The following is a 57,638-nucleotide window of genomic DNA, read 5'->3' on the forward strand; positions in this document are numbered from 1 at the left end:
AGTTTTCAAACAAAATTCAACAAAAAGTTGTTTTGTATTTATCAGATTTTTCAAACAAAATGGTGAAAGAAGTCCCTTAAAATAAATATGAGTTTTGACATCGCCCACTTTCATATTTATTTTAAAAAGGTATGCAATATACATGTATTTACCGTAACTGATATAGCACCATATTTCATGGGTAAAATAAAATGAAAAAATATAACAATACAGTGATTTTCCTACTTATAAAAAAGGCCTCTTCCCAATTAAAATTTTCTTTAAAATCCAAAAAATCCATAAAATCTTAACTTAAACCAGCTTTTTTACTTCCAAAATCAGCAATTTTAGCGATATTTTTTCCCAAAATTAAGAGGCTGATGCTTCTTCCCAATAAAGTGAGAAAAATCACTGCAATTGAATAAAATTTTGATTTAGTTTTATCAAACAGAAACTGATCTTTTTTCGAGAAAAAAGATGGGATGCAATGAATATGTCACTGTGTCATTTCAAGAACCATTCAAATAACAGGGAGTCTGATGTCTAATATAAATTATCAACCTTCATGTTAAGATTGATATTTTTATTATTTTGTATCACGGGGATGTCAATTTATTTATTTACTGACGCAGGACACATCCTGCATGTTGAAATTTTGAGGGTTTTTTTTTTTTAGTTAACTTTTATATAATTTTTACCTTGGATTCAGTTATAATGTCAAGTCAAATGTTGTAAAGAATTTCGCTATGTGAGAAAGCAGGCGTAAAAAATGAGTAGACTGTATTATGAATTCAACTTTATAAAAATAATTTAAAAGGTGAAAATAGATTGATAAATGCAATTCGCTAGGTTTATATTTCCATTACGACGTTATGTGATCTTGCCATGTTGCCATATCAATAAAATATAAATTACCTACTTACCTTCGAGCGTTACTTTACTGTGTATTTAAAAAATGATATAGACTCAAGTTGAATCACAGGTATTCAAATTTTATCTGTCCATCAACCCTTGGGGCAATAAATTTCCCGCGCTATTTTTGTTTGTTTTTGTTAATGGTGTTGTTTTTTTGGGTTTTTTTTTCTTTGCGCGTGAAAATTCCCAACATTTAGGCTAAACAAAAATGATATATGACACAATTAAGTCCTATATATTTTTTATTAATTAATGCTTTAAAACAAAGATAATTTATTGCACCTCTAAACAGTGTGGATTTCGGTTAAACAGCAAAATTCTTATTTTGATGATTTGATTAACGCTACTATTATTTGCAAGCAATCCAATGTTTAAATATTTTTATATTCTGATTTATTTCATACTTTTAAAGGCTTTTTGATGATATAAACAAAATTAGGTCTGTGTGTGTAAACAAATAACAACACCAACCATCGCTTCGTATACATCACGCTCAAAAGCGGGTTTTTTTCAATCTGGGAACCTTTGTGTTTGAATCTTAACAAATAAGATGTAAATGGTTGAAATAATTTATCTCAGCAAATAGATACCTAGGATAAGTAAAGCAGATTTGATAATCACATGCACGAATTTATGGTTAAAACCCACCCACTTTGTAATTATACATATAGAAAAACTAAAGTATTTTTTTTTAGATATCTTTATTTTTTAAGCTTAGGAATGAGCTTTGGAAGCTTGGGAATGACGTTCTTGTAACTAATATAAATAACTTACGAGTTCTTTTCCTGGAACTTATCTGGGTTTAAAAGAATTTTCTAAGCTCCAACTCAGATCTCGAGTATTTGTTATAGATCGGAAACCTGTCCATGATGTTCACTGACCAATGAAAATCCAGAGATTTCAGATAGTATTCAGAAAAAGTTTATGTACTTGTCAGAGGCTAGTTCTATTGCCATATAAGAAAGGACTGGCGAGTATGGCTCAAACTTAAGATCGAGAAATGGTTGATAAGCGGATGTAGATCACTGGGCTATTTACTAACGGCTACATATATATACATACACATATATCTAAATAGCTGAAATATATTCATAATTTTTATTACAGCTGGAACTTGCAAGTGTTCCGACCAATGTACGAGCGCAGATGGCTGCAGATGTGGCCCTAACTGCAAATGTGGCTCCGATTGCAGCTGTCCCGGTTGTAATGTCGCCTGCAAGTGCAGTGGTATGTAAAATATGAACTTTTGAGATACATGTTTACTGTTTATCTTTATTCGATATTTTTATTAGGGCACTTATCTTCTGTTATCACGATTTAACATTTATCATGTATAATTAATCGTGTTCTGTTATCAAAAGGTTGAACTTACTTACATCAGTGTTACAGATCTACATAAACAACACTTTTATCTCATTAGTAATTTAGATTATTTGATCGCCACGGTTTATCTTGCATGTTTCCAGGTTCATGTGCATGTGGAAAAGGTTGCACTGGGGAAGACACTTGCGGATGTGGCAACGACTGCTCGTGCAAAAAGTGATGGGAAGATGTCACGTGGTTTCAGCGGCATGCGCGGACACGTTTACTAATATCATATTCCCACTTGCCTAGATTCGCCATGCATTGCTGCAAATCTTCAGATCAGAGATGGTGGTTTCATAATTTTCAACAAATAACATTTGAATAAGACAAAAGTCTTGTTTTTTCATCATCTCAAAACCGCGTGACATAGATATATTATTTCAGAAATGTTAAAATAAATGCAAAATTATTAATCATGTTTCTATTGTTTCTTTTTCTTTTTCTATTGCCATCTTGATATGCCATTAAAATAATTATATGCATGAACTCCACCAATGAAATAGTTTGTTGTCTCCAAACAATACTGTTTTGATCCTGCCATACTCAGATACATAGCTGAGAATAATTCAAAATACTACAACCCTTATCGATAACAGAAACTTAAACATGCTCTTTCCAATGACGTCACACATGAGGACAAGCCCTCTCTAACTTGACCTTTCTGATAAAGGTAACTTACTTCCTGATGAGGTTACTGTGTAAGATGGAGATAAAATCATATTCGAACATGAAGAGCGGAGACGATACTGCCGACAATTTCTTGGTTTGGAAAATGATAACTTTTCCGCTTTTGTTACATCCCAGCTAGCCAGAAAAAGTGGGTGACTACTTTTGTCTGAAATAATGAATGGATGCATCTCTGATAGCCCACCGACGTAATATATTTTTGAACTGAGATTAGCTCGACTATTCGAAGAATATGGAGAGCTATTGCAGTCGCTCCGGGTCCGGGTCGGCATCTGCTTTGGTTAAAGTTTTTTGTAAAGTTAAGTATCTCAATTATTGCTTGAGATATTCAATTGAAACAATAAACATCATATTGACAAGTAGGATAACTCTGCCTGCAATATCTATCAAAGATATTTACTTGACACTTTTCACATATATGTACTAAGGGTAATAATTGAAAGTCACATCTCAAGATCTATTAATCAGCCATGTATTTGACTGAATTATGATCCCTTTTGAACTACCTTAGTTAAGTTTTACATACACGTTTTGCATATCTCTGAAACTATTAGAGATAAAAACATTGAAACTTCATATATGTATACTAGCTTGTGGTCATAAATAATGATCACTTAACAGTCTTTGTCATCTATTTAGGCTGATTTATCTACCCTTTTTTTACTTAGTCTCATGGTTAATGTTTACTTATAAGCTATACATATCACAATAACAGTTAACTATCAGAGATTTTGATTTGAAACTTAACATATTAATGAAAGGTCATAATTTTATGTCACGACCAAGTTCCGTAACTTTATCTTGCATTTAGGCTGATTTATCTCCCCTTTTCTACTTAGTCTCTTGGTAAATGTTAACATGCAAGTTTTACATATCTCAATAACTATCAAAGATATTTATTTAAAACTTCACATATGCATTTAGGGTCATAATTGTAGGTCACTGATCAAGATCCATAATTCTATCTTGCATTTAGGCAGATTTTTCTCCCCTTTAGTTCAACATAAATTTAAGTGCAATAATTATTACCGAACAATCATTATCATTCCAAAGATATTTTTCTCTCAATACATTTCCTTTTCTAACATGATTGTCCATTCAAACTCCAACACGCCCATTACTAAACTGCTGACTTGTTCCTTGATTTTAAAAGGAATTTATTGCATACATTTTATAATTAAAACTAAGTGTTCCTAATAATTTTAAAATCTTTTTACACATTTTTGTTCACAGGTAGAGGACTTTTTATAATTTATGCTTGTGTACTCTAGTGTACAGAAGTTCTTTTGCTTTCATAATCATTCACATCTTTTAATTTTAGACACCTTTACACATTGCAATTTGGCCGAAAGAGAACTTTGTTCAAAAATGTTTTTGCTTTGCTCAAATGTTTTTTTTTTGCTTTTATGATAGTCAGATTAATATTGGTAACTTATGCTCATGATGGCATCTTCCATTTTGTATATTCATAAATACTAATAAAAAGTACCAGTTGTTTCATTTATAACTGGATCTTTTTGAATAAATATTTCAATTTTCACTTGCAGTACTTCAAACTTCTTTCAAAAGTCATGTTCATAATAATATTCTGATAAATATGAAAAGCATTTCAACTAAACGAGCTTGGCTAGCTTACATGCAGGTAGTGCTGGTCTGTCTAAAGGTAGACCTGTATTCAATCCCTGTCCTTTCCATTAGTCTAATGCCATTATTTCAATAACTGTTCTTATTGTCGAGCATGTTGTCATCGGACAGCTCTGATGTGCTTTTTCAAATTTATGCCTCTTTTATACTCAATGAAACTCGTGGTTAACATTTTGCTTGTATGCTGGGAATGAAAGTTAACATACATTTTCACTGTGATATATATTTACATGTATGCCCCTTTTTATACTCAAAGAATCATCCTTGTGAATAGCCGAGCAATGCTGTCCTCGACAGCTCTTGTTATTTTGAAGATATGACCTTATAAAGGTTAAAGATAAATACTTATTTAAACATATGGATAAAGTCAAGAGAGGTCACTGATCTTTAGTACTTTGACTTGACACATATTTTTACTTGTAACCATTGATAAAGAATGGGACGGGTAGGCCAGGATTGTGCAATGATGACTACTTTTGTTATTAGGTAAGGTCACTTTTGGGGTCGTGGGGGATTGTTATACCCATTATCTGACGAATTTTTGACAAGACCTGTTGACTTGTGACATAGGTAATAAGCTATTTGTAAAAATTCGGTCATCTTAAATGAACTTTTATAATGTCTCTAACGTAGTCCTAAAACGGTTCATCCTGTAGTCGGTTCTTTCTTTACCACATTTTCACATCCTTTAAAGTATTGTAACCAGTTTTATGATACATTTGATATTTTTCTCGCATTATCTTGAAAATATATTATAAATTTGGCAGATGGACTTACACGGGGTTGAAACGCCATATGAATCTCAAAATTGAGCATCGGTGAAAAATATATGTGAATTTCCGCTGCTTCAGATGTTTTTTTTATTTGTTTGCATGTAGAAAAAGTAAAATAGTCGAACTTGCCTCCGTTCGGCGGTGGCTCTTCAACCACGAGGTCACCTAGATATTGGATTACTGTACCAAATTGAAGTACGCAAACACAAGAAGACCTGTTTTTAAATTGAATTGTTGTTTCTCAAGGTAATAGTGTGGTCAAGCGCCTACATTTGATAAGCCAAAATGCATGATAACCCTGAATTGAAAGCGACTTGCATGTGTATTAAATGTTGTAAGAGGTTTGCTGGCAGAGTCCATTTCAATTTGCCAATATCCTGGGGCTAAATCTAGTGTGGAAATAATATTATATTTGAATGCTGAGAGGCTCACATAAGCATCAGTAATTTTTTTTCTCTGTAATCTAGACACAACCGGTTGGAATGATCAAGTTTCTTTATACTGTACATGTGTTGTCCATGTGCTTGAACTGGGTTCAACATTGTTACTTCTCCATTTACTTGCTTTTTTGACAAAGGGGTATTTAAATAAGTTTTGGGTCAATTACACCAGTATATGCTCTTCTATATCAGTTTGTATAATGTTCCCCGAATTATCTGAAAATAGTCATAGAGAATACCGCTTCTAATCAGCTTCATTTACTGATGTCAAGTTCTTATCAGTTTTAACCATTTGATTTGTTAAATTTATAAGTGTCACTAGTATGTCCATTTGTTTAGATGAAACATGAGTTTCACCCCCTTTAGCAGTGGTTTACAAGGTTCAATTCATTGTGCCAACTGTTTTGACGTTAACGGTAGTAGAGTCTTGAATAATTTAGCCTAATAATTGACAGTTTTTTTTCTTGTCTGTAAAGGTTGATCTTGTGTTGCCTATAATTATGCAAGCTTTGCAAAAATTCGAATTAAAATAAAAATCTTCAAGATAATCTTCACATAATAGAGCAGGTAGATCATCTTCAAGGTCATCAAAATGAAGTCATAGGAGAACACTTCATTATTAAGGTCAACGCAACGCTCAAACACCTTGGTATTTATTCCATTTGCTGCAGTTAAAGTATGTGAAACTGACTTAAGGTTTATATTAAGGATTTTGTAAAAAGTCAAAAATGATGGTGTGATATACATGTATAAAGAAGTTATTAAAGATGGATGAGACCATGCACACATCTGCAAAATCAATGTCAGACTCGGTTATCGCCTTGTCCAGTATAGCTTTGATACTTGTGTAATCGTCAATCGTAGAATTTCGGTATTGTACTCAACAATGCATTATTACATTCATATCATTCTCAGGAACTTGAAATTCTATCAATGTTAATGATAGTTTGCGAAATATATCCCCTATATAGTATAATCAAAGCACAGAAGGCGCTGAATTTGTTTGGGTCTCAGAATGTAAGAAAGGTGCAGGTTGTGAGATGATATGTTTAGTGCCACCAATGCTTTCCAGCGTTTTAATTGTAGTAAATTGGCTATTAGACTAATTGCAACACTGATATTCAATCCAATGTTTATTTGACTTTAACAATTTAAAAAAAATGAGTAACCTTTACTGGGATTTGAACTCCAGACCTCTCGCTTCCTAAGCGAGCCCGAAAACCCTTCAGCCACGGTGAATTTATATGTGAACGGCCTGAAGAAAACCATATTATTCTAAATTAGGGCTTGTAACGACTTTAACTGTTGTTTAACACAGATGTAAATAATCCTGGAGCTTACTATAAGCATGTATATTTATAAAGAATCAAACGGCTGCAAGTTCTGTGGTATTTTCTGATCTTTGCAATCGTACTGTATATCTGTATGCATTTTCCTGTATAAGTCTATTTTTATGTATTATAATTCCTTTTGTAAGGCACCAGAGTTTGATACATCCGTAATTCTGCATAACTAGAGTTGCATCAAAAAATCATTTATGTCCTTTTTTTTACGACAGCCACACTTTATCTTTGTATATCATGGCTACTTCCTTAACAAAAACACTTAAAAAAAAAGAATTTAACAAAAAAAAAAAAAGTTTTCTCGACTGGGATACGAACTCGAGACCTCTCACTCACGAGGCGAGCGCGTTACCCTTGTACCACGGAAAAGTTATACACAATGTGTCTGAATAATATCAAATCATTTCTAAATTTGGAACTTCCATTGCAGTTCGGGTTTGTAATCCTTATTAATTTCGAGGTATTTTGTTTAGGCTAAACCTGTTGTTTATAATTGAAAGTAGATATTTTAGCAAAAATCCTCTCGCCCAAACGGTCCGGCATGTAGAATCTATATATTCCACTACTCGGTTTGTGTAGTATTCGGTAATCAACATGGCTAAAAATAGTATTTTCATTGATAAAATCATATTCATCCGCGTAATTTGTGATTGTGCATTTATTGACAATTCTATAAGCCAACGCTATTGTTTAACTTTAAATGCGTTGTAATTTGTTGGATACTTGTAACAAAATAAAATATTTCTTTCTTTTAAATCGCTAGTTTTTAGCTGTTTTGAGAACTACTTGTTGTTAGGTTTGTAGTAAACTTCTGTGTCAGAGATTGAATGTCCGCCTTGTATTTAGTTATTTTCGATCAGAAAATACAATAAAACAATATTAGAAATCTTTCACCATTCGGGAATTACTTTGCTTGAAAATTGATGCGCCTGTCTTTGACCATCTTTACGCAGTGATCTCCCCTGAATTTTTCGGCTTTAGTGTACATACAAAAGGGAAGTAACCGCTCCAAAAAATTGGACTACTTTCGGCATTTGCAATTAGCAACATTAGACTCTGAAATTTCGCTACCATTATTTGTTTGGTCTGACGACCCAAACAAATAAAAACTGTTCATTTATACTATATAGGGGGTATATTTGGATATTATCATTATTATATTGGTTGTTTGATAGAAATTCAAGTTCCTCTTCTTCCTCTGTATCATTACGTTCCAGTCTGACAATTTCATGCGGCTCGTGTTCCAGCCAACCTCACTGCGCTTGTAGCAGTACCAACCACAGGCGCTAGTCACATAATCAAATATTTTACATAATCGGTCTATATATGTATATATAAAGATATCTTTATATACATATATAGACCGATTATGTAAAATATTTGATGATGTCCACTAGCGCCTGTGGTACCAACATTGTTCAGTTCGTAGTTTATTCGTAGACGCTGTGCACAGAGAGAAATGTTCAAAGCTGACAAGATTTATTTTCCATTTGAAACTGTTTAAATAATGAGAAACAATTCACATATTCACTACTATCTGCACGATGGCGATTCTGGTCGCCATGATATTGATGCTATGATGACTACAAAGATAAGAGTGAGACTAAATAAAGGATTGGCAATCTCCATGCAATGATCTCCCCTTAATTCTTCGACGTATATCTCTGCACCAAGGTCCGATCACAGGAACTTGAAATTATAATAGCCAAAATATACCCCCTATACAGTATCAATAAACACAAGGAATGAAACGTCTTTTCCCCACCCCAACATGATTTATGCCGAACAAATCAACAAAACAACGGATCAAAGTAATCTATCGGGCCATTTCGATAAACAATACATAAATGCATCAAATACCACCGATAACTTTTTTAAAATCGCGTAGCTGTGTAGGAATAATTCAACATTTTCTGATTATTTCCCGCGATCTGAGTTTGTCGGATATTATCATTAATATTGATAGAATTTCAAGTTCCTGTGGTCCGATATATATCAGAATTTTTTATCTAGGCCTACACGTACTATATTTTTTTTTTCAAAAATTGTTTTATCTATTGCTTTTATCTTTCAGATAATTTTTCTCTCATTTATTTAACAATGTAAATGAATAAATAAATAAATAATATGAATATTTAGAAATAATTTTAAAAAAATATGAGAATATTTTCTACCGAGACAATATTTTGATATTTTATATTTTTTAGCTTTTATATTTATATTTCGTTATTTTGTTTACTTTTGATAATTTTTTTTGATAAACTATAGTAGGCACTAAAAGTAAAAAATAAAACAGATAGAGAAAAATGATGTTAGATTTTTTATCACACACCTGTGCCGATTTTGCAACTCTGTAAATATGGTATTGCACGGCCGTGCATATATTTTGACGTGACGTCATTAGCGTTAACAAACATAGTGTAAAGACGCGCTAAATGTTAGCCTTATACTATAGGCGCGTAAATGAAAAATGACTCTTATTTGACTTTAAACGGTCTTTATTTTGGGTATGTGATAAATAGAATATTAAATTCGTATAAGTTCATTACTGAATTTATTGCATTCTTTGAATAAAATAATATTATGCTCGCCAGAGGCTCGCATAATATAATTTTATTTAACTCGTGCAATTAATTCAGTATTAAACTTACACTCATTCAATATCCGCTATTTATCACACACCCGTGCCGATTTTGCGACTCCGTAAATATGGTATTGCACGGCCGTGCATATTTTGACGTGACGTCATTAGCGTTATACAAACATAGTGTAAAGACGCGCTAAATGTAAGCATTATACTACACGCCCGTTTAACTCACAACGAGTGAAAAATGTACATCGGTGAAAATGTTGTGAGCAACTTCCGATCCTCGTTGTGAGCACCAATCTATGACGAGTGACATGATAAACAAGGTGAGTTTTTCAAAAATTTTGAAGATTACAGACATTTATGTAAAAATATCGGAATGCAGTTAGCTAGCGATGTGTTTTCCGAGTATGCACATGTGAAGATATTGCCTGTTGGTGGACAATTTGATGGAAAAACCGTGCGACGCAGTCACTCGGGGAAGCTTGAAAACTTCAGACACCTCTCTTTGGACCTAGCACGGGAAATGTCGACAGAACACGATATTACCCGAAGCGTATTATGTGGCTCAGACGTTAACATTCTGGTGACGTTTTGTGCATTATAACATAAAACAGATGCCCACAGCGTAAATCATTATCTAAAAGTCTTCGTAGAAACGTAGATATACTTTTTTTTTTGCTTTAATCCTCGTTGTGAGCACCATAACCTCGTTGTGAGCAAGACAAGCGCAGTGCTTGTCTGGTTTTAATGGCAAGGATACAATTTTCAATCTACCAAAAGCAATCAAAACGTTTTTGTACAATAGTTTTTCTATGCAATTGTTCTTCTTTTTCTTTTTTTGAAAATTATTCTTCATATTCACAAGGCATCAGATTTACAGAAGAACTAATCAATGGAGGTTAATCAGGTATTTTATTTCGTATACTCTAGTGTGGCACGAGTGAACATCACGGGATGTTTATGAATATTTAAACAATTTCACAATCTGTGTGATACACACACACATGTGTTTATCCTGAGCTGAAAACTGACCAAGTTATGTTAAACAAAAACTATCACGGTAAGTTGACAATGCCCCTGAAGTGGTGCATTGTCCTTTGATTTATGGACCAGATAGATTATTTGTTTTTGGACAATTAGATCTTCAATGTGAAGGTAATTCAAGGTCAATGTGAAATAATATAGGTAAGTTGGAAGGTCTTGTCCAAAGGGGCATTGTGTCCAAATATGAGTTAATTCCACTTACTTATAACGAAGTTATGACCAATGTTAAAGTTTTTTGATGTTCTAGAAGGTCATTCACGGTAAAAGGTAACAAAAATACAGATCACTTTGAAGGTCTTGCCTAAAGGGTTGTTGTTTCAAAATATGAGTAGAGTCCGTACACTAATAAGGAAGTTATAACCAATTTTTAAGTTTTTGGACAATTTGACCTTCAAGGTGAAGGTCATTCAGGGGTCAAGGTCAAAAGAATAAAGGATAGTTGAAAGGCCTTGTCCAAAGATGTGTTGTGCCTGAACATTATGCCAGGACATTATGGCCAATCTTAAATGTTTTTGGACAATTTGACCTTCAAGGTAAAGGCCATTCAGGGGTCAAGGTAAAAAAAATACAGGTCCGTAGGAAGGTGCTAAGGGATGTTGTGTTCAAATATGAATCAAATCTGTTCACACATGTACTAATAAGGAAGTTATGGCCAATGTTAAAGTTTTCGGACAGATTGACGGACTGACAATTCAAAATTAATATGCCTCCCAAAGCCCTTTGGGGTATGCACAACGTCTGTAAAAGAAATGCTGCTGTGCAAAAACGTGTCTTCCTTAATTTCTCGCTATCGCCATTACTTACGTTCCGATTTTTCTTCAGTTTTTGTCAATTATTGGGTGTATTTTTTTCAGGTTTTGTTATAAGATTGTTAGTTTTGTTTGAAAAACTTAAAAACAAATATCTTAAGCCATCTTAAAAACTTGATGTATATATTTCAAAATATACTATACAGTACTCATTATGCATCTTAGGCAGACATTTTTCAAAACTGAAATAAATATCAAAAAAGTCAATATGTTTGAACTTTTCACGAAATATATTGATATTTTATTCAAACTCTTTAATAAAACGCTTTTTGTTTTGAAATAAACATTTCAAAGTCCATTGACATATGGGTTTGAAACTTTGCATACTTGTTCACAATCATTACCCCAACCTGAAGACAGGAGGAGGTAACTGTATCAAGCATTTTGACAGAATTATGGCCCTTTTTCGACTAAGAATTAATGTTCAAGTTTGCATACCACCCCAGATTATTTTCATATTCTATTGACATTTGGCTTTGAAACAAGTTGATATATAAAACTCCTCAAAGGCCTATAGCTGTAACATGGATTTAAAGAAAAATTTTGCCCTTTTGTAAACTTAGAAAATTTTACATTATCAAGGCTCTTTTACTATCAAGCCCTTAGAATCGTCCTACCAACAGCTCTTGTTTTTGGTATCTTGTACCAGTTTCCTAAAACATATTAATTTGCTTTATACATGAACTTTTGCATCTTAGTTATTTCGTAAATTTTTATAATTATAGTGAATGGAAGTAAAAGTACTTCTTTGTTTACATTTTGCTACCTTTATGACACATAGCTGTATGATCAGTGCTACTTTTTCCAGTTGTAAAACATCTAACATGCTCTAAATACATTATTAAACACATGACCAAATATGTATTTCTTAGACATAATGTGCCTTTAATTGATATTCAGATGAGCGAGGGAGGGCCAAATATGGCCCTCTTGTGTTATGTATCATTTCAGTGGTAAATTTCCTGTTGCTGTTAAGATGGTAAAATGGATGCCTGAAGATTATGATTCAAATGAAAAGTTATATGTTGCATAAATTTGCAATTTTTACAAATGTTTTAAGCTAATTTTTGAGAGGATTTGTTTTGTCAATTTAATAAATTGCAAATAAGAGTGAATATTCTAATATTGTATTATAATTGTATAATGTTATGTTAATTAAATTTTTTGGAGAAATCCTTATGTATTAAATTTTACTATGAATATCACTTTTGTTTTTCTTCATTTAGTGATTTCATTTCAACTGGGAAATTCCCCTTGGTTATATTGATTCTGGTTGATTTTTACAAATATTGCTTTTTACTGTCTGTTAATTATTATTAATTTGTTACATGTACGTATTATGATGTTCAATATTGGAGGAGTAAAAGATATTAATGTAGTTATTCAGACATTATCATTGTTAATCTTGAATGAAGATCAGCATATATGTTAATTCAAATATAATTGATAAATTACTTGCTCATACATAACTAAGCAGGCATATTTTTATGTATGTTGATAATTTTACTTAGCACTTATCTATAGTTAATGTTTAAAGTGAAATAAGATTATTGTAAACCTTTTTGTTACTAGTATTCAGTTTCCGAATTGTTGACATCTGATTTTTAAAGTTTATCTAATCGATGATTATTTTTTAAATTTTATTTGTTAAAAATTTGTATTGAAAATTTTATTTTGTCATACAATAAATGTGATGAAAATTTAGGTATTTTAGCTCGACTATTTGCAGAATATTTGAGCTAATGCAGTCACCCATTTGTCAGCGTTGGCATCTTTATGGTTAGGTTTTACATGTAAGCTGGATTGAAGCTTCACACACACTTGTTCTCTGTGATTATTTTACATGATTGGCACAAGTCCCATAACTCTTATTTCTTTTTTCCTTAATTATGCCCCTTTTTCCATTTGGAAATTCTTGGTTAAGTTTTTGCTTGTTAGTTGTTTTCTCCATAACTACTGAAGAAAATGGATTGAAACTTCACACACTTGTTCTCTGTGATGATTATAATACTGCACGTTTGTAATGTCACTTTTCATTTGGAAAATCGTGACGTTTATACAGTTTTATATACACGACTGCTGTCAAGCTATGAGATAAAAATCTCACTTTTATTTTCTTAAACAATAGATTTTTGCCATATTATCAATTAGTTATGAAGATGTTTGGCAGGCTATATGGCCATATATAAACTTTTGTTTACAATATAACCCGAACTGCTACAATATAACCCAAACCTAGCGGTTAAGGTTATATTCCAAACAACTATCTATATAGGGCCATATAACAGTCAAAATTCCTTAAAACTAATACTATAACTTCTCCGACAGCCCAAAGGGTGTAATTAATCCAATGCACCGTTTGTAAACCAGCCGTGTTTTTTATATGAATTAATAGTAAAACTGAAGATAGCAATTCTATTTGACATTTCAAATATTATATATATTGTCCAACAACATTGACCTGGCATTCTTGCATTTGACCCTGTAAACGGGATATTCCGTAAACTTTACGATCTACTTGTAATTCGATTTGTAAATATTGAATTGTTAAAATTGTGAAACTTAAAAAGCCATGTTAGTGCATTTGGTAAAGGACTTTTGCTTCACTTAACAGGCTGGTGAAAATGCCCGATCAGGCTCAAGACATAAAATACCATATTTCTAGAAAAAATAATCAATATGTTTCTTTCTCACTTGTTTTGTTTATTAAGCATTGATATATATGATACAAATAAAATAAAAATATTTTTGTTCTATTTCCCGTTTTCTAGAAACAAAATATATAAAGTTGATAAAAATTATATTGTTATGTAAAATTCTAAATAGAAATGTGTCCAACAACTTCATTTTGCTCTAGATTTTTGCGCCTGTACCTTTAATTAATTATTAATTATTCTGTTACTTGCATTTATATTTTGACAATTCTTTGACACTGAACATTATACTTTGAAGTTTTTTCTGACAACTGAATGAAATGTATGATGACAGGTGCTGGTGCAATGAATTAGAGCATAAAGAAGTTATTTAACCGATTTTGCATACGTAACATACTTTTTCCGGACTTCAAAAATTATGTGTTAAAGGGGACATAATTCTCATAATAGTGACAGTAGCAAAATATTGTTCTTTCTGTTTATGTCAAATATTATTCTCAATTAACAAACAAAGTTTAAAAGAAATATCTTTATGTCTTTTCTAGAATATGATTTTTTATGACATAAGCCGATTTGGCATTTTCACCAGCCTGCTTAAAGAATGTAGACGTTATCTGGTAATTTCGAATCCTATTACAGCATCTTAATTTTTTTATTTTAATTTTAAAATTACCATTAAAACTATTGCAAATTTTATTTGTGTGCACCATCAGTGTAGTATTTTTAATAATTGTCTTTGTAGCATGTATGCGCTAAATCACAAACGATTCCATAATGTCAAAACAAAACCGTTGAAAGAGACTGTTATGAAATAAAAAATATAATTGTGTATAAAAACACCACATAAAAGGTTTTTCTAAAACTAGGTGTAGTAAAACTATTTCAAATTAATTCTTGCAGGTAAATCAAAACAAGAGCCGGTTGAACCGGGTGATGCTCCCCGAATAGGTTTTGGACACAGGAAGGTATACCTTTTGTAGTGTCAGAGTTATGTCACAGACAAAGTTCAAATTGTAAAAATAACCCAAATGTTGTGCACAACACATTGTCTCAATATGGTGATCATTTTTGTGAAATAGTTGTAAAATCCAACTTCAAATAACGAAGTTATGGGCCTGACATGATTTTGCTGCAAGGTCATGCTGTGACCTTCAAGGTTGCAACCCAAATCTGCATGCAACACGTCGATTTAATATGGTGATCATCTCTGTGAAATAGTTGTTAAATCCGACTTTAAGTAACAAAGTTATGGGCCAAAAACGATTTTGCTGCAATGTTATGCCGTGACCTTGACCTTCAAGGTAGCGACCCAAATGTTGCTCGCGACACATTGTGTCATTATGGTGATTATTTCTGTGAAATAGTTTTAAAAGCTGACTTCAAATAACAAAGTTATGGGTCGGACACGATTTTGCTGCAAGGTCATGCTGTGACCTTGACCTAGAAGGTAGCGACCCAAATGTTGTGCATGACAAGTCATCTCAATATGATGATCATTTCTGTGGAATACTTTTAAAATCCGACTTCAAATAACAAAGATATGGGCGGGACACGATTTTGCTGCAAGGTCATGCTGTGACCTTGACCTTCAAGGAAGTGACCCAAATGTTGCGCGTGACACGTCATCTTAATATGGTGATCATTTCTGTGAAATATTTTTTAAAATCCAGCTTCAAATAACGAAATTATGGACCGGACACGATTTTGCTGCAAGGTCATGCTGTGACCTTGACCTTCAAGGTAGCGAGCCAAATGTTGCGCGTGACACGTCGTTTCAATATGGTGATCATTTCTGTGAAAAAGTTTTAAAATCCGACTTCAAATAATGAAGTTATGGACCGGACACGATTTTGCTGCAAGGTCATGCTGTGACCTTGATCTATTAGGTAGCAACCCAAATGTTGCGTGCTACACGTCGTCTCAATATGGTGATCATTTCTGTGAAATAGTTTTAAAATCCGACTTCAAATAACAAAGTTATGGGCCAGACACGAATTCAGGACGTACGGACGGACGGACTACCCGACGACTATATGCTCCCCCGAATTTTTTCGGGGAGCATAAAAAAACATAACCTGGTGTTGGTTAGGAATCGAACCATAGACCTTCAGATCAGTACTCCGACATCTATATCAATGTGACACCACACTTCTCTGATGGGTGAAAATATATGAATATATTCGATAGATACTGGTCAGTGTTTGTTCAAATGACCTTTACGAAAATTCTCTTTAACACAAATAAATAATTTTCTAAAAATAGTGTTAAGTTCAAAATGCTATGTCATTTAATTAAAGAAATGTATGAATAGACAACTTCATTCATAACAGCAAATAATGTCATTCTAGGTATGCAATTTAATGTCTAAGTGGTTAATTTTGCATTGTGGAAATATTTGTGATATTTAAAATTGAAATCATTCACAAATATTAGACGCAAAAAATATTTCTTTTTAGGCAAACTTTCTTCTATCGTTTGAGAACACATTTTCATACAGCATCTTACATTAATAAGTTTGAATGTTCAGGTACTTAGATTATTGTTCTCATTGCTCGTTCGATTAAGTTTGGTCTAAACAAATCAGAAATGTTTTAATGAAACAATATTTGTGTTAATAAAACAATAGGTTATTCATATAACAAAATAAATGTTAACAAATATGACAAAGAGATTGGTGATCAGGTCCTTTATTAAACTAACAATATAAACTTCAAACAATTATATAACTAATAAAGGTATTAAACAACGGAATAGAATGATTACAATAACGGCATAATTTTAACATTCACCTTGTCACAAAAACAGTATTAAATTCAAAAAATCGTATTTTCCCCAATACTTCCCCGCGCAAAAAGTCCACTTTTTGACATTTACACATTTTTTTACCTATGAATATCCACTTATTCAGTATTCTTAAATGCACACATAAATGACATTATTTAAACACAGATCTGTCTTAACCTGTGGGATTTTAAAACAGGGGTTTCTAGCACTGTTGCAAAACTAAATAATCCTGTCTGACAAGCAAGAGAGTCCAAATATGGTTCAAATCAGTTCATTAATAAGATGGTAAATTTCAGCAAAATTAATACAAAAATCTTTAGATTAACATTCAAAGTGAAATTCCTTAAAATTTTTGGAAGCAGACATCATACCAAGTACTCCCATCAAGTTTTATTGAAATTGGTTGCATGGTTTTTAGGAAGTGCAAGCAGACAGCCAGACTGATTATCAGCCTAAAACCAATATTCCCACTTAAACTTTTACATTTGAAATATATCATTTATCATTAACAGCCAAATATATGACCAATCAAACATCATATCAATTGCTAACAAGATTGCATTTTTGAAAAATGCTATGCCACCGCATTATATAACACAACACTAAATAGTAGTGTAGGAACAGATTTTTTTTAGTTTATAATCAATTGAACTTTGCCATAAAGCATTTGAGTTTAGTGAATTTGGTGGTATTTTACATGGCCTAAATTTCATGACTGTACATCAAAGGAACAGAAAGTAGGCCACATCATCAAAATCTAAGCCAGCTGATATCAAAATTCAATTTGACATTCAAAATCGTGCACATGGACCAAATTTCAAAACTGTACATCACAGGAAAAGAAAGTAAGTCACATATCAAAATTTTGGTCAGGTGCTATTAAAATCCAATTTTACATCTCAAACAGTGCACGTCCAAAGTTGATTTGCTATATGCCACCGCATCACAGATGAGTCAAGACACAGTTGCACATATGAGGCTTCAATTATATCTAGGCCAAAAATCCAATCAAGTGTCACAATTCACATTTGAAAGATTCGATTTTTAATTCTGAAGTTTTCATATTTTAAGTCACTTATAAGCCACAACAGTTTTATTTTGTGTTGTCCTCTCGGGAAAATGGTGCATCTTGTCTTCTTACCTATAAAGTAAAGTGAAGAAGTTAACATTTTAACAAGAACGTGTTAGTGAAACACAAATTCCCTCGGGTTCGATTCTTGTCAGTAGCAATATTTCAAAAAATGTTTACCAATTCACTGAGTTATGGACAGAAACATTGCCAAAATATTGCAAACACAAATTATATAGCTTGACAGAGTCATTGCATTTTGTAATTGTGAAATATATAAGTTGCCAAGTCAATGCTATGACTTGTGAAGTGATAAATATTCAACTTTATCAAATATATATAAATGTAAGAAATCTATACTTGGCACCCTTGACCTTGACCCACTGACACCTATAGAATATCATGCAAGTTTTCTTCCTACCAAATATGAAATACACCTGTCAATAAATAAAGGCTGTATGGGCAGTATGTTAAAATCTATTTTGAGCATTGATGACATTGATCAAACTGACCCCTAACTCCATCCAAAGGAAGAATACCAAGCAAGTTATCTTCCAACCCAATATGAAATAAATCAGTCAATAAATAAAGACTGTATGGGCAAAAGTGTAAAAATCTATTTTAAGCACTTGTGACCTTGACCCAACTGACCCCTAACTCCATCCAAAGTAAGAATAACATGTAAGTTATCTTCCTACCAAATATGAAATACACCTATCAATAAATAAAGCCTGTATGGGCAAAAGTGTAAAAATCTATTTTTAGCACAAGTGACCTGGACCCACTGATCCCTACCCCAATCAAAAGGATGAATACCATGAAAGTTATCTTCCTACCAAATATGAAATATATCTGTCAATAAATAAAGGCTTTATGAGCAAAAGTGTAAAAATCCATTTTTAGCACTGGTGAACTTGACCCAACTTACCACTAATTCCATCAAATTTTATGTTCCTATCAATTATTAATGACATCTGTCTATAGAATATGGTTAATACACCTGTAAAAATCAATTTTTAACATTGGTGAACTTGACATTGGTGACATTGACCTTGACCCAAATGACCCCTTACTATACACAAAGAAGGAGGACCTCCCTTGGCATGTTTGTATTAAACATGAAAGACATCAACCAAACAAGAGGGCCATGATGGCCCTGAAGTCGCTCACCTGTATATAGGCCCCCGGAGGGGGGCCAGTTTAAACCCCAGGGCTTTTATTTGAACAAACTTGGTAGACACCAATTAGAAGATATTTCATGCTTAACATCTAAGGTCTAGCTGGTCAAGTTTTTTTCTTTACACATATAGTTAAAAACAATGACACACCTTGGGCAGGGCCACTTTTGACCAAACGGCTTTTATTTGAACAATCTTTGTAGACACTTACTATAGTGTGGCGGGAAATAAGGTCTCTGCTGTCAAAATAGTGCAAATTGTGATACAAGCATGAAACTTTCAGGAAATTATCTTTAGACCATGTAGATTTCAAAAGTGAAGTGGGCCCAAAAATATCTCTGCTCATTCAAGATGGCCGCCATTTTCAAGATGGCCGCCATATAAATTTGACGTACATTCTAGCTCATTCATTCCAATTTTTTGTACAGACCTGAAACTTACACCAAAGCTTGCATATAGTTTCCCCTTTTCAAAAATTTAAATCTTCAAGCAATTTCACTTGCATATTTGTTCAGAATCAAAGATGGCGTCCAATATGGCTGCCAATTTTAATGAAAACTGATATATCCCTTTGGTAGTATAATTTTTTCCACACAGTATGCGTATTACCATATAAAATTGTTAAATATACATTGTATTAGAAAAAAATCGAATTTTAAGTTAACCACATTTTTAGTCATGTTTTTAGTTTTTTGTACAAAAAAAAAATCTTTAAAAAAATCAAAAACAAAGTTCCATTTTTTTGCATTTTTCTCCAACATTGTTTTCTAGGTCTATGTACAAAATTCCAAAAGTTACATAGTTTCTTAAAATGTATTTGATATTCAATCAACACTTTGTTTTATTGTATAATTATAGCAAAAACAAACAAAAATGTGAAGGTTTTATACTTATTAAAAGTGGGTGGGGTAAATTTATCAGACAATTGTAGTACAAAAAAACGTTTTTTTAAGAATTCTTATGCAAATATTCACTGTAAAAGTATTTTATTGTATTAAGGTATTTTTGTTTTCCTTCAGGTCTAGAGGGTGTACTAAAATATCAATAAATGCAGATACAATCATATGTATACATTCAGTTATTAAATGTGTTTGCATGATATAAGTTGTTTCAATATTCTTGATATAATTTGATAATTGTACAGAAAGAAGACTGAATATTCATCAATGAACCATATGTTAGATAAAATCATGCCTGGACCTGAGTGAAATGTTGTCTTTTTATGAATACAATTATTTCCTGGACAATTTAGTCTTGCTAAAAGCTTGTAACAGAATGATTCAAAGTTATATTTACTTGCACATCATTGTAACCAAGTATAATTGAATTAGTACTGTCCATTTCTAATACTAGTAACTTATGTAGACATGATATTATCTAAAGAAATCAAAATTTAGACGACTGATACATCATATTATCTAATTACTATGTGTGCTAAAATAGGTATCAATAAAACCGCTTGACCCACATTATTATTTAGAATATAAACTAAATGTATTCCTTCTTTATTTTTCCCATTAAACAAGAGAGAATTGTTGACCCTAGATCACTCACCTTAGATCCACTGTTAGAAAAGGGCTATAATTCTTTTATACTGAAGAATGCTAAAATCATGTAAGGAGTATCTTTTTTTCACCAGTCAAGATTTATAAATTATTTGAAAAGAAACATGCCCAATAACTAGGCTCTCAGAACTTTTTCACACAAGAAGACTCATATAAATATATTCCAATAAGAGTCCATGGATGTAAACTAAGTGATTTTGACCTTATGCCAATAGTTCATAATCTTTATATAGCATCACAAGGTGATGATATACGATATTTTTTCTTCTCTGTGCACTGTAGTTTCGGAGAAGAATTTTAATATATAAGTCAATGTAAACTAAGTGACAGGGAAAGCCATTTTGGACTGCAGGAGCATGATTTAAAGGCCCTCGCGAGGTACACAGTTTTTAAAGACTTGTGTAGGGAATCGCATTGAAGTTGTTTTATTGTTGTTGTTATTAAAAAAATAATCAACAAACAAACTGTTATGCCTAGAGCTTAGATAGTCAAAATATAACCTTGCCAAGAAAAGAAGACCTCTTTAAAAGTTACATAAAACACTTTTGGATCATTAAGTGTAGATGGAAAATAAAAAATCTTCTCAAAAATCAAAATGCACAGAGCACAGGTACTAAGCATGTAGCACCACCTTGTGTCTTTATTAACATATTTAATGAATCATGCTCATAGAGCCACCTGGGTTCACAGACTTGTATAGGAAAACACATTAAAACATCTAGTGTTAAACTGCAATGACTTGAACTAAGATATTTGGGATGTAGACTGATATAACATGCATAAATTTGTATGATGATACTGCAGGTCTAAATCAGTTTTGCAATGGTATCACTTAATTTACAAAGACTACTGTAATAAATCTGTTTTCTCTTAACCTACAGTATCCGACGCATATACATTAATCATGTATCATCATCAGGCCTCGACACTAACTTTTTCAGCAAGTGGTAAGCCGGACCACTAGATTTGAACTTTAGGTGGTCATTCAAGAAGTAAGGTGGTCAGTTATTATTATTGTAACATTTTACTGCAAATTTAGAAAAAAATAATATATGCTTAAATTTGATGACATAATGTATTATTGACCTTTAAAGAAAACAGGTATCTTCAGACAAATATATTTTTATCTAATCAGAAATGAAGTAGAGCAAGTTGGTAGGTATTCTATTGTAATGTTATTTGGTTTTTATTTTTATCTCATTCAAAACTACACAACAGGGCTCTTATTTATGTTAATTCTTATATTGAAATGATTTCTCCCTCAACTCAAGTAAGGGAATAGTGAAACATTTATGTCTGTTATTCAAATATTCATTCCTGATACATGGTACGTCTTATTATCATGATAATTACATGTATCTTCTATAGATAACATTTTTAAGAAAACTGATAAATAAAATATAGATCTTATTCTTGTTTTTGAAAGGAAATATCAAAAGGATAAAAAAAATAATGACAATATAACTATAGTTTAGCTTATTTTTCTCACTGATTCATTATGAATACAGATTTTTTTACCTTGTTGACATTTATTTTTGACATTGAGTAATTTTAAACTTTAAAAGTAATTCTATCTCTGGAAGAAATAGATCTATTATCGTTAGTTACAATAAAGATTAGTAGCAACAAATAATTAGTTGTTTTTCAAGTTCCTTTCGTTTGCTGCCATTAATCAAGTATCTGAAATTTAATTTTATCTGATATCCTATACATTACTAGTATCATAATTACCGTCGTGGGTATCATACGATGCATACCGGTACTGACTAACATCATTTGAATGAATTTTGTACCTAAATTATTATTACAAATTCTTAACTCTTTTAACTTGCAAAAACAAAATTTGAATGACTTAAAATGAAAGTTATTGATGATTTAAGAACGTCTTTAACTAATCAGAGATTAATGAATTATATACATGTACCTCGAACAAATGATTTTAACAAAATGTATATAACATGTTTTTGACACAAATCGCCATACTCCCAAATGAGCCTTGCACCAACCATAAAAACTCAAGTGGTCCGACGGACCAGTGGCTTTTAAAATTAGGTGGTCCTTGCCAAAATCAGGTGGTCTCGGACCAACGGACCACCGCTAATGTCGAGGCCTGATCATAATTATGTTATAATAATGATATATCATGGACAACATGGTCCAAATTTACCAAACACTAGAGGTCACTAAGTTTATATGGACTCGTATATAATAAATATGGTTATTAAAGTCCTCTCGTGTGAATAAAAATTGAAACCAGATATTGAGCATGTTTTTTTTTAAAAAACAACCGGATTCAATTATGACACAAATCATGCGTGTTATGACATAATTGACATCCCAAAATGATCTTGTTACCTTTTTTCCAACAATGATCTTAGGTGAGTGATCCAGGGTCATCATTACCCTCTTATTGAAAGAAAAAAAATAAGATATGATTACTTTAGGAAATACACTTAGTTTGTATCTTAACTTTTCTAAAAGCTGCATGCAGGCCAGGCCATATCATTGATATATCTGTTTCACATCACATACATTTTGTTGGCTTTTAAGCCATGTCTATATTATGAATATAAAATTGTGGAGGTGTCAAAAATATGCGTTTATGGACTACCTTTATACCTTTACATTCATGTACATGTTTGCTATTTTAAGCATGTTTAGTTGATTAATTGTCTTCTTATATGTCTTTACAATTAACAATTAAAATATAATGTCAAATATATTGAAAGAAGAATATCATGCAACCAAATTTTAATAACTGAATGTATATTGAATTTCTTGCTCACCTACTAAATGGCCCGAAGGAAGACAAAAATACTTTCATCCAATTAAAAGTACTTTTTAAGTTGGAACATTTGCATAAGAATTTATAGAAAAGTAAAAAGGAAAAGAAATAGAATGAACTTAGCTATGTATATTTTCTGTTGTTTTTTTTCTTTTACAATTATCATATAAAATTACCCCATCCACTTTCACAAAATATAAAACCTACAGATTTAATGCTTTTCTTACATTTTTTACAATAAACACATGATATTAATGGAATGTCAAATACAGTTTAAGATATAAAGTAACTTTTTTAACTTTGTACATTAATTTAGAAAATAAAATTTGAAAAATATGAAAAAAATGGATTTTTTTTTATCTTTTTTAAAGATATTTTTAAACAAAAACTTTTAAAATGTTTACTTTTATTGAGATTAACATTAATATGATTATCTCTGATATGTTTAAACACTTTTTTTATTATAATAAAAATTATTTGTGCAACAAATTATACTATAAAAATGATATAACAGTTTTGCACAAAATCGACGGCCATATTGGACGCCATCTTGGATTTAGAGGATGTATGAACGAGAAATTTTGTGATATTTAAATTTTTGAAAAGGGAAAAGTATATGCATGCTTTTGGTGTTAGTTAAAGGTCTGTACAAAAAATTGGAATGAATGAGCTAGAATGTACGTCAAATTTATATGGCGGCCATTTTGAAAATGGCGGCCATCTTGAATTAGCAGAGATATTTTTGGGCCCACTTCACTTTTGAAATCTACATGGTCTAAAGATGATTTCCTTAAAGTTTCATGCTTGTATCACAATTTGCACTATTTTCTCAATTTCCCGCCCCACTACTAGAAAATGTTTCATGCTTTATATCTAAACTCTAGCTATTCGGGTTTTTTCAAAGAAGTTTTTGCTATACACATATAAGGAAAATCAATATCAGCCCGGGCGGGGCCAATTTTGACCCCAGGGCTTTTATTTGAACAAACTTGGTAGACATCCATTAGAACATGTTTCATGCCAAATATCTAAGCTCCAGCTCTTTGGGTTTTTAGAAGAAGATTCTAAGATTTAATATATGCATATAGGGAAAATCAATGACCCCCTGGGGCAGGGCCAATTTTGACCCCAGGGCATTTATTTGAACAATCTTGGTAGACACTCATTAGAAGATGTTTCATGCTTAATATCTCAGCTCTAGCTCTTTGGGTTCTTTAAAAGAAGAATTTTTTAAGTTTTTACTATATGCATATAGGGAAAATCAATGACCCCCTGGGGCGGGGCCAATTTTGACCCCAGGGCTTTTATTTGAACAAACTTGGTAGACCCCCTTTATAAGATGTTTCATGCTAAATATCTTAGCTCTAGCGCTTTGGGTTCTTTAAAAGAATTTTTTTTAAAGTTTTTACTATATGCATATATATAGGGAAAAGCAATGACCCCCTGGGGCGGGCCCCAATTTTGACCCAAGGGCTTTTATTTGAACAAACTTGGTAAACACTCGTTAGAAGATGTTTCAGGCTAAATATCTTAGCTGTAGCTCTTTGGGCTCTTTAAAAGAAGAATTTTTAAGTTTTTACTATATGCATATAGGGAAAATCAATGACCCCGAGGGGCAGGGCCAATTTTGACCCCAGGGCTTTTATTTGAACAAACTTGGTAGACATCCATTAGAACATGTTTCATGCTTAATATCTTAGCTCTAGCTCTTTGGGTTTTTTAGAAGAAAATTTTTAAGTTTTTACTCTATGCATATATAGGGAAAATCAATGACCCCCTGGGGCGGGGACAATTTTGACCCCAGGGCTTTTATTTGAACAATCTTGGTAGACACTCATTAGAAGATGTTTCATGCTTAATATCTTAGCTATAGCTCTTTGGGTTCTTTAAAAGAAGATTTGTTTAAGTTTTTACTATATGCATATAGGGAAAATCAATGACCCCCTGGGACGGGGCCAATTTTGACCCCATGGGATTTTATTTGAACAATCTTGGTAGACACTTACTAGAAGATGTTTCATGCCAAATATCTAAGCTCTAGCTCTTTGGGTTTTTTAGAAGAAGATGTTTAAAGTTTTTTCTTTTGGTTGCCATGGCAACCAGAGTTCTGTATGGAATGGAATTCTTTGAACAACTTTGTGAAGGCTTCACACAAGGAACATCCCTGTGAAGTTTCATTATGATCTGCCTTATTGTTTCAGAGTAGATGTCGTTTGAAAATTGTGAACGGACAATGGAAGACGTACAACTGATGACAGACGAAGAGTGATTCTAATAGCTCACCCTGAGCATATGCTAAAAATAAAGGCTGTATGAGCAAAAATGTTTAATTTTATTTTCTAAACCAGTGACATTGGCTTTGACCCTAGAGACCACTTACTCCACTAAAAATTAGAGGAATATTAAAGGTATCCACCTACCAAATATGCAAGATGACAAAAAAATAAGAATTTGGATGGTTTGACACTTCTTTGTGTCAAACTTCGATAAGTAGATTTTCTATATGTGTCAAAGTAAAATGAAATTTCAATTTTTTCTCTTTATATTCTCTTTTGAAAGCTATAGGCTAAATATACATGAGTAAGAATTTTATGTGTGTATTTGTTCAATGTGTTAAATCCTTCAAATAATTTGAAATCTTACTTCAAAAGGAATGTTTGGCAACTTTTTCTAGCCACATTAAATATCACTGGGCAGATTTTAATTGATTCTGATAAATTTGTATATTAGTCAGACATATTTTTCATTCATGATTGTAATGAAATAGACTTTCCTCATAATTAACATTGAATGACAAAACCATCAAAATTAATAAAAAAAGTTTACCCTGTGTTTGAACTGCTGAATAACATAAATGGAATTTTAATCTTCTATTGCTTGTCAGGTATCCCATAAACTGCAAAAAGATAATATAGATATATAAAAAATAAAAACAGAAAAACATACTGTGCATTAATTGCATGTTAAATTATGTACATTACAAATCTCAACTACACCAAAATATTATAACTAACAAGAACATGTTTGATAAACATCAATGCCCCTGACACATATTCTTTCTGGCAATTAATTTACAAAAAATGTTCACCTATTTACTCCGTTTTGGCCCAAAAAAAATACAAAAAATAAAATAAGAATAAACCTTTAGTTACTGTGAAAAATAGAAGTCACTGCTATTTGAAATTATTTAACTTAAGATTAAAAAATTATCAGATATATATAAATGCTAGATCTTGATCTTCACCTTGAACCCAGTGACCCCAACATTGTCGACACATAAAGGACCCCAATTACTGATTAGGTATGTGTTTTCTAAATATGAGACATTGCATTAGTAAAAAAAAAACAAGATTGCATTTGAGAAAAATGCTCTGCTAGCGCATTAATACAACACTAAATAGTAGTGTAGGAACATATTTTTTTGTTTCTTTACAACTGAAGATTGTCATAATGCATAGATCCCTGACCTATCTAATTCTTATAATCAGGTAAGTGGTTAAATCTGTTGTTAATCCAATAAAAGATCAGAGTAGGAATATATCAATGCACTAGTGAATTTGGTGGTGAAGGTCATGGTTCAAATTTCATAGCTATACATCAAAGGACAAGAAGGTCACATCATCAAAATCTAGGTCACCTGATATCAAAGTTCAATTTTACAACTAAAACTGTGCACATGGTCAAAATTTCATTGCTGTACATTATAAGACAAGAAAGCAGGTCAATGTCACTGGGCAAGGCAAAATTTTGACCCAAGGGTTTAATTCAAAACAATCTTGATACAGGTCCACCAAACAACATTTCAAGTCAAATATCTAAGCTTTCAGAAAACATTTGTTTTATTTTCTGTTTTTTCTATGTGTACATAATGAGAATCATTGCCCCTGGGCAGGGCCAATTTTGACACCAGGGGAAAAATTTGAACTATTTTGGTAGAGGACCTATAGATGACATTATATAGCAAACATCAAAGCTCTATGTCTTGTATCTCAGGACAAAAATTTTTTTTTTCTTATACTATAAGTATTTAAGGAAAACTAATGACCCCCGGGGAGGGGCCGATTTTGACCCCAGGGCTATAATTTGAACAATTTGGGTAGAGGTCTACCACACAATGCCTTATGCAAATTATCTAAGCTCTAGGCCTTTTGAGTCTTTACAAGAAGGTATTTTAAGTTTTAACTATATGTACATGTAGTGAAAATCAATGACCCCCGGGGCGGGGTCAATTTTGACCCAAGGGCTATAATTTGAACAATCTTGGTAAGGGTCCACCAGACAATGCCTTATGCAAAATATCTAAGCTCTAGGCCTTTTGGGTCTTTACAAGAAGGTATTTAAAGCTTTTTACTACATGTACATACAGCGAAAACAATGACCCCGGGGCGGGGTCGATTTTGACCCTAGGGCTATAATTTGAACAATGTTGGTAAGGGTCTACCAGACAATTCCTTATGCAAAATATCTAAGTTCTAGGCCTTTAAGGTCTTTACAAGAAGGTATTTAAAGTTTTTAACTATAATGTACATATGTTGAAAATCAATGACCCCGGGGGCAAGCCGATTTAGACCCCAGGGCTATAATTTGTACAATCTTGGTAAGAGTCTACCAGACAATGCCTTATGCAAAATATCTAAGCTCTATGCCTTTTGGATCTTTACAGGAAGGTATTTTAAGTTTTTACTATATGTACATATAGTGAAAATCAATGACCCCGGGGACGGGGCCAATTTTGACCCCAGGGCTATAATTTGAACAATCTTGGTAGAGGTCTACCAGACAATGCCTTATGAAAAATATCTAAGCTCTAGGCCTTTTGGGTCTTTACAAGAAGATTTTAAAATTTATTTTTGTAATTCCTTTTGGTTGCCATGGCAACCAGATTTCTGCATAGAATAAAATTCTTTGAACAACTTTAGAAGCCCTTCACCCATAATCAATCCTGCCAAGTTTGGTTGAAATTGGACAAGTGGTTGGTTGCCATGGCAACCAGATTTCTGCATAGAATGAAATTCTTTGATCAACTTTAGAAGCCCTTCACCCATAATCAATCCTGCCAAGTTTGGTTGAAATTGGACTAGTGGTTTTTCACAAGAAGATTTTTTAAGATCACTATATAAGATATATAACACACAAACACACACACATATAAACACATGTGCATCACTATATGCCACCACATCGCAGATGCTGCGACGGCATAAAAAAGCTGTATAAAAAAAGGTGTAAAACAAGATTGCATTTCTGAAAAATGCTATGCTGCCACATTATATAATACAACACTAAATAGTAGTGTAGGAACAGAAGATTTTTTTGGCTTCTATACAACTGAATTTTGACATAAAGCAGTTGAGTCGAGTGAATTTGGTGGTCAAGGTAATATTTCACATGGCCTAAATTTCATGAGTGTACATAAAAGGACAAACAGTAGTCACTTTGTCAAAATCTTGGTCAGCTGATATCAATCTTAATCTGACTGTCAAAATCTAGGTATGTTGATATTAAAATCTCAGACTTTACACATGGTCAAAAATTTCATGGCTGTAGATCAAAAGGACAAGACAGTAGGTCAATGTCCCCTTGGGAAGGGAAAAATTTTGAGCAAAAGTTTAATTCAAACAATCTTAATACAGGTCCACTAAAAATTATTTCATGTCAATATCTAAGCTGTAGCTTTCTTCTTTTCAGCAAACATTTGTTTTAGTTTCCGTTTTTACTATATTACACAATGCAAAAATCAATGACCCTGGGCGGGGCAAATTTTGACCCTGTGCTATAATTTGAACAACCTTGGTAGAGGTTCACTATGCAATTTTTATGCAAACTTTCATACCTCTAGCCTATGTCAATTCAGACAATAAGCAGAGCCAACTTTAACACTAGGGGCAAAATTTGAACAACTTTTGTAGAAGACCTATAGATGATATTATATACCAAATATTAAAACTCTAAGCCTTGTACCTTCATAGGAGATTTTTTAACTTTTTTACTATACATACACAATGAAAATAAATGACCTCCGGGTGGGGCCAATTTTTACCAAAGGGCTATAATTTAAACAATCTTGGTAGAGGTCCACTACACCATAATACATGCAAAATATCTGACCTCTACCTCTCTTGTCAATTCAGAGGAAATTGTTAAAGTTTTAACTATATACATATAAGGAAAACAAACTCCTCAAGGCGGGGTTTAATTTTGACACTAGAGCTGGGATTTGAACAACTTTGGTAGAGGACCTTTAAACGATATCATATACCAAATATCAAAGCTTTAAGCCTTGTTCTTTCAGACAAGAGATTTTTTAATTTTCACTAAGTTTTGAGTTTTCAACTAGACTTGGTAATGATCACTCCTGTAAAGTTTGAATGAAATTGCACCAGTTGTTTCTGAGGAGTATTCCGGACAAACTTATGTGTAGTTGGTAACGCAAAAAAAGGAATGTTTAAAACCACCTTTTTCTTGAAGGCTCATAACTCGGCCAAAATCATTCAACTAATAAAACCCATTTAATATGCCCAAGAACTTGAGTTACAGATCAAACCTATAAAGCTTCATAGTAACTTTTAACTAGAACTATCGCTGAATGCGATTCATACCCCCACTAATGTCCTTGAAAGATGACCACTTGGAAAGGTCACAGGTTAAGAGAATAACTTATGTGGCACAAATACATAAAAAGAAATTATCTCTGGTGAAAAAAAGACTAATTGTACAGGTAATAGTATAAATATATATTATCAAATCATGTTCGTAACAGTTACAAATAACCTTTCATTTTCACAATGTATTAAAACATTTTATTTATAAGTCCATTTTTGACCTTCAAGTGTGACCTTGACCTTAATCTGACACAAGGGTAAGATGGCTTTTGCACATCACCCAGTTTGGTTGAACATTTGAGTAAAGTTTGAAGAAAATCCTTCCATTAGTATAGAATTTATAGAATAGACACAATATATTGTCTAGTATTGGTTGTACGTAAATTTTGAAGACTTAAAAAGGACATAACTTTGTCAAAATTCAATACAGAGTAATGAAACTTGACCTGCATATCTTATTTGGCCACACCTCATATATCTTTTAAGTTTCAAGCAAATGCCTGCGCTAGTTTCAGAATTATTCAAGTACATGTTAAAAATTTAAGAAACATTTTCTAAGTCAATTTTTTACTTTCAAGTGTGACCTTGACCTTTAGCCGGCACAAAGGTGACATGGATTCTGCACATAACCTTGTTTGAGGTGAAAAATTTGAGTAAAGAATTGAAGAAAATTTCTTCCATCAGTATGGATTTATAGAGCGGACACAACATTTTGTCTAATATTTGATTGTATGTAAATTTTGAAGACTTAAAAAGGGGCATAACTTTGTTAAAATGCAATACAGAGTTATGAAAACTTGAACGAACAGCATATCGGAATTGTGACCCTTCAAAAATATTTTAAGTTTCAAGCAATACCTTTTCTAAATTTAGAAATATTCAAATAAATTTTTAAAATTTAAGAATATTTTCTAAGTCAAAATTTTTGACCTTCAAAGTGTGACCTTGACCTTAAGCCAGCAAAAGAGTTCTGCACATCCCTTGTTGAGATGAACATTTGAGCCAAGATTGAAGAAAATCTTTCCATAAGTGTAGGACTTACAGAGCGGACATGACATACTGTGTAATATTAGATTGTTTGATATTTGACCTTCAATTGTGACCTTGACCTTGAGCTGACACAAGGGCAACATGGGTTCTGCACATCCCCTTGTTGAGGTGAATATTTGAGCCAAGTTTGAAGAAAATCTTTCAATTAGTGTAGGACTTACAGAGCGGACACAACATACTGTGTAATATTTGATCTTTTGATATTTGACCTTCAATTGTGACCTTGACCTTGAGCTGGTACATGGGCAACATGGGTTTTGCACATCCCCTTGTTGAGGTGAACATTTGAGCCAAGTTTGAAGAAAATCTTTCAAATAGTGTAGGACTTACAGAGCGGACACAACATACTGTGTAATATTTGATAGTGTTTGATATTTGACCATCAATTGTGACCTTGACCTTGAGCTGACACATGGGCAATATGGGTTCTGCACATCCCCTTGTTGAGGTGAACATTTGAGCCAAGTTTGAAGAAAATCCTTCAATTGGTATAGGAGTTGTAGAGCGGACACGAAAATGGAGATGGACCGACGGACGGACGGACCGACGCGACAAAGCGAATCCATTATAGCCCCCCCCCCCACATTTTGTGGTGGGGGTATAATGAAATTGCATAAGTGGTATAAGAGTAGACAGTACAAACTTTTTAAACAATAGCCACCGCCGGGCGGGGGCAACGCTCAACTTTTTACTTTCTATAAAAGCAAACAAAGAAATGTTTGAACAAAATCTTTAAATATACTAATTTATATATATATATATATAAATAGAAACACGCAATTCTAAAAAAAGAAAATTCTATAAATAGAAACACTCAATTCTATAAATAGAAAATGCTATAAATAGATACATGTGGTGTAATGTGGTGGTGACATGTGGTGACATGTGGTGGTGACATAAGGTGGTGACACATGGTGGTGGTAGTTACACGTGGCAGTCACACATGGTTTTGACATGTGATGACTAAGATGTCATGTGGTGGTGACATGTGGTGTCACTTGGTGGTGACACATAATGTCACATGGTGGTGACATGGTGACACATGGTGGTGTCTTGTGGTGAAATGTGGTGTCACATGGTGACATGTGATGACACATGCTGGTGTCACATGGTGACATGGTGTCGACATGTGATGACACTTGGTGGTGTCACCTGGTGGTGACATGTGGTGTCATGTGGTGGTATCACATGGTGTCAACATGTGGTGTTGACATGTGATGACATGTGGTGTCACGTGTTAAGATCACATGGTGTGGTGGTATCATGTAGTGACACGTGGTGACACATGGTGTCGACATGTGATGACAAGTGGTGGTATCATGTGGTGTCGACATGTGATGACATATGGTGTCACGTGGTGTTGACCTGCCATGACACGTGATGAAGTCATATGGTGTCGACATGTGATGACACATAGTGGAGTCACGTGTTGGAGTCACATGGTGGAGTCACGTGGAGAAGTCAGGTGCTGGTGTCACGTGATGGAGTAATGTGGCACAGTCACGTGGTTTCACATGGTGGTGTCACATGGTGGAGTCATGTGGTGGAGTCATATGATGGTGTCACATGGTGAAGTCACGTGGTGGTGAAACACCTTGTGGTAAGGTCACAATAAACAACAAGGTCTTGTCCTTAAGTATGTTCTGTTATAATATGAAGTTGATCCCTTCAATAATAGCAAAGTAACAGCCAGTTAGAGCCAAAACAATGAAAATTTCAATAATTTGAACTTCAAAGTCAAGGTGATTAATGAAAGAAGGTCAAGGTCTGTCTGGTTATTTTTTCAGGGTTATCCTAAAACATTATTATGTTCAAGTTTGAAGACAATTTATTCAAAAATAACAAAGTTACAGCCAAAAATAGCCAAAAAAATGAAAATTTCAATAATTTGACCTTCAAAGTCAAGGTCATTTATGGGTGAATGTCAAGGTCTGTCTGATTATTTTTAAGGGACATCCTTGAAGATTATTATGTTTAAGTTTGAAGACAATCCATTCAAAAATAACAAAGTTACAGCCAAAAACAGCATGAACAAGCAAAATTTGGACTTTTAACCTTGAAGGTCAAGTCATTTATGGATGAAGGTCAAGGTCTACTGAAAGGTCTTGTCCCAAGGGTTGTTGTGGCCAAGTATGAAGACAATACACTAAGAAATAAAAAGTTATGATCCAGGTACAACTTTGTGAACAGCAACAGGAAAGGCAATGCCACCCTGACAAAAAATATATAAGGGCCAAAACTCTGACGAAAATCATTGAACCGGAAAATGCCAACAATATACACAACTAGACTTGGTACTGATCATTCTTGTTAAGTTTGGTTGAAATTGCATTAGTAGTTTCTTACAGAGGTCAGGAAAGATTTCTGACGGATGGACAGACGGAAATGCTCAATTTTTGGTATTTAAGTGGCAACTCATTTGTTCTATTGTTTTTTTAAGCCATGTAAGAGAAAAGGTAGCCACATAAGAGCTGACGGAATGAATAGCATAAAAGGAAATTTACTGTTACCTATTGTTCCCACAGTCCTTAAGTATCTGTATTTTTGTACTGGAAGACAATGAAGAAGAGATCCCTGTATGTCGCCAATATATTGTACAGGTGACACAAAAATGCCTGCACTGATCTCAAAGTTGCACATTACGTCTTGGCATGACACATCTTCTGTTTCAGATAAAAATAGGATTATGACAACTTTTTTGATAATCAATAATGTAATGAGATAGTTATAAGGCAATTTGAACTTTTACCTCCAAAAAATGACCTTGACCTTAAAGGTGCCAACATGAGTTTTTGCATGTTAAACATAGTCTAGTGAAGACATATGACAAATATTTCAGAGTAATACAATACATGTACATAAAAATCTGACAAAATATAGTTTATACACATTTTATTTAGAATGTGTTGGAAACTATAAGCTTATGGAAACACTCTCGAATCCATTTCAGGAAGAAAGCAGTACAAAGCAATAAGTGTAAAGTTTATTGCTCAAGAAAGCAAAGGCATGCCCCTGTGCACCTTAACCCATTTTGCCAGCAATCATTAGACTAATAGTTTGACATATTAATCACATGGCTACTACCTTTTACCTGAAAGTAAAACCTTCATTTTAAAGCTACTAATATGTGTCTTGGCAATACAACATATTGTCTACTTATGGTGATCATGTAAACCAATATCTATTAGAATCCCATCATTCATGCAGAAATTATAGACAGAACATTGCTGCGCATAATAATTCATGATAAACTAAATGACAAATTTACTTAGTCCAATCTCTTGCTGTAATGTTGACCTTTTTCCTACAGACCATACCATGGTAACTAAGTTATGGTCTGAACAAAAATAAAGAATGAATATCAAGGGGTAATATCTCAAAAATTAGAAGGGGGAGAGAACAGTACTTGTGTGCTGCAATTCTCCTCCACTTAATCTATCCACCTTTTAATTTCAATATAATGTATTTCTCTGAAAAATATATGCAGCAACTACATGAAAATGCAAAACCTTCACATGGAAACAATAATGATTACCAACAGTATAGAAGCTCCATGCTGTAGTAACTATTCATTTTGATGTCCATAATACTGATATTTTATAATATTTATTATGAACTGTAAAAAAGTTCTACAAATTTTAAACACACAAGCAACACACCTGGTAAATAAAATAAAACATCAACATCAAACAAATTTACACTCTTTGGGCTTATCTTTCTTATATTTTATTAAAGTTTCCTTATTAAAGAGTAAGGTCGGACATTATGTGATCAATAACGCATAATAAATTTATCATTAACATTAATTTTAACCAATTTAAGACTGGCATTCATATATAAACAAGAGGGCCATGATGGCCCTGAGGTCGCTCACCTGTATAAAGCCCCCCCCCCCCACCCCCGGGCCAATTTTTACCCAAGGGCTTTTATTTGTTTATTTGAACAGACTTGGTAGACACCCATAAGAAGATGTTTCATGCTAAACATCTAAGTTCTAGCTCATTGGGTTTTTTAAAAGAAGATTTTTTCAAAGTTTTTTACTATACACATATAGTTAAAAACAATGACACCCCTGGAGCAGGGCCAGTTTTGACTCCAGGGCTTTTATTTGAACAAACTTTGTAGATATTTACTTAAAGATGTTTCATGCTTAATATCTAAACTCTAGCTATTTGGGTTTTTTCAAAGAAGATTTTTAAGTTTTTGCTTTACACATATAAGGAAAATCAATGACCCCCCCCCCCCCGGCGAGGCCAGTTTTAACCCCAGGGCTTTTATTTGAACATACTTGGCCATAAGACACCCATTAGAACATGTTTCATGCTAAATATCTAAGCTCTAGCTTATTGAGTTCTTTAAAAGAAGATTTTTTAAGTTTTAACTATATGCATATAGGGAAAATCAATGACCCCCTGGGGCGGGGCCAATTTTGACCCCAGGGCTTTTATTTGAACAAACTTGGTAGACACTCATTAGAAGATGTTTCATGCTAAATATCTGAGCTCTAGCTCTTTGGGTTCTTTAAAAGAAGATTTTTTAAAGTTTTTATATGCATATAGGGAAAATCAATGACCCCCTGTGGTGGGGCCAATTTTGACCCCAGGGCTTTTATTTGAACAAACTTGGTAGACACTTACAAGAAGATGTTTCATGCCAAATATCTAAGCTCTAGCTCTTAGGGTTGTTTAAAAGAAGATATTTAAAGATTTTTCTTTCGGTTGCCATGGCAACCAGAGTTCTGCATGGAATTAAATTCTTTGAACAATTTTTAAAGGTGACCACCAAAGGAACATTCCTGTGAAGTTTGGATGAAATTGGCTCAGTGGTTTATGAGGAGATGTCATTTAAAACAAAAGTTTACGGACGGCCGGACGCCGGACGGACAGACGCCGGACGAAAGCTCACCCTGTCACTTTGTGACAGGTGAGCTAACAAAACTTATAATTATACAATGCATTATATTTTCATTATTATTATCATATTTTCACTGATCAGGGTCATGACTTTAATGCAAAGGAATTTCTGAACAGATATTGAATAAATAAATAGAAATAAATTTGATGACACTTTGACCAGAAATAATCTGATTTATTAGACAATGCTTTTATGAGAGGATAAAATTAGAATTTACCAATCTTCCTGTATTAATACATGACTCAGGAGCAAGCCATAAACCACTAGGCTATCCTGGTACTGACTCGTCATGGAATTGAGCAATCATGGCACTGAACATTTTCCACCTATAAGCATTTAAAATGCATTTTTAAATTAAAAAAAAAATCAAAATCTATTTTTCAAAAAATCAATATAACCCATGCACAAACATAATCAATAGATACTGTAAAGTCAAAGTTAAAAAAAAAAATTAAATAAATAAAACCCTATTCATTCTTAAAAAATCTTAACAAGAGCTGTCAGTAGGACAGCAACGACTATTCTTAGTGCTTGATAGTAAAAAAATGCTTGATACAGTTACCTCCTCCTGTTTACAGGTTGGGGTCATGATGGTGAACAAGTGCGCAGAGTTTCAAAGCCATATGTCCATGGACTTTGAAAATATTTGAGGTATTACAAAAACTTTAACATAAGTGGATATGCCGACCCGGACACCAAAGCCGACACCGAAGGTTCATACACATGCTTGACACATTCTTGTAAATTTTCAGGCCTACAAGTCAAATACTTTCTAGCTATGCATGAACAAGTTGAAAATTGCAAATTTATACTAAGTCAAGGGCAAAAACTCGAACAAAACTGAAACAAGAAACATGGCAACGCCATGAAACCAGGTTTTCAATTATCACCATTGTAGATAAATATGTTGTATTTGAAATACAAATACAAGCAACAAACAATGTAACTATGTGCAATGTAAAACATGAATAATGTAGGAGGAATTGCCACAGAAGAAGTATTCACTATATATTCTGTATAAGGAAAAAAACAAAGAGCCATTATTAGGTCAAAAATTATCAAATCACAAAACCCTGACAATATGTTTCAGGGCACTTGATAACAAAGTTTCTAAGAAAGTTTGGTCAAAATCCGTTGAGAAATGTAGGAGTTCAGCTCTGAAGAAATTTTTCACTATATATTCTTTATATAAAGAAAAAAAAACAAAGGGCCATAATCGGATCAAAAATTATCAAATCACAAAACCCCGACAATATGCGCCAGGGCACATTATAACAAAGCTTCTGTGAAACTTTGAACAAAATCCGTTGAAAAATGTAGGACAAGTTCAGCACAGAAGAAATTGTTCACTAGAATATATTGATAATTCTGTATAAGAAAAAAAAACAAAGGGCCATAATTAGGTCAAATATCATCCAATCACAAAACCCCGACAATATGTTTCAGGGCACTTGATAACAAAGCTTCTGAGAAAGTTTGGTCAAAATCCGTTGAGAAATGTATTGCCCATCGACATACCTCAATCTAATAACCATTTTTTTCCTTCAGAAAACCTGGTAAAAAAGTCCACATGCGAAGTACCAGGTGCATAGCTTTCCAGCGACGTTTATCATTATTCCTGTAAAGTTGGTTTATTTGATCTCAAGCACTCAAGGAACAAACAACACAACATAATGAAATGGTTTATACACTAAGTCAAGGGCAATTACTCTACAAATACTGGATAAATCCACAAGCAAAACCCAAAATGCACAACTGCACATGATGACCAACATTCTTTTAAGTTTCATGACCCTAGGTCAAATACTTTTTACATTGTAACATGAGAAACAAGCAAAAAATTGTAAATTTTGACTAAGTCAATGGCAATTCCTCTAAAAGTACGAAACAAATCCAAACGAAAATACCCAGGTGCACAACTACAGATGCTGATCAATATTCCTGTAAAGTCAAATGACTCTGGGTCAAAATCTTTTTGAGTTATGTGCGACACAAAATAGGAATGGACAGACAGATGGATGGACAGATGGACAAGGGTAAAGTGGGGGCACAAAAATCATCTTTTTTCATGAAGTTCAAGGGTGGTATTGTGCTTCAGTTCTAAACCATATAATGTAGTTGATGATAGGGAATATATATTTGAAGTAAATACCTTAAGAAATAAAGTACTTATAGTAAAAAACCTTAAAATTTGAATTAAAAATGAAAGACGGACAAACTGTCATGGTAAACCTAGCCCCCTTCATTTAAACCCGGTAGGGGTCTTATAAGCAAATATCAATCAACTGGAAAACCTGTGTAATATATGCAAGTACTTGAGCTATTTTAATGTTAAATCCTGTAACTTAGATTCATTCAAAATGCATTACTGGTATAAGAGAAGTCAACCGGATAAAAAATTTTAAGTTAAAAGCATTTATCTGACAAAAATCACTGAACTCGAAATTGCCAACAATATGCATTTAACTAGACTTAGTACTGATCATTCCTGTAAAGTTTGGATGAAATCAACCAGTCCCTTAAAAGTTAGGTTAAGGACAGACAGACAAACATCACAGAAGTGACACTACAAAGAAATCCAAAATTCAACATGTAGGCCTGTATTTACTATTAGGGATCGAAGAAGGACAAGTAGAAATTGTAGTATGCTTGTCCAGCAGGATTAGTCAAAATTTGCCTATGCATTATAGTCCCATAGAATTCTCATAAACAGTTTTTTACATTTCGAGATGGAAAACAGGAAACAAAACTTGTGTTTTAGGTTACAATATGTATAAATTGCAGACTTTATAAAGTTCTGAACACAATGTTAATTAGATACGATATGACTGGAGTATGCCTGACAATGCTATAAAAAGTATGTGATTTATCATTCATACATAACCTTAAACACAAGCCTTGTTTCCGGTTTTGGTTTGTTTTATGAAGTTTAGAAAGTTGATTATTAGAATTTTACACAGGTAAAAATACACCACATGTTTGTTGTATGTTTGGTACACCATATGTTTTCCATATGTAAAACATATGTGTTTCATATGTTTTGAAAAGGATGTGTTTAAGAACATTTGTTTTTCATATGTAAAATGAACATATGTTGAACAGGACCATATGAAAAACATGTGTTAACAAACATGTTAAAATCATGGATATCACATGTTTTACATATGAATAAGTTTCCATATGGTAAATATATGTGAACTTTCATAAGTTTTTCATATGATTATTTTATGTATCATAGTTTCTGCAAGATTTACACCTTGAACAGTTTCAATCAGATTCTACATGATTTTACATAAATTCTTAAAAGATTTTTGGTTCAATTTGTATATATGTGCAAGTTTTGTAAATGTAGTAAATCTATGGGAAAATTTGCCTTCGCTTCCAAAACTTCTCAACAAGTTGAAAAAAATAACAATAAAATACCTTTATATAGTAATTATTAACAAGATATGTTTGTAAAACATGTATGCCCCCAATCTGCAGCCAATTAGTCATATTATCAGGTTATTATGCATGACTTCTGACCCAGTGAACAAACAATTTATAAGGGTTATCTAGTATCTACTGGTCATGACTAGTCACAAGGTAATAATTATTGTGACCCCATAGGTTGTGTGCAGCAATTTAAGTTATTACAAATCTTACAAATAATATATATGCATAAATTTTATGAATCATGCAGGCCTCATTAATGACAGCCAAGTTGTTATTTTACATAAGACCTTCAAATGTGTATATCAAAAGCATTTATAGTTTAATATAAAAATATCAACCAAAGCAACTCGAGTTGTTGAGTTATTGGTCAAAAACCATCATTAAGTACAAGGTCAATATGACATTGACCCCTTGAACCCAAAATCAATAGGGGTCATCTACTGGTCATCAAGGATCACGTTTCTAGGCGACTTGGGTGACAAAGTCGCCTTGTCTCTCTCCATTTCGCTCGGATCGCTCAGAAAAGCAAAAACAAAGTCGCCCTAATTTTCAATAAACGCTTGATATAAATTTTGAAGTGTCAAGCAACTCGGTAATCGTCTACGCTCCTCCTTTTTCAAAGCGATTTGTTAAACGCATTTTCATTGGTCGGTAAAATTGGAAAGTAGGTGGCCTGAAATGAAGAAATTGAACCCTAGATCCTTAGAGTATATGCCCGTGCCAAGATGACTAAGGAGTCCATTGTCATGGATTATTTTGACAATCTTGAAAATTGTTTAAAGAAACATGATCTCCTTGATAATACTCATCTGATTTTCAACGTTGATGAAAAGGGCCTTACATGTGACCACACACCTCCCTCTGTTATTGCCAGGTCTGACCATCCTCCTCCTGCTGTGACATCAGGAAAAGGAAAGACAGTCACACTTATTGGTTGTGGAAGTGCAAGTGGTTATGCTTTGCCACCATACTTGGTCTTCCCTGGTAAGAGACTTATGCAAGAGCTTCTTCAAGGTTCTACTCCTGGTACTACAGGCACTATGAGTGAGACTGGTTGGTCGATTGGCACAATTTTCAAAGATTTCTTGGAGAATCACTTTCCTGGTCGTAATGGCGAAAAAGTTCTTTTGATCTTAGATGGTCATTGATCACATATATCTGTAGGACTAGTTGACTGGGCCAGAGAAAATAATATTGTATTTTTCATACTCCCAGCCATACAAGTCACATACTTCAACCTTTAGATTTAGCTTGTAATAGTCCTTTTCAACGCATGTACAATAATGCATGTCACAAATTAATGCGTGAAACAGCTGCATCTGTCACAAGATATAACATTTGTTCTCTTGCTTGTAAGGTACATCTTCAAGCATTAAAATCTGAAAACCTCCAGTCTGGGTTTTAAATGTGCTGGTATTTATCCACTTGATAGAGAAGCAGTACCAAAAAAGGACTTCATTCCTGCAGAGCTTTATGTTGGTAGTGACAGTGATTCCGATGCAACAGTTGAAGGTGTTATTAATGTAGATCATGATGGGTATGAAATGTTTGCAGTTAAGGAAAATGAGCTTAAAGAAAATAAAACAAAGTCTACAAATGTGAAAAAAAGTAGAAAAAATGTAAGCAAAATTGTTGCAGGTTGAAAGAAATCACCAATGATGTACATGAAAAATTAAAAGAATACGAGTCTCAAAAACCAGTTACTAAATATGTTAACCCTTTACCACATATATACGCGAAACAACGCACTTTCGACCCCCCCTCCCTTTTTTAGGCCTCAAATAGTGCAAAAATGTCATATTTGGGCCCCAAACATAAGTTTTCGTTTGAGAAATGTTGCTGAGAAAATTTTGGACTTGTGAGAGGCTAAAAATGACCCCAGGTCGATCATAATGTAACGTTTAACCAACGCTGGAAAGTCTTAGACTCTATCTCAATCCCTTGAGCAGTAGCAGCACTTTGAAATAAATTTTGATGGAAAAAATAGAGGCAAAATAGTGATTTTTGGCAATTTTGAGATGTCCCCTCGTTGCCATGGTAACAGGAAATTTAAGACAGAGCATGTTGTTACAAAGGCAATGGTCCAGTCAACATTTGTGCCAAGTTTGATTAGTATTGAAGCATTTTTCATAGTTTCATAGCAGTTTGAACTTGTAACAGGAGGCTTTTCAGTGAAAACGGCCATTTTTCACAATATGCTCATGGGGGAAAGGGTTAAGAAACCTATATTAAATGGAAAAATAAACGAAAAGTACAAAGTTAAAAAGTTTCAAAACCCTCTAAAGATCCTCAACCAGGTCCTTCACACATAAACCTTGCTGCCATTAGCTCTGAATCATCTGAATCTGATGTGGAAAATGATGAAGATAAATTTAGAGTCGCAGATTTACAGTAGTCGAGGATAATTCCTTAAAAAGTTATTAACTAAACAATCTATATCTTTTAAAATTTACATCCTTACAGATTTTTGACAGAGGGCCGAGTAACAGTTGAGTTGACACATGCCTTTGCCGTATATTTTATGTATACCCTTCCTGGTGTGACTTTCAGAAAAAATTGGGTTTGCCTAAAATATACGTCTGTGAGATTTTTGACGAAAGTGACTTTTAGAGTTTCAATTGTACCGTTTTAATAGAATTTTACATTAAAATTGCTTTTTGTAGACGTATATTATTAGCAACTAATTATATATATTATGATAAATAACCATACTGTAATCATGATTTAATCACCATTTATTGGCCTAATTTCTATAATTATACAAGTTCAGCTATCTTCCTTTCTCTTGCAAAAGTGACATGAAAATATGAAACCGGGGTAACCGTCCCTAAAATTTGCTTCCAGCAGATTACTAAGGTAACTGTCCTTAGTAATACGTAATAAGTTCACTTTAAATAAAGCGTATAACTTCAAAAATAGATAAATTTTAGTAATAAACAAAGGCGAGAATCATTCCTCGCCAAAAATATTTCTTTGTGATAGATCTAATGTAATCATTGGTTAATTAACATCACATGATTTTGATATTGATTGGCTTAGATGTACTTGGCTAAAACCCGACCTGTAACGGGTAATATTCAGTACAGTAATGAGAAAAGGGACGGGCCAATGACAAAAATTATTTTATGTGGGCATAAAATCTTATAAATGAAAATGTACTAAATTTTCAGTGTGTGTATTAGAAAAAAAAATTATTTATTTTCTAAATTAATCATTATGATGATTTATAGTTTTATACCCCATTTATTTTCACAATATCTGCGATCTTCCTTTTGTAATAAGAAAGTGACTTGTAAAATATCAAATATAGAATTTAAATTGAAAATTTCATGAATTGCAATTTGTAAACATACATTATCAGAAATTAATAATTTGATATTCAACACTATAATATTTCAGTTGATATTTTAGAGTTCACTTTTGTATTTTCTATGTGAGCGAATGGAAGATTGTTGATCAGTTGTATATATAGAAATTATGTAGAAAAAATGGGGTAAAAATCATCATAATGATTATTTTTGAAAATAAATTATATTAATTTTGGATATTATACGCCTGAAAAATGCAATTTATGTATAACTTTCAATTCAATGCTTTATTTCATAATTTACAAGTAACTTTCGTATTCTTCAATGTGAGCGCAATTAAGGAAGATCTCAGAACTTACGTATATAAATTGTGCAAATAAATGGCGATTAAATCATCATAGGGATTTTTTGTAAAGAAATATTATTAGTCACTTAAAATATATGTCTACCATACAGAAAATTTACAGTGAAATCCTATTTAAACAGAACAATTCAAATTTTAAGTCACTTTGGCCCACTTTCGTCAAAAATTTCACTTTCGTATTTTAGGCATACAGGAAATAATTAGCAACTAAAAACTTACCGACATGTCAGCCATAATTTGTATAATCCTAAATGTATATCACAGCGTTGACAATTTTAATTATACATATTTTTTTCTTAAACCTTCAATTCATGACAATTTTATCTGGCCACTTAATAGTTTGAATATCTGCATGAATGTTTATTTGAAAACGGACTTTGGTTCGAATGGGTTGTGGTACGCATGAATAACCCGCTTTTCAATAATGCTGGCTTTCTGTAGAAATAACTTGGAAAAGAGTCAACTCGGCCCTATAATACCAACTCGGCACGGGTCAACTCGGCACGGGTCAACTCGGTACGGGTCAACTCCGCCCACTTTACAAATATATATATAATGTAATAACTTTGCTTTGCATGTTGTTAAGGTAAAAGAATAATAAGAAATATCTTATTATTATATAATTATACATTGTACTTCTGCCGAAACAAAGTATATTTAGAATGTTTTTTTTAGTTATTTGTCTTCTATTTATAATCTCTCTGTCAAACTGCGTAAATAAGGTCCCAGGTATATTGAGTGAAAAAGCAGGACTTTGTTTTTGCTTGCAAAAGAATGCAAATTTAGCCGTGTTTAAATCGCTAGTTTGGGGCGATTAAATGTCTGATTTTAAAATTTGTTACACCAATTATAAAAGCTGGTCACCAGATCTTAGCTTCCTCTCAGTATATATTTCAACACATTGTTTGAAATTTTATTGTTAAACCTATCAAGTGTCAGAAATACATTGAGATACGCATCGGTTATCTTTACTTGCAATTCTACTGAAAAGAAAAGCTTGTCTGCTGCTACATGTAGTTCTGAAACTGTCAATTCTTGTTTTATCAATAATTACAATTATAGCAATAAAACGTTATAACACAAACCTATATATTAATAATTAAAAAGTGGGCCGAATTGACCTGTGCCGAGTTGGATAGGGCCGAGCTAACTCAGGGGCCAAGTACGTTTTAGGGCCGAGCTGACCCAGATTCAAAAAACTTTATACTGGGAAGTTTAATTCCGGGCCCGCTGGCTTTGGTTTGCCCGGCTATAGACTACATGTGTGTATTTAAAAGAAAATTAAATAAAATAAAAAAATAAAAATATATAGAATTCTATACCTATCAATGAAATTTTCAGTGTCAGTTCAAGTTAGTCGCCGCCATTTACAATGTAACTTAATGATAAAAGGCGGTGTATTCCGATAAGGAACAAATCTCAACTTTTCCGATTATGCCTTGTTATTATAATAATAATCGTCGAATGTTCTGCGGGTACATATGGTCGTATTTGTTTTGCAAACCCGAGTGTCGAATCGCAACACTTTAGGGCAAAACTAACATTGGGAACGTAACTCAGGCGTGTCAAGAACCTACTCTCCATTTGATTAGGAGTGAGCCAGAAAGTGACGTCAGAAAATGGCGGGAAGCAATGTGAAAGACTTTTGATATGTTATACAATATAGGTCTGGGGTTTCAAAACACTCAAAATATTTTCTGTTGCAATTTGTTTGAGGTTTGGCTGTATTTTGAGCTAGAATGACTGGATTCTTCATAATACTGCAAAAAAAGAAGTGCGGCATCCAATTTTGTAACCAAGAACGCTGATAGTTTTGAACAGCTAGTGCGACAATACTACGCATGCCTAGGGTGTCTAAACTCGGGTTTGCAAAACAAATACGATTATAGTATAATACCCCAAACTGACCAATCTCATATGCAGTGATCTCCCCTTATCAGTACAGAGATCTTTGCCATCACAAACATTGAAATATCAATATTTTGATATTTATATTTTTTTAGCTTTTAATTTATTTTTCATTCTTTTGTAGACTTTTGATATTTTTTTGATAAAATATAACGAAGGTAGGTACAAAAAGTTAAAAATAAAACAGAAAGAGAAAATTGATGTTAGATTTATATGTAACGGTCAATATTCACTTTTGAATTACAACGTTACGTCATGTGACTTTCATCATCATGTGACGTCCGTGAAGGCAGCATTTACAATTCTGCCAAGGGAGGTAATCAGTGTTAGGAGTTTGTGCAAACTCCTCACACTGATTACCTCCCTTGGCAGAATTGTAATGATAAGAGAGATCATTGCGATACCGAATGACCGGTCGGTCTATTTACCCAAAAACACCCCAAGACTACCCAAAGACAACCCTAGACTACCCCAAGACTATGCCAAGACACCCCAAGACTACGTCAAAACACCCCAAGACCACACCAAGACACCACAAGACTAAGTCAAGACACCCCAAGACCACACCAAGACACTTTTACTGACATGTAAATACATTTGTACATCTTAATTTTGCATTTTTTTACGGGAGGTAACTATGACATTTCACATTTACACATTGAATCTTTCTAAAATCATTTATTTCCCTGTATTTTTTTTATATATTCTTTTTTTGTGCAAAACAGTTTATAACAATGAAATAATGCCAATGTTGCTTGATGTGGGTGTAGTGCAAGTTTAATTCTGCGACAATGTTATTTTATGAGCGACACATTTTTCATGCCTGATTATTTAATCGATCATATTCTGTTTCATAATATTGAATTTTTATATTTCATCTGCCTTACATTTTATAAGATTAACAGATTAAGATGCATAGTCTTGTTGTTTTAGTAAAGTTAATTTTCATCAAAATATTTTTTTTACATTTAAAAGAGCATATCAATAAATATTTTAGTGATGACAGTTCTAATTTAAGTCCATACATATTATTGTCCAACAACATTGACCTGGCACTCTTGCATTTGACCCCATAGTCGGTAAATTCCGTAAACGTTATTATCTACTTGTAAATCGATATGAATGTATATAACCAGTTGTAAAATGGTCTAAATTATAAATCCCTCTTAGCACAGTACAGTCGTTAAGGGCTTTCACATCAAGAATATTGACGTACACTCTTAGGTTTGAATCCTGGTTCAGCTACTTTTATATTTTTTTCTTTTCTTATTTCAAAATTGCCATTTCTCTCTTAACTCGTGCAAAACGTTGGACTTTTTCTGTGTTCTATCTGTGTAGTATAATATTTTAAAGTTGTATTATTATGTTCTTTTTATTAATTAAAGATAATGTAATGAAATAAAAAATAAAATTGTATAAAAAATACTACTTAAAAGATATCTTAAAAACCAGATGTATTAAAACGATTTCAAATTAATTCTTGCAAGTAAATTTCAAAATAAAATAAAAAATTCATATCCTCATAACATGGTGTTGGTAAGGTATCGAAGCAGATAACTTCAGATCAGTAGTCAGGCATCTATACCAATACACCACAACTCATTGATATATGAAGTTAACCAAGATATCGATTGATTCGTTAGATACAACTGTTTATCACCTAACCTTTACGAAAATAAATGAAGTGCCAGGTCAATATTGTTGGACAATAACAATATTTGATATTAATTTGACTACATGACACGTAAATAATCATTTTTCGTATATAAAAACACTTTCTCATTATACACAATATATAAGTTTCTTGGGGTAGTCCTCCGGGGACTAAAAATGTGTATCTTTGTGTCCCAGAATGCGTCTTGGGGTGTCTTGGGGTAAATAGACTGACCGCCGAATGACACCTTTAAAACCGAAAAAAATGAAAGGATTTTTTACCGACTTCCCAGTTCATAGGCTTTGCCTAATTTCATATTACTCATAAAAGGGGAACAATTTATAAATCCTATTTATAAATATGCTCTTCATTTAATGAGGTGACCAAAACTTTAACCTGCATGTGATCATGATGATTATCTGCATTTTTGTATTTTCTGATCGCAGATCAGTAAATACATAGCTAACATCCACTGTCTAACACAAAACTTCCTTACAGACCTAACAACGCAAAGTAGTTCTCACTCAAAACTGTTTAAAAACCAGCAATTTAAAAGAAAGAACAATTTTTTGTTACAAGTGTCCAAAAAAATACTACACATTCAAACTTTAAAAGTAGCGTTGGCTTATAGAATTGTCAATAAATGTACACTTACAAATTATGCGGATGAATATGATTTTAATCAATGATAATGCTATTTTTAGCGATGTCGATTACCGAATACTACACAAATAAATCTGACTGCCGAGTAGTTGAATATATAGTTTCTACATGTTGGACTGATTGGGCGCGAAGATTTTTGCTAAATTATTTATTTCAATTTTAAACAACAGGTTTACCCTGAACAAAATACCTCGACATTACCCTAACCCGAAATGCAATGGAAATTTTAATTAGGAAGGACTTGATTTTATTCAGCCTGTGCAGCTTTAAAAACCCGAAATGCAATTTAGAATGACTTGACTTTATTCAGCCCTTGTTTTTAAAACTTCTCCGTGGCGCAGGGGTAACGTGCTCGTTTAGTGTGTGAGAGGTCTGGAGTTCAAATCCCAGTCGAGTCAACATTTTTTAAAATTCTTTGTTAAGTGTCTGCATTAAGGCAATAGCCACGATATGCAAGGATAAGTGTGGCTATCATAAAAAATGAACATGAATGATTTTTTGATGCAACTCTAGTTATGCAAATTCCGTATGTATCAAACTCTGGTGCCCTGCAAGATGAATACACCCATAAACACTTTCAATATGTTCTACGTAAATAACCGAGGTGTATCGAGTAAAAAAAATACGAGTTGCTTCCCTTATCCTCAAGTAAAATCGGTATCGCTCATGTTAAAACAATACAAAATATGCTGTTTTTAAACCGCTGGTTTGTTGTGATTAAATGTCCAATTTTAAAATGTAACAGTATTACACCAATAGAAAGCATTGGATCTTAGCTTCATCACAGTATGAAATTCAACACATCTTTGGCCTTCAAAGTATTTTCATTAACTGTTAAACCACAGATTTATATTACATAATTTTTTATATATGTAATATAAATCCGTGGTTAAACCTACCATATGTCAGACCATTTTACATATGATTTATACAGTGAGATACACAACCCGTTATCTTTACTCAAATACTACTGATAAGATTAGCCTGTCATCTGCTAGTTCTGAAAGTGTTTATCGGTGTATTATAGTACATAAAAATAAACTTATACAGGAAAACACATACAGATATACAGTACGATTTAGATTGCAAAGATCAGAAAATTGACCTTTTCGAAAACCTAGCTAAACACTGTTTTCCGGTATGTTACCGTTTTAGCTCTGGGGAATTACACCAAATGAAGTACATAACACAGTTACGAGATATGTCTATTTTTCTATCATTATTTAACCGTTTCAGGTGAAAAAATTTGATGTTTTTGAAAATTATCAATATTCGTTTCATTCCTATTGCAAATTATTCAAAAAAAAAAGTTGTTAATAATGAACATCAATAAAATTCAAAAAGACGTAGTGGAATCTTCCATAATAAAGAAGGTTATTTTCTGCGTAAATTTGTGTATTTACTTTATTTTTTGTATGAAATTATTCATACAATGATATTTAATTATTTTCTTATAAAGAAATAACTGTTTTATTTCAGTTTAATTCAAAAAAAGGCCGAAAACATTGAGTTCACTAGCACACTCCATTAGGTGAATTCCCCAGAGCTATGTACAGAAAGTACCGGAAAACGGCGTTTAGCTAGGTTTTCGAATTCGTGAATACCACAGAGCTTGCAGCCCTTTGATTTTACTTAGAATCTACCACAGGCGCTTGTCACATAATCAAATAGTTTACATAATCGGTCTATATATGTATATAAAGATATATATAGACCGATAATGTAAAATATTTGATTATGTGACTAGCGCCTGTGGAATCTACCGAAAAACATCGTATTGAAGTAGGTCAACTGAGTGTTACTTTCCAATTAGTCTATTACCGATCTGATAGAAAAATCATTCCATTATAAATAATTTTCACCAGTATTCAACATTTCCGTGGATAGGCTTACAGCTCTGTATTTCTCTGCATTGCTGCCTCATCGACCATTTTATTTTCAATATGGCGCCTGTCCGGTAAAATCCGTCACGCAGGCGCACCGCTGTAGGTTCGATCCTCACTCGAGTCGAAATCTTTCAAGTGAGGAAGCCATCCACCTGACTTAAGGAAGGTCGGTGATTCTACCCACAGGTTATCGGCGTGGGACCAAGCCCTACCCCAAGGTACCACCCCTAGGACCCACTATATTACCCAATCATTCAAAATACATGTCAATATGTACAAAATCAAACAATTTTATCAAAAAATATAATACTGATCAATCCTATAAACTATGTAAACTACAATTTTATCAAAAAATATAATACTGATACTATAAACTATGTAAACTACATAGTTTATAGTATCAGTATTATTTTTTGATGGAATTGTTTGATTTTGTATTGACATGTTTTTTTAATGTTTTGAAGTATTTTTGGGTAGTATATAATGGGTCCTGGGGGGTGGTACCTTGGGGATAGGGCTTGGTCCTACGCCGATAACCTGTGATTCTACCCAGGTGCCCGCTCGTGCCTGAAATAATGTCCGGAGGGGCAACTGGGGTCTTCCAAGATGGAAAAAAAAAACACGAAAATATCTCGGCGGGACGCTCTAAGATGGCCTGACTTTAAGAGCGTATGGTCGACCATATGGGCTTTCCGGCGGCGACCTTAAATAGACGCATTAAAAAAAGATGGTCCATGGGCGGCAGACTCCTTAATTGGTATATAAACTTCAAGTGCGCCTGCGTGACGGATTTTCCTCACGGAGACAACCGAAATAATTCAGGACATGCGCCATGCTTATTGAAAATATTTATGGTCGATAGACAAATACAGCCACGGAAATGTAGAATAGTCTACTGATAATAATTAATTATAATGATTCTGTAAATATTGTAGGCAGAGTTATCCAACTTGTACATTTTATTACATGCTTTTCGGTGGTTTATAGAAATATATCAGTGATATAAAACTGGTAATTTCACTGTTTGAAACAGTGAAATTACCACTTTGATAATTTCACTGTTTTGAATTTAAGCCCCTTACGTTGTTTCAGTGAAATACCAGCGTGCACAGTACTGGGTACCAACTTAATGACGTGACGTCGTAAATGACGTCACGTTGTATTATTATTTGGCGCGCTTTTCATTCAGTATTAGGTTTAATGTCTTTTTAAAACGTTTATTTGCATATAATAAAAAGAAAATTTGTTAAGTTTAGTGTAATATCGAAATATATTTCACCTTGTGAACACCAAAAGTTCATATTTCACTCGTGGCTGCGCCACTCGTGAAATATACCTTTTGGTGCTCACTCGGTGAAATATATTCCGATCTTACACTGAACTAAACAAATATCCTCTATATATTAAAAATGTAACAAAATTAGAGAAATTTAACAGAACTATTTTTCAAACTTGAAAATGTGACGTCATGATGTGTTGACGTCACGAAGGAGAATGCGCGACATACGCGGCAAAATCAGTAAAAAATACTTAAAATCACTTAAAAAGCATGAAATAAAAAGAAAATTTATTTGTTTTACATATAAGATTGAAATATATTTCATTCGTGAACGCCAGCTTTTATATTTTCACTCGTGGATACGCCACTCGTGAAAATATTGCATCTGGTGTTCACTCAGTGAAATTATAATTATTCCAATCTTACATGCAAAACAAACAAATATCCTCTATATAAATGGTGTTTCAATCATTACTCATGACGATAAAAGTATTTAGTAAGTAAAGTATTGTAAAGTATCAATATAAAGGTATCTTGTTAAGGGGAAACCTCAGATGATTCTTACAGTGTAGAATTACCGTCTGAATGCAAGTGTTGTATAGTTCGAAAATAGTACATCTTATCTCTAATTAGTGCTGTACAGCTAAATCCTACCGTCTGTTGAGGCCTTTAAACCTAATCAGGAAGTTAAGTTACCTTTATCAGAAAGGTCAAGTTGGAGCGGACTTGTCCTCGTGAGTGATGTCACTGGAAATAGCAAGTTTAAGTTTCTGTTGTTTATAAGGATTGTAGTATTTTGAATTATTCTCAACTATTTATCTGAGTATGACAGGATCAAAACAGTATCATTTGGAGACAGCAAACTATTTCATTGGTGGAACTACTTTAATTTCATATCAAGATGGCAATAGAAAAAGAAAAAGAAACAATACAAACATTATCATTTCGCATTTATTTTAACATTTATTTTCTAAAGTAATATATCTATGTCACGGGGTTTTGAGATCATGAAAAATAAGACTGTCTTATTCAAATGTTATCTGGTGAAACTGAAAATTATGAAACCACCATCTCTGATCTGAAGATTTGCAGCAATGCATGGCGAATCTAGGCAAGTGGTAACATGATATTTGTAAACGTGTCCTCGCATGCCGCTGAAACCACGTGACATCTCCCCATCACTTTTTGCACGAGCAGTCGTTGCCACATCCGCATGTGCCTTCCCCAGTACAACCTTTCCCACATGCACATGAACCTGGAAACATGCAAGTTAAATCGTGGCGCTCAAATAATCTAAATTACTAATGAGATAAAAGTGTTGTTTATGTAGATCTGTAACACTGATGTAAGTAAGTTCAACCTATTGATAACAGAAAACGATTAATTATACACGATTAATGTTAAAACGTGATAACGGAAGGTAACTTCCCTAATAAAAATATCGAAAAAAGATAAACATTAAACATGTATCTCAAAAGTTCAAATTTTTTACATACCACTGCACTTGCAGGTGATGACTTTACATCCGGGACAGCTGCAATCGGAGCCACATTTGCAGTTAGGACCACATATGCAGCCGTCTGCGCTCGTACATTGGTCGGAACACTTGCAAGTTCCAGCTGTAATAAAAATTGTATCAAATGAAGATATTTCAATTATTTAGATATATGTGTATGTATATATATGTAGCCGTTAGTAAATAGCCCAGTGATCTACATCCGCTTATCAACTATTTCTCGATCTTAAGTTTGAGCCATACTCGCCAGTCCTTTCTCTAAGGCAATAGAACTAGCCTCTGACAAGTACATAAACTTTTTCTGAATACTATCTGAAATCTCTGGATTTTCATTGGTCAATGAACAATATGGACAGGTTTCCGATCTATATCAAATACTCGAGATCTGAGTACAAAAAAAACTCCAAAATTAGGCAAGGCTGAGTAATTTATTTCTTTTGCACTGCACTTCTATTCAATGAGATCTATCTATCTTTAAATTTCCTGATGATATCTCTTATAGTTTCAATGTTATGTACCGGAAGAAATTAAAGTGTAATAATGAACAAAGGGCAATAACTCCAAAATTAGACAAAGCATTGTTTAGGTTCTTTAAGCATTGCAGTTCTATCCAATGATATCTTTTTATCTACAAAGTTTCATGTTGATATATCAAATAGTTTTAGACTTATGTCCCAGATAAAAGTCAAAAAGTCAAAATAAACAAAGGACAATAACTTCAAAACTTCAAAATAAGGCAAGGCAGAGTAATGATTCTTTAGCACTGCACTTCTACCCAATGAGACCTATCTATCTACAAAGTTCATGTTGATATATTTTTGAGTAATGTCCCGGACAAGGTTCAAAGTGTCAAAATGAACAAAGGGCAATAACTCCAAAAGTAGGCAAGACAGTGTTACAATTCTTTTGTTTTGCAAACCTACTTAATGAGATCTATCCACCTACAAAGTTTCATGTTGATATCTATTATACTTTTAGAGTTATGTCCCGGACAAAGTCCAAAATGTAAATATGAACAAAGGGGAATAATTCAAAAATTAAGCAAGGCAGAGTTACAGTTCTTGTGCACTGCATACCTAGGAAGGAGAGTTATGGTTCTTGTGCATTACACTCCTACTCAATGAGATCTATCTACCTACAAAAGTTCATGTTGATACCTCTTATAGTTTTAGAGTTATGTCCCGGACAAAATTCGAAGTGTAAAAATAAACAAAGGGGATTAATTCAAAAATTCGGCAAGGCAGAGTTACGGTTCTTGTGCAATGCACACCCTTTCAATGTGATCTATCTACCTACAAAGTTTCATGTTCATATCTGTGGTTGTTTCAAAGTTATGTCCCGGACAAGAAAGCAGACGGACGGACAGACAGACGGACGTCAAAGCGGCGAAAAATTCAGGGAGCATAAAAAGTGGACTACTTTAGGCATCTGCAATTAACAGCATTAGGCTCTGAAATTTCGCTACCATTATTTGTTTGGTCTGACGACCCAAACAAATAAAAACAAATTGGTTTATAATCTCACAACCTTCACCTTTCTGACATTCTGAGACCCAAACAAGTTCAGCGCCTTCTGTCCTTTGATTTATTTTTCCCCCCACACACAGACCTAATTTTGTTTATAAAATAAAGGTATAATATAAATCAGAATTAAAAAAAATAAACATTGGATAGCTTGCAAATAAAAGTAGCGTAAATCAAAGCATCAAAATAAGAATTTGACTATTGAACCGAAATCCCCACTGTATAGAAGTGTAATAAACTATCTTTGTTTTAAAGCGTTAATATTTAAAATAATAAAATTCATGATTTGTGCCATATATCATTTCTGTAAGGAGTTTTCACGCGCGAAAAGAAAAAAACACCATAAAAAACAACAAAAAACAGCACTGTAAATGTATTGCCCCAAGGGTTGATAGATAAAATTTGAATACCTGTGATTCAACATGTTTTATTTTCACAGTAAAGTAACGCTGGAAGGTAAGTAGGTAATTTATATTTCATTGATATGTCAACATGGCAAGATCACATAACGTCGTATTGGAAATAAAAACCTAGCAAATTTCATTCATTTATCAATCTATTTTCACCTTTTAAATAATTTTTTTTTAAAGTTGAATTCATAATAGAGTCTACTTCCTTTTTACGCAAGCTTTCTCACAAAGCGAAATTCTTAACAGCATTTGACATGACATTATAACTGAATTCAAGGTAAAAAATATGTAAAAGTTATAAACTAAAAAAAACCTCAAAATTTCAGCATGCAGGATGTGTCCTACCCCAGTAAATTAACAAATTGACATCCCCGTGATACTAAATAATAGAAATAGCAATCTTAACATGAAGGTTGAGAATTTATATTCGACATCAGGCTCACTGTTATTTGAATAATTCTTTAAATGACACATATTCATTGCATAAAATATTTTCACGAAAAAAGATCAGTGTCTGTTTGATAAAACTAAATCAAAATTTTATTCCATTGTTATATTTTTATATTCAACAATTGCATTAAACATTTAAGACATTAAGGGTGGTAAGTGTTAAACAGTTAAAGGGACTCCACCGAGGTTTTTTGACATGACGGGACTGGAAATATTTTTTGAGATTATTACTTCATTTGATGTAGATCTTTAGTAATAACATATGTGCAAAATGTCAGATCATTAGCTCGCTCGTTTTTCCAGAATAATTATTATAATAGTGAAAAACGATTCAAAATTGAAAAGCATTTAAACGCTTTTCAATCAAATTGGAATGAGAATAGCATAAACTTACGATTTTCTATGTATTTCTTTTTTATATTTTTAAAGTGCTCATGTTTATTTATATGAAAAATTAAAATGTTATGTTTTTAAGCTTATAAACCTCAGCGGAGTTCCTTTAAAAGAACTCACTTTTTAATATCATAATAAACATCATTCAAGTAGAAGATAATTACATGTATTAACAAATCTAAAAATACTAGAATTTGAAAAAGATCGATACTGTATAAAATTAACATGTTACAATACACGGAAATTTATAACTGTTTTTTCTGAAAATTACAAAAAATCTCTCCGTTTTGGATCTACGTGCGTTTCAGCGTACATTTGTTTCAATTCAAACAAGGAAAAGACAGTTAAATAAAGTACATTTACTGAAATGTTTACCTGTCAAATAAATCATAAAATGAAATGAAATACATTGTAGCCTGTATACGCCCTCATTAGAAATTAAAACTGGAAACTTTTCTACTTTATTAATTCTAATTATAAATCAGTATTAGATATATATTACAAAAATGATATAGGCCTATATGTTATTTTATTTTTGCAGTAAATTTAAAATTCCAAACTAAGACTTACTTGTTTCCCCGCAAAAATTTTTTTTTAAAAATTGGGAAAATGTTTTTCAAAATTTGATGTTGCATATGTGAGAAAATTTGATGATTTTGAATACTTATTTAAATTTTCCCTTTTAAAATTGAAAAAAAACGCAAAAAAAGTAAACAGTAACCAGATTGGGGAAAAAAAAAAAATTTTTTCACTTACACTTTAAACACAGTTGCCAAAGGTCACCCATTTTTGTTTTTTAGTCGTTTTTTTTTAAATTCAGCTTTTTAAAATTTTTTCCCCCAAATTTTTTACGCCGTTGGGCTTCGCCTTGAATTTAATTTCAAATTTTGTCAAACCCCGTGATGCCTTTTTTCATTTTTTCCCGGGGAAAAAGCTGGTGTGCAAAATCGATTTACACCTTTTACAAAGTGGCCTATACCGTTTCTATATTTAAATCCCTCGTGGTCGTAAAGAAAATATTAATCTTTTTGGCCCTATTTAATACTGGGTTTTCCTCCTTTTAAAACGGTTTAAATTTAAAGTTAAAAAAAAAATGGGGGATTATCGGCCCCAACATAAAACCAAAAACTTATTTTCAACTTTAAAAATGTGAATAATTTTTTTTGGGAAATTTTTTAAATAGTCAAAAATCTTATGGTATTTTAAAATTTATTGCCAATGTTTAAAACCCTGCAGATTTGTTTTTTTTTCTTTGATATTTTCATTATGCATTAACCGACGAATGGGGTTTTTTTTATTCCCGTCAACCCCCATCTTTGCCTTTATCAGAAAATCATCGATACTATTTTAAATAAAAGAAGGGGAAAGGAAAAATTTGTTTGAAAATTTTCAACTGCCTTTTAAAACGAAAACAAAAATTTTTTTCTTTAAAAAATTTTTGGGGGAACCTTTTTTTTTTTAAAATTTTTACTTTCCACAGCAAAAAATTTTTGAGGGTTTTTTGAGAAGGGGTTTTTTTTTTCATTTTTAAATTAAAAAAAAAAAACCCCAATTAAAATTTTCAAAAAAGATAATAAAAACCAAAAAGGGACTGATACAAAATATTTTTCTAAAAAAAGTTTTTTCTTAGCCCCTTTTATTGGTATATATCCCGACACTAGTATTGGGATTTTTTTATTCAAAAAACAGGATTAAGTTTTTTTTTAAAAAAGAGTTTAAAAAAAAAAATCCAAAAAGCAAAGGGAAGGAAGGGTTTTTTTTTAAAGAGGTGAACGGCTGATTTGGGGTTTTTAATTTTTTATTTACCCCTCAAAATTCATACCCTTAAAATTTTACAGAAAAGGGATTTTTTAAAATTGGGAAAAATTTGGCTATTTTTAAAGGGGAAAGGGGTTTAAAAGGTTTTTCGAAAGTGATTAAAAAGGGTTTTTTTTCTTTTTAAAAAGCAATTTTTGTGATTTTTAAAAAAAAATGCCGTTCCCCAGGGGCCGGGGAAAAGTTGTTACTTTCAGTCAAAATTCACGTGAGGTAAAGCTTGCACAAAGGGCCCGAAAATTTTTAGGTTTTGCCTTTGGTGTCTATGAATCCATAAATTGAAAATTTTCTCAAAACAGTTTGGGGTATGTTAAAAATAGCATGAAAAACCCTTTCCGTCCGTCAAAATTTTTTTCGCGCCGGGCATGGGATCTACTGGTAAAAGTTTTTGACGTTTGGAAACCCCGTTTTGCCAAATTTGGGTTGTAAAAGGGTTGGAATTAAAAACAATTTTGTTATCAACTTAATTTTTTATGTTATTTAGACCAATTCCAATTAACCAAAATATTAAAAATAAATTTTCATAATATAATTTTAAACACAAACCTTTTAAACCCGAAACCTTGGGCGTATGTTTTAAGTTTTGAAAAAGTGCAAGACGGCTGCCCCCAGCATACGTTTAACCCAAATTTTTTCAAAAGTAAATTCAAGTTTTCCCTAAACGAAAAAGATATAGACCCTTTTCGATCTTGACGAAACTTTTAAAAGGAAAGGCCCTTTACTTACTTTTTTTTGATATTTTTCTTTCTTTTTATTATCATCATTTTTAAATAAAAATTAAACCCTTTTTATTTCGAAAAAAAGGAAAAAACCAAAAACTGTGTTTGGTATATATTTAAAAAAA

The 57,638-nt window shown here is 32.8% G+C and overlaps 2 protein-coding genes and 1 long non-coding RNA gene across 3 annotated transcripts; 1 reads left to right on the plus strand and 2 right to left on the minus strand.

Annotated features, from left to right (window-relative positions):
• Nucleotides 1-2,001: 2,001 nt before the first annotated feature.
• LOC132750054 (metallothionein-like) lies at nt 2,002-2,672 on the plus strand (the record flags this gene model as incomplete). Its single annotated transcript, XM_060739995.1, is given in 2 exon segments — nt 2,002-2,121; nt 2,361-2,672. Coding segments are annotated over 2 exon segments (197 nt in total), but the record flags the coding sequence as incomplete, so codon positions are not given.
• Nucleotides 2,673-17,415: 14,743 nt separating this feature from the next.
• On the minus strand, nt 17,416-36,564 carry LOC132750055 (uncharacterized). Its single transcript, XR_009628495.1, has 4 exons — nt 36,408-36,564; nt 33,787-33,939; nt 26,451-26,520; nt 17,416-18,168 (listed from the first exon to the last, which is right to left on the minus strand). It is a non-coding gene; the product is annotated as an uncharacterized LOC132750055 (long non-coding RNA).
• Nucleotides 36,565-51,620: 15,056 nt separating this feature from the next.
• Nucleotides 51,621-52,343, minus strand: LOC132750052 (metallothionein-like; the record flags this gene model as incomplete). Its single annotated transcript, XM_060739993.1, has 2 exons — nt 51,621-51,942; nt 52,184-52,343. Coding segments are annotated over 2 exons (237 nt in total), but the record flags the coding sequence as incomplete, so codon positions are not given.
• Nucleotides 52,344-57,638: the final 5,295 nt, after the last annotated feature.

This window comes from Ruditapes philippinarum, unplaced genomic scaffold (assembly GCF_026571515.1).
Source record: "Ruditapes philippinarum isolate M1 unplaced genomic scaffold, ASM2657151v2 ctg1451_1_1_1_1, whole genome shotgun sequence".
NCBI lineage: Eukaryota > Metazoa > Mollusca > Bivalvia > Venerida > Veneridae > Ruditapes > Ruditapes philippinarum.